This window comes from Triticum aestivum, chromosome 2B (genome assembly GCF_018294505.1).
Source record: "Triticum aestivum cultivar Chinese Spring chromosome 2B, IWGSC CS RefSeq v2.1, whole genome shotgun sequence".
Classification (NCBI taxonomy): Eukaryota; Viridiplantae; Streptophyta; class Magnoliopsida; order Poales; family Poaceae; genus Triticum; species Triticum aestivum.
This window is the reverse complement of record NC_057798.1, coordinates 500864526-500936614: the sequence shown is the minus strand read 5'-3', so window position 1 is coordinate 500936614 and position 72089 is coordinate 500864526. Positions and strand designations below refer to the sequence as shown.

Here is a 72089-nt window from a genome sequence, read left to right as displayed (position 1 = left end):
GACCGTGCTGGTCCTCGACCCCATCATTGACAGATTCCACCTCACACGAGTCCTTATGGACGGTGGCAGCAGCCTGAACCTGCTTTATTAGGATACAGTGCACAAAATGGGCATTGATCCCTCAAGGATCAAACCCACCAAAACCACCTTTAAAGTTGTCATACCAGGTGTAGAGGCCTGTTGCACGGGCTCAATCACACTGGAAGTAGTCTTCAGATCTCCGGACAACTTCCGAAGCAAAGAGTTAATCTTTGATATCATCCCCTTCCGCAGTGGCTATCGAGGGATTCCTGGATAAGGGGGTATCCGGACAGCCGGACTATGTACTTTGGCCGGACTGTTGGACTATGAAGATACAAGATTGAAGACTTCGTCCCATGTCCGGATGGGACTCTCCTTTGCGTGGAGGGAAAGCTTGGCGATTCGGATATGTAGATCGCTTTCTCTGTAACCGACTCTGTGTAACCCTAGCCCCCTCCGGTGTCTATATAAACCGGAGGGTTTAGTCCGTAGGACGACAACAATGATACCATAGGCTAGCTTCTAGGGTTTAGCCTCTACGATCTCATGGTAGATCAACTCTTGTAATACTCATATCATCAAGATCAATCAAGCAGGAAGTAGGGTATTACCTCCATCGAGAGGCCCCGAACCTGGGTAAAACATCATGTCCCCAGTCTCCTGTTACCATTAGCCTTAGACGCACAGTTCGGGACCCCCTACCCGAGATCCACCGGTTTTGACATCGACATTGGTGCTTTCATTGAGAGTTCCTCTGTGTCATCACTGTAAGGCTCGATGGCTCCCCCAACCTTCAACAATGCAGTCTAGGGTGAAACTTTTCTCCCCGGACAAATATTCGTGTTCGGCGGCTTCGCACTACAGGCCAACTCGCTTGGCCATCTGGAGAAGATCGACAGCTATGCCCCTGACCATCAGGTCAGGTTTTGGAACTTGAATTACACTGCCGATATCCGCGGAGACTTGATCATCGACAGATTCGGGCCTGCATCGGGAGTGCCGAATAGTCACGATGAACATGACTTAAATCTGCTACCGGACAATATTTGGGATATCACCCCTAGAGCCGCTCCGGACCTAAATCCGGGGCAGATCGCGTCAACCGAGGACGGGTGGATGGACCCTGCCACGGAGGCCGCATACTCTTCGATGGTAGAGCCGAACACAGATTCCGCCGTTAAGGGGATCTGCGTCACCGGACCCCCAGACCTATGTCCGGACGTGGGTTCCGAACCGTGAGTGCCCGAGCACATCAAGCCCGATTGGGCTCCAGTAATGGAGTTCACCGCTGCGGATATCTTTCAACACTCCCCCTTGGGCGATGTGCTAAATTCATTAAGGTCTCTCTTTCTCTATCAGGAGATTCCTGGTCGAACTATGTTCGGCTCGAGCGGGAAGCAGGCGACGAAGAAATTCGTTACCCACGCACCACCCACTTCATAGCCACGGTCGATGATTTGATCGACGTGCTTAACTTCGACTCCGAAGACATTGACGGTATAGACGACGATGCAGGAGAAGAACAGGAACCACCGCTCACAGGGCGCTGGACTGCCACCTCTTCATATGATATATATATATATATGGTGGATACTCCCAAAGAAAACAATGGCGATGAGGCAATAGGAGATAACCCCTCAGGGAAGAAATCAAAGCATGGGCGTCATCAGCGCCGCTCCAAGCCCCGCCACAGCAACACCGACACTGGAGAAGAAAACAATCCAGATGGCGCCGAAGAGGAATACAATCCTGATCAGCCTACCTTCGCGCAGGCCGAACAAAAACACGGGCAGGTCAGCCCAGATGAACAGGCGACAGACGGATACTTGGAGGACGACAACTACATGCCTCCCTCCGAAGACGAGGTGAGCCTCGGTGACGACGAATTTGGCATACCGGAGGATCCCATAGAGCAGGAGCGCTTTAAGCGCCGGCTTATAGCCACTTCAAGAAGCCTGAAAAAGAAGTAGCAGCAGCTCCAAGCTGATCAAGATCTGCTCGCAGACAAATGGACTGAGGTCCTGGCGGCCGAGGAATACAGACTCGAGCCCCCCATCAGGGGATACCCAAAGCACAAGTCGCTAGAGGAAGAGGCCGAAGAGCCTGCACTACCAGCACAAGATGAGGCTGATCGGCCACCTCGTGGCTGGGATAAAACGACGTACTAGCCCGCACCCCCATGCCAGTTCACTACGGCCCGGGGCAATACGCAGGACCTGCGAGACACATTGGAAAACAACGCAGGACAACCAAGATCGATCTACAGATCATGAGGGCGCGCCACAACACATGGCGTTGACTGTCATGCTGGATACACTTAATAAATCCGGCAGGGCCGAACATAACCGACCAGACCTAGCCGGACTGCGTCGTGACATAGCCCGGCACAGAGGCGCCGCACACCCCCTTTGCTTCACCGATGAAGTAATGGGTCATGAATTCCCAAAAGGGTTCAAACCTGTCAACATCGAGTCATACGATGGCACAACAGACCCCGCGGTGTAGATTGAATATTTCCTTCTCCACATTCATATGGCTCGCGGTGATGATCTACATGCCATCAAGTATCTCCCCCTCAAGCTCAAAGGGCCAGCCATACATTGGCTGAATAGCCTGCCAGCAAATTCCATCGGCAGTTGGGAAAATCTTGAGGACGCATTCCTCAACAACTTCCAAGGCACCTACGTGCGACCACCGGATGATGATGACTTAAGTTACATTACCCAACAGCCCGGAGAGTCAGCCAGAAAATTCTGGACTCGGTTCCTAACTAAAAAGAACCAAATTGTCGACTGTCCGGACGCCGAGGCCCTGGCGGCCTTTAAGCATAATATCCGCGACGAGTGGCTTGCCCGACACCTCGGCCAAGAAAAACCGAAGTCCATGGCGGCCCTCACAACACTCATGACCCGCTTTTGCACGGGCGAGGACAGCTGGCTGGCTCGCAGCAATACTACGCCAGGAAACTCCGGCAATTCAGATGCCCGCGATAGTAACGGACAACCACGATGCAACAAACATAAGCGTCAGAACAATAGCAACAATTCCGAAGGTACAATAGTCAATGTTGGATTCAGCAACTCTAAATCCGGTCAGCGGAGAAAGCCGTTCAAAAGAAACAATCTGGGATCGTCCAGTCTGGACCGCATACTCAACCGCTTGTGCCAGATTCATGGCACCCTCGACAAACCAGCCAATCACACTAACAGAGATTGTTGGGTGTTCAAATAGGCCGGCAAGGTGAACACCGAAAACAAGGACAAGGGGCTGCACAACGATAATGACGAGGAGTCCCGGCGTCCGAACACTGGGGGACAGAAGAAATTTCCTCCCCAGGTGAAAACGGTAAACATGATCTATGCCACCCACATCCCCAAACGGGAACGAAAGCGTGCACTTAGGGACGTCTATGCGATGGAGCCAGTCGCCCCAAAGTTTAACCCATGGTCATCCTGCCCAATCACCTTTGATCGTAGGGACCATCCTACCAGCATCCGTCATGGCGACTCAGCCGCATTGGTCCTGGACCCAATCATCGATGGATTCCATCTCACCTGAGTCCTCATGGACGGTGGCAGTAGCCTGAACCTGCTCTATCAGGACACAGTGCGCAAAATGGGCATCGATCCCTCACGGATCAAACTAACCAAAACCACCTTTAAAGGTGTAATTCCAGGGGTAGAGGCCCGCTGTACGGGCTCAATAACACTGGAAGTGGTCTTCGGATCTCCGAATAATTTCCGAAGCGAGGAGTTAATCTACGATATCGTCCCTTTCCGTAGTGGCTATCATGCACTACTGGGACAAACTGCGTTCGCTCGATTCAATGCGGTACTGCACTATGCATACCTCAAGCTCAAAATGCCAGGACCACGCGGGGTTATAACAGTCGACGGAAACATAGACCGCTCCCTCCGTACGGAAGAGCACACCGCGGCCCTTGTGGCAGAAGTACAAAGCAACCTTCTTCGACAGACAGCCCAGTCGGCAATAACAACCCCGAACACCGTCAAGTGAGTCTGGAGCACCCTATAGTAGGATGGCCAGGCACGCCAAGAGCTCGATTAGCAATCCAGCCTCCGCTCCAGCCCCATCGAGGAGGCATTTGTGCCACGCGTACACAACTACGCACTAAAAATACCATGGGCATACGCGGAGGCGAGTCGACGATGCAGCTCACAAACGCGGTTTAGCCTCCACGAGGCCCGCATTACCATCTACTTTCTTTCTTTTCAGGACCCTACTTTCGGGCAGCCCCTTCAGAGAACCGGACTACCGGATTTGGAGGGAACACCAAGGAGGCAAGAGGCTCTGCACACAAGGGAATACCCAGGTGGTCTCTTTTAGTGATCGTTATACCTGTTTTTACATACCCGCATGCAGCCTGCCCCTGGACAGGACATGTCAAATAGTCCTATTTGTTTCTACGTAATGCATTAACTATACACATACACCTTGCCGTATTATCCAAATAACAATGGGAAATAGTATACAACGTCAGCTTCTTATTACTATCTTCATATTTTCCATTGAATATTTTTCAATGTTGGATCATGATACGTCTCCAACGAATCAACTTTTCCAAACACTTTTGCCCTTGTTTTGCACTCTAAATTGCATGATTTGAATGAAACTAAACCGGACTGACGCTGTTTTTAGCAGAACTGCCATGATGTTGTTTTATGTGTAGAAAAGAAAAGTTCTCAGAATGTCCTGAAAATCCACAAAGGCACTTTCTGGAATTAATAAGAATTTCAGGGCGAAAGAAATACACCAGGGGGCCACACGCTGTCCACGAGACAGGGGGGCGCCCCCCTGTAGGGCGCGCCCCCTATCTCGTGGGCCCCCTAGACCTCCACCGACCTCAACTCCAACTCCATATATTCCGTCTCGCGGAGAAAAAAAATCAGAGAGAAAGTTTCATCACGTTTTACAACACGGAGCCGCCGCCAAGCCCCAATCTCTCTTGGGAGGGCTGATCTGGAGTATGTTCGGGACTCCGGAGAGGGGGATTTGTCGCCGTCGTCATCATCAACCATCCTCCATCACCAATTTCATGATGCTCGCCGCCGTGCGTGAGTAATTCCATCGTAGGCTTGCTGGACGGTGATGGGTTGGATGAGATTTACCATGTAATCAAGTTAGTTTTGTTAGGGTTTGATCCCAAGTATCCACTATGTACTGAGATTGATGTTGCTATGACTTTGATATGCTTAATGCTTGTCACTAGGGCCCGAGTGCCATGATTTCAGATCTGAACCTATTATGTTTTCATGAATATATGTGTGTTCTTGATCCTATCTTGCAAGTCTATAGTCACCTATTATGTGTTATGATCCGACAACCCCGAAGTGACAATAATCGGGATACTTCTCGGCGATGACCGTAGTTTGAGGAGTTCATGTATTCACTATGTGTTAATGCTTTGGTCCGGTTCTCTATTAAAAGGAGGCCTTAATATCCCTTAGTTTCCACTAGGACCCCGCTGCCACGGGAGGGTAGGACAAAATATGTCATGCAAGTTCTTTTCCATAAGCATGTATGACTATTTACGGAATACATGCCTACATTACATTAATGAACTGGAGCTAGTTCTGTGTCACCCTATGTTATAGCTATTACATGAGGAATCGCATCCGGCATAATTATCCATCACTGATCCATTGCCTACGAGCTTTTCACATATTGTTCTTCGCTTATTTACTTTTCCGTTGCTACTGTTACAACTACTAAAAAAAATCCAAAAACTATTATCTTTACTTTTGCCACCATTACCTTTATTATCATACTACTTTGCTACTAAATACTTTGCTGCAGATACTAAGTTATCCAGGTGTGGTCGAATTGACAACTCAACTGCTAATACTCAAGAATATTCTTTGGCTCCCCTTGTGTCGAATCAATAAATTTGGGTTGAATACTTTACCCTCGAAAGTTGTTGTGATCCCCTACACTTGTGGGTTATCAATACTAATTTTTGGCACCGTTGCCGGGGAGCATAGCTCTATTTCTGAGTCACTTGGGATTTATATCTGTTGATCACATGAAGAACTTGAAAGATGCTAAAACCAAGATCTATCCCTCAACTACGAGGGGAGGTAAGGAACTGCCATCTATCTCTGCACTAGAATCTCCTTCTGTTATGAGTAAGCTTGCGACACCTAAACCTGCTACTGCTATGAATTCTGATATGCCGTATGTTATTGATGATGACACTTGTGCTATGCATGATGAAACTACTTCTGTGTGTGATACTACTTTGCCATTAGGTGAATTTCTTGATGAACAACTTGCTGGAGTTAGGGGGAATGAAAATATTGAAGATGCTATTATTGATGATAGTGATGATGAAAATTCTCCCAATGATGATGTATTGCATGTTGTTCCTGAGGGTTATGTTATGAATGAAGAAGCTGCTAGAGCTATCTTTGCTTGCAATGATAGATATGATCTTAAGAAATTATTAGCTAAATGGAAGCAACAGTCTCTTAATGCTAGAATGAAACCTGACCCTGCTTTTGCTACTTCACCTATCTGTGTCATTGATAAGGATTATGAATTCTCTGTTGATCCTGAGATTATTACTCTAGTTGAATCTGATCCTTTTTATGGCCTTAAATCTGAAACTGTTGTGGCACATCTTACCAAGTTGAATGATATAGCTACCCTGTTTACTCATGATGAAAGATCTTGCTATTTTTATATCCTTAAGATATTTCCGTTCTCGTTAAAGGGTGATGCTAAGACTTGGTATAATTCTCTTGCTCCTGGTTGTGTGTGTTATCCCCAGGATATGATTTATTACTTCTCTGCTAAATATTTCCCTACTCATAAGAAACAAGCTGCCTTGCGGGAAATATATAATTTTGTGCAAATCAAAGAAGAGAGTCTCCCACAAGCTTGGGGGAGGCTTCTCCGGTTACTTAATGCTTTGCCTGATCATCCTCTCAAGAAAAATGAAATACTTGATATCTTTTATAATGGACTAACCGATGCTTCCAAGGACTACTTGGATAGTTGTGTTGGTTGTGTTTTCAGGGAAAGAACAGTCGATGAAGCTGAATTGCTATTGAATAATATGTTGACTAATGAAAATAATTGTCCTCTTCCTGAGCCAAGTCCTGAGGAAATTCCTGAACCAATTGAGCCAACTCCTGAGCCTATTCCTAAACCCACTCCGAAGAAGAGAGGTATTTTATTTCTCAGTCCTGAAGATATGCAAGAGGCAAAGAAATCAATGAAAGAAAAAGGTATTAAAGCTGAAGATGTTAAGAATTTACCACCTATTGAAGAAATACATGGTCTTAATATACCACCTGTTGAAGAACCACATTGTCTTGATAACCCGACACAGGTAGTAAAGGTAAATTCTCTCTGTAGATATGATAAAGTTGAAGTCCCCTCTACTAAATTTCATAGCCCTTGCTTAGATGAATTTGATGAGTTTATGGCTAGACAAGAAAGTTTTAATGCTTATGTTGGTAGAGAGTTAAAGAATGATGCTTTCGAGATAGGACGCGTGAGCGATAATATGGCTAGAGTTAAAGGTGAACTTAAACTCATTAGCAAATATGCGTCTATGGTTGCTACTCAAGATGAGCAAGTACTTAAAGCTCAAAATGATTTGCTTGAGGAATTAAATAATAAAAATGACTTTGTTGTTAGAGTGGCTACTAGAACTGGTAGAATGACTCAGGATCCTTTGTATCCTGAAGGCCACCCTAAGAGAATCGAGCAAGATTCTCAGAGAAATAATTTAGAAGCACCTAGTTCTTCCAAAAAGAAGAAAAAGAAAGACGATAGGACTTTGCAGGCTTCTAGTGAACCTACTGTAGACACACCTGAGAATCCCAATGATATTTCTATCTCTAATGCTGAAACACAATCAGGTGATGAACACCTAGTGATAATGTTAATGATAATGTTCATGTTGATGCTCAACCTAGCAAAAAAAATGAAGTAGAGGTTGAACCTGTTGTTGATCTTGATAACCCACAATCAAAGAATCATCGTTATGATAAGAGAGATTTTGTTGCTAGGAAGCACAGTAGAGAAAGAGTACCATGGGTTCAGAAACCCATGCCCTTTCCCCCTAAACCATCCAAGTCAAAGGATGATGAGGATTTTGAGCGCTTTGCTGAAATGATTAGACCTATTTTCTTACGTATGCGCTTAACTGATATGCTCAAAGTAAATCCTTATGCTAAGTATAGGAAGGATATCATTTCAAACAAAAGAAAGATACCGGAAGCTGAAATTTCCACCATGCTTGCTAATTACACCTTTAAGGGTGGAATAAAAGAAACTTGGAGATTCGGGTGTACCAACTATACCATGCTCCGTTAAAAGAAATTATGTTAGAACTGCTTTATGTGATCTTGGAGCCGGTGTTAGTGTTATGCCTCTCTCTTTATATCATAGACTTGAATTGAACAAGTTGACACCTACTGAAATATCTTTGCAAATGGCTAATAAATCAACTGCTATACCTGTCGATATTTGTGAGGATGTGCTTGTTGTGGTTGCAAATGTCACTATCTTAACGGACTTTGTTATTCTTGGTATTCCCAAGGATGATAGTATGTCTATTATCCTTGGTAGACCATTTTTAAATACTACAGGGGCTGTTATTGATTGCAACAAAGGCAATGTCACTTTTCATGTCAATGGTAATGAGCATACGGTACACTTTCCGAGGAAACAATCTCAAGTTCATAGCATCAACTCTATTGGAAAAGTCCCAACTATCATTATTGGAGGTTTTGAATTTCCTCTCCCTACTGTCAAGAAAAAGTATGATATTCTTATTGTTGGGGATTTTCATATCCCCGTTGAGGTAACTTAGTGTTATTCGAAATTTCTCCAGTTCCGTGTTATTCAGAATGAGTTTGTTAACAAGACTTGATCAACCTTGTTAGTGGATTCATTTTGATGATCATGAGATGGATGAAACTAGAAGGCACAACCCTCTGTACCCTCTTTTTACTTTCTGTTATTTAGAATAAATAAAGCAAAAATAGTATTATCCATCTGTTTTCTGAATTATCCATGCAATAAAAAATATCCCGAAAATAAAAGTGCTCCAAATGCCCTGCAAATTTAGTATGATTTTTTATGGAATATTTAAGGATTTTAGGCACTGAAATCACTGCAGGAGGGGCAAGCACCAGGCCACGAGAGTGGAGGGCGCCCCCTCCCATGTAGGGCGCGCCCCCTGTCTCGTGGGCCCCTGGTGGCCCCCCTACACGTATGCCATCACCCACACATTTCATCTTCTACCCAATAAAATCCCCATACAGCTCAAGCACGAGTTCTAGCTCATTTTGCTGCGATTTTCGATCTCCTTGCTCAAAGCTCCATTCACAAAACTGCTTTGGGAGATTGTTGCTTGGTATGTGACTCCTCCATTGGTCCAATTAGTTTTTGTTCTAGTGCTTTATTCATTAAAAAATTTTGTTGCATAGGTGACCATGTTCTTGAGCTTGCATGTTAAATTTATGAGGTCCCAAGCAATTCTAATGCATTATATAGGCTCTAGGCACTTGTAGGAATAGTTGATACCAATCTTGTTTAGTTTCATTCACTTATATTTTGAAGTTACTAAAATTTCAGAAATTTTCAGAAAATGTTAAGGAAATCTTTGAGGGGCTCTTCTAGCCAAGGCTCTCAGGAAAAACAAGCCAAAGAGAAGGAAAAAGCCAAGTATAATCTTCCTCGCTTAGCGGAAGTGCGATCATGTGAATGGCCATGCAATGATTTCTTGAAAGAAGCCGGAATTCATGAAGATTTTTATTCTTTGATCGAGACTGCAGGCCTCACCGGTTTCATCAACGACCGGATCGATCAGTATCTCTTACTCACTAATACTTTCGTGCAAAACTTTTATTATTATCCTAAGAAGTCATCGCCTGCAGTATCATTTCATTTATATGATGAATTCAGAGAAATGTCTTTACGTAATTTTTGTGCGGTGTGTAGGATACCTTATGAGGGAGAAATAGAGGAACCCCATCATAAAGATGTGGATGGCTTTGTTAATACTATCATTGTAGAGGAGCCAAAGAAGGGCTCCGAGGCAAAACTCTCTAGCATACACTTTCCCGTTTTACGCTACTTTGCCATATTTGCTAGTAGATGCTTGATTGGTCGTGGAAATAATGGAAACTTAAGTGTTCCTGATATTATCATTCTTCAACATGCCTTGCTTGGAGACAATACTTTTAGTATGGGTGCCGTCATTGCTAAACGAGTAGCCCTGAATCATACAAAAGGCCCCATATTTGGAGGTATCTATGCTGCACGTCTTGCTAGGCATTTCCAGATACACATTAGGCATCTTGAGAAAGAGGAGACAACATTGCCTCCTCACATTTTAGATTACAAGAGCATGGTAGCACACAAGTTTATTGTTGACAACGAAGAGAGGATGCTCTTGTATGAACTTAGATTTAATAAGAAACACCTTGAGATTATTATTTTGCGTGCGCCTCTGTTGTTTGATTTGCTTGCAGAAATTTTTTTTTCACACCGGAAGCGGTAAACAATCATCGAGCCCAAGCTTTTACTCCAGAACCCGAACCTGAGCCGGAACCTGAACTGGACCCTTATCGTGCATCATCTGTCCAGTGGGATCCGGAGATGACCAGCCAGTGGTATCCTGATTACACCTCCCAGTACACTGGGGAGAGTAGCGGCGGTCCTTGGTATTAGACCAACTTAGGCCAAAAGCCTAAGCTTGGGGCAGTACGTATTTCTCACTGACTTTACATTCATGTTCACACACTAGTTGTCGATGCTCATACTCTTTCATTGTATTATCCATGTTAGTTTAATTTTCTCTTCTTTTTTCTAGTTTTCTTCTCGTGTGTTTGACAATCCTTGAGAAAAACCAAAAAAATTAGTTAGTTTAATTTCCATGCTTGTAGTAGAATTAAAATGAAAACCCAAAAAGATTTCTAGTTCTTCTTCTTACTTGTTGGGAGCTTCCCGTGTAAATAGTTTTATTTTCTTTTCTTTCCTTTGGGGGTCGAGAAGACCATATTGAAAATGTTTAGTGTCTCTCATATGCATGATTGCTTATTTAACTTAGAGCCCATATTACTTGTCTTCTCTTTTGAGTTGAATGCTTGCAGATTCCAGCTTAGTCCAATGCATGTGCACTCTTATTGTTATTCACATCGTTCGGTCGTGCAAGTGAAAGGCAATAATGACGATATATGATGAACTTACTGGGATGAGAAAAGCTGGTATGAACTCGAACTCTCTTGTTTTTGTAAATATGACGAGTTCATCTTTTCTGAGTCAGCTTATTATGAAGTAAACATATTTGCAATGACATTTAGAGATTATAGTTGCTTGTGCCATGCTTGATTAGCTATGAGTTATAATGGTTTACCTTGCGTGCCAACATGCTATTAGAATGATTATGATGTGGTATGGTGGGATGGTATCCTCCTTTGAATGAATTGAGTGACTCGACTTGGCACATGTTCACGCATGTAGTTGAAACAAATCAACATAGCCTTCACGATATTTATGTTCATGGTGGATTATATCCTACTCATGCTTTTATTCGATGTGAATTAATTTTAATGCATGTTTATGACTGTTGTCGCTCTCTCAGTTGGTCGCTTCCCAGTCTTTTGCTAGCCTTCACCTGTACTAAGCGGGAATACTGCTTGTGCATCCAAAATCCTTAAACCCCAAAGTTGTTCCATATGAGTCCACTATACCTTCCTATATGCGGTATTTACCTGCCGTTCCAAGTAAATTTGTATGTGCCAAACTCCAAACCTTCAAATGAAATTATGTTTTGTATGCTCGAGCAGCTCATGTTTCAACTAGGGCTGCCTATATCTTCCATGCTAGGTGGGTTATTCTCAAGAGGAGTGGACTCCGCTCCTCATTCACGAGAAAGGACTGGTAACCGGGATGCCCAGTCCCATGATCCAAAAAGATCAAAGCAAATCAAAATAATTAAACAAAAATCCCCCAGGGATGTTGTTAGTTGGAGGCACTCGTTGTTTCGAGCAAGCCATGGATTGATGCTTGTTGGTGGTTGGGGGAGTATAAACCTTTACCATTCTGTTTGGTAATTGCCTATAATGCATGTAGTATTGAAGATACAGCCATCTCATAGTTGTTGCGTTGACAGCGAAAGTATGCCGCTCAAAATGTTATTCAATCTCTATTTTAAAATCGAGCTCTGGCACCTCTACAAATCCCTGCTTCCCTCTGCGAAGGGCCTATCTATTTACTTTTATGTTGAGTCATCACCCTTCTTATTAAAAAGCACCCGCTGGAGAGCACACTGTCATTTGCATTCATTACTATTAGTTTATATTGGGTATGACTTGACTGGATCTCTTTTACCATGAATTACAATGTTTAGTCAGTCCTTGATCTTTAAAGGTGCTCTGCATTTATGTTTTGCTGTCTTAGAAAGGGCTAGTGAGATGCCATTTTGTTATATCATGTTATGATTGTTTTGAGAAAGTGTTGTCATCCGATTTTTATTATTATGGCTCGCTAGCTGATTATGCTATTGATATGAGTAATTGTGAGACCCAAGTGTTATTGTGAGTATGGTTAATTCATAATATTTGCTGAAACTTGAATGCTGGCTTTTCATGTTTACAACAACAAGAGCAAACAGAGTTGTAAAAGTTTTTCTTTATCACTTTTAGTTTATCAACTGAATTGTTTGAGGACAAGCAAAGGTTTAAGCTTGGGGGAGTTGATACGTCTCCAACGTATCTACTTTTCCAAACACTTTTGCCCTTGTTTTGGACTCTAACTTGCATGATTTGAATGAAACTAACCCGGACTGACGCTGTTTTCAGCAGAACTGCCATGATGTTGTTTTATGTGTAGAAAAGAAAAGTTCTCAGAATGTCCTAAAAATCCACGGAGGCACTTTTTGGAATTAGTAAGAATTTCTGGGCGAAAGAAATACACCAGGGGGCCCACACCCTGTCCACGAGACAGGGGGCCCCCCTGTAGGGCGCGCCCCTATCTCATGGGCCCCCTGGACCTCCACCGACCTCAACTCCAACTCCATATATTCCGTCTCGCAGAGAAAAAAATCAGAGAGAAAGTTTCATCGCGTCTTACGACACGGAGCCGCCGTAAATCCCTAATGTCTCTTGGGAGGGCTGATCGGGAGTCCGTTTGGGGCTCCGGAGAGGGGGATTCGTCGCCGTCGTCATCATCAACCATCCTCCATCACCAATTTCATGATGCTCACTGCCGTGCGTGAGTAATTCCATCGTAGGCTTGCTGGACGATGATGGGTTGGATGAGATTTACCATGTAATCAAGTTAGTTTTGTTAGGGTTCGATCCCTAGTATCCACTATGTTCTGAGATTGATGTTGCTATGACTTTGCTATGCTTAATGCTTGTCACTAGGGCCCGAGTGCCATGATTTCAGATCTGAATCTATTATGTTTTCATGAATATATGTGTGTTCTTGATCCTATCTTGCAAGTCTATAGTCATCTATTATGTGTTATGATCCGACAACCCCGAAGTGACAATAATCGGGATACTTCTCGGTGATGACCGTAGTTTGAGGAGTTCATGTATTCACTATGTGTTAATGCTTTGATCCGGTTCTCTATTATAAGGAGGCCTTAATATCCCTTAGTTTCCACTAGGACCCCGCTGCCACGGGAGGGTAGGACAAAAGATGTCATGCAAGTTCTTTTCCATAAGCACGTATGACTATTTACGGAATACATGCCTACATTACATCGATGAACTGGAGCTAGTTTTGTGTCACCCTATGTTATAGCTATTACATGAGGAATCGCATCCGGCATAATTATCCATCACTGATCCATTGCGTACGAGCTTTTCACATATTGTTCTTTGCTTATTTACTTTTCTGTTGCTACTGTTACAACTACTACAAAAATCCAAAAACTATTATCTTTACTTTTGCCGCCGTTACCTTTATTATCATACTACTTTGCTACTAAATACTTTGCTGCAGATACTAAGTTATCCAGGTGTGGTTGAATTTACAATTCAACTGCTAATACTCAAGAATAGTCTTTGGCTCCCCTTGTGTTGAATCAATAAATTTGGGTTGAATACTTTACCCTCGAAAGCTGTTCGATCTCCTACACTTGTGGGTTATCAGATCCGTACACTTTGGTACGATTAGTTCGCCAGGGGCTTTTTATTGAGCCCCATAACCTGGCAATAAAAGTCCGAACACTTTCGACAGTGCGGCACCCCGAACTTATAGCATTATATTCTAGTCAGAAAAAAAACTTATAGCATTATATGCATCAGCTCCGAATCATGTCTTGGTCAATAGTTGGGTTAGCCCGGCTCCCTTGTTTTGGTACCTTACGTTCCGCTATATCGACTAAAGTAGCGCAGGAAGAACTACTGCGATTGTGTCCCGGTTCTTCGGGGCGAGCACCTCAGTAGAGAAAGCCGAAAACTGAATGCCATGATACGGCGAGAGCTGGTCACTGTTCGAGAGGTACTAAATCCTTAAAGATTTTTTTCACTTAAGGAGAGGAATCGGCCTTGTCCGATTTAGGCGTGTATAGCGCCCCAGTTCGGCCTTCTGAATACTAGGGGCTTCGTCGAAATTTAAAATTATGGACTTCTCTGGCCAAGTGAGAGTTATAAAGCCGTATAGTCCGATTGCCTCATTCACTGCGCCGAACACCTCCTTAAAGGACCAAGAACTTGGATAAAGAGTGTTTGGGTTTTCCACGAACACCCCAGTACTAGCTACACGGGGGCGGAAGCCGACGACTGGCCTATTCTCAGAATTTTATAAACGGCCGCATAGAATGTAATATTTTAAATCACCAAAGCGTTATATAACGTACACGAGGTTGTTCTCATATTACAAAGACGACACGAGTCCATTCACTCAAAAATTAAATTCTTGGTGCATTCATCGGCCACAAGGCGAGCGCCCTTCATGACGCCATCATAATATTTCTCGGGGTAGCGGTGCTCCTTACCCTCCAGGGGCCCGTCCTTCACTAGCTTCTCAGCATCCAATCTGGCCCAATGCACCTTCTCACGGGCAAAGGCCCGGAGGGCACCCTCAATACAGACGGATTGCTTGATAACTTCAAGCCGCAGGCAGGCACTTACCATCTGCTTTATAAGGCCAAAGTAGCTATCGGGCAGGGGCTCATCAGGCCACATCTGGACTATGAGGTCTGTCGGTGTCAAAACCGGCGGATCTCGGGTAGGGGGTCCCGAACTGTGCGTCTAGGCGGATGGTAACAGGAGACAAGGGACACGATGTTTTTACCCAGGTTCGGGCCCTCTCGATGGAGGTAAAACCCTACTCCTACTTAATTAATATTGATGATATGGGTAGTACAAGAGTAGATCTACCACGAGATCAGAGAGACTAAACCCTAGAAGCTAGCCTATGGTATGATTGTTGTTCGTCCTACGGACTAAAGCTCCCCGGTTTATATAGACACCGGAGAGGGCTAGGGTTACATAGAGTCGGTTACAATGGGAGGAGATCTTCATATCATATCGCCAAGCTTGCCTTCCACGCCAAGGAAAGTCCTATCCGGACACGGGACGAAGTCTTCAATCTTGTATCTTCATAGTCCGGGAGTCCGGCCCAAGGTCATAGTCCGGCCATCCGGACACCCCCTAATACAGGACTCCCTCAGTAGCCCCTGAACCAGGCTTCAATGACGACGAGTCCGGCGCGCAAATTGTCTTCGGCATTGCAAGGCGGGTTCCTCCTCCGAATACTTCATAGAAGATGTTGAACACAAGGATAGTGTCCGGCTCTGCAAAATAAGTTCCACATACCATCGTAGAGAGAATAACATCTGCACAAATCTAATCTGCTGACGCATTCCGCAGCGTGACATCACGCCATGGCCAAGCCTTTATTCGAATCGTTTTACCATTCCACCTCAGCGTGTTTAGCGAGGCGGCTTCCTTGGCACGTCTTGTCAAGGCAGAGATCGTGTCCCCTTATTCTGGGATTCTCATCAATATGGGCATGGGTAACCCAACCGCGCCATTGGTTACGGTGCTTGGGAGATAAGAGAGTTTTATCAGACTGGTGGGGACGCATAGTTTCGTCCGTCCATATAAGGGGATAAGGATCCACCTTTTTACCCGCGCCTTCTTCCTCCTTTGCTTATCCATTTCCGCGCACTCAAGCTCCAGCGCCCAAGTCTGCACATCTCGCCTCAACCTTCCCCAGCCATGTCCGGAGCGGGAGGCAAGTGGATGGTCTCCTTCGTAACGGAGGAACAAGTCAAAAAGCTGCGGAAGGCCGGATACTTATCCAGCGACATCGCGCACCGGCTCCCCGACAAGGGGCAGCTCCTTCCTACCACCAGGCCCCATGAGAGGGTGGTGTTCCTTACCCACTTCCTCCGCGGACTAGGTTTTCCACTTCATCCATTTGTCAGGGGGCTCATGTTCTACTATGGCCTTGATTTCCACGATCTGGCCCCGAGCTTCATCCTCAACATCTCGGCTTTCATCGTCGTGTGCGAGGCCTTCCTCTGCATCCAGCCCCACTTCGGCTTATGGCTGAAGATTTTTAATGTGAAGCCGAAGGTAGTGGGCGGCCGCCAAGCGGAGTGCGGAGGTGCCATGGCGGGCCGGATGGCCAACGTCCTATGGCTCGAGGGCTCCTTTGTGGAGACAATAAAGGGGTGGCAATCGGGGTGGTTCTACATCACCGAGCCACGCGACCCCAAATGGGTGGCGGCCCCCGAATTCCGATCTGGTTTCCCCACACGGCTCACCTCCTGGAAAGAGACGAGCCTAACATGGGGAGATTCGGAAGAGCTGACCGGACTTCAAGCCTGCGTCCAAAAGCTGGTGCACAAAAATCTCAAGCTTGTCAACGTAGTCCAGGTCATGCTCATACGTCGGGTCCTCCCGTGCCAACAAAGGGCTTTTAAATTGTGGGAGTTTGATCCGGCACAGCACCAAACCTTGAGCAGGCTCTTCGACACTACGTATGAAGATGCCTGGAAGGTGCTGTTCAAGGGCGCCGAGGCTCCCGCATCCGCTACCAAAGATTGCGGATTCAGCTCGCAGCGTCAAGCCGACGAGGTAAGCTATTTTACCCTTTACAGGACACTTTTTCATAGTTTGACTCTATGTGGGATCTAAACTCCCTTACCTTTGACATGACTGGCTGAAGAAGTCCGAACAGGTTAACTATCCGGCTCCTTTGCCAGAAGACCCAGCGGACGCCCGCTTAACGGGGCACCTCACGTGGTGCCGGAGAAGAAGGCCAAGAAGAAGGCCACAGGAACACGAAAGAGTTCTTGGTGTCAGGTGTTATCGGACTCATCACCCGATGACTCCGATGCGGACTCCTCCCGCAAAGACGAGGAGGAGAAGAAAGAGGCTTCTCCCCCAATGGGGGGAGAGAAGAAAAGGAAGGCTTCCTCAACTGGGGAGGCCGGAGGGTCCAACAAGGGAAGGACCCTTCCTCCGGACTGCTCCACCAACGCCGACGACGGCGAAGAGGAGTGGCCCTCGAAGGCCAAGCCCCTGGCGAGATCGTAAGTGTCCGGATTCCAGAATAACTCATGATTTTTCATTTGTCGCATAGTGTCTTCTAACGCCGAATACAACCATGTAGCCCACCCAAGGATGAGCTTCCCGCTTCGTCGAGCGGCTCCCTGGGTTCGTCGGATGTGAATAGCACTTCACTTCCGACGGCCTCCTCCCCTCGCGACGCTGAAGACACCGCGGTGGAGTCCCAAAAGGGGCCCAACCAGGAGGAGGTGGTCCTGGAGGTGCCGCAAGGAGACCTCCCGGACTCTGGGAGCAAAGGGGGCAAAACCCCAGAGGGATCTAAGTCCGGCCCTGTGCCGGACTCTGTACCGGAACCTTCAGTGGTTTCAGAGTCCTGCAGGCAGCCCCTTCATAAGAAGGGCAAGACTGCGACGCCGACGGCCTCCGTCCAACTGGGGGCGCCGGATAGCTTGCTGGAGGCGCTTGACGGTGCCTCCATCAACGGGGCGCACCGCACTGTTATGAGTGCGGTGATCCAGAAAGTTCAGTCCGCCAAGAGCGGACTAACTGAAGCCTGTACCAGCCTTCTAACAGGCTTTGAGGTAAGTTTTCAAGATATGTAAGAATATTACCGCATAGACAGTAGCCCCTGATGCTCAGTTTGGTGTTCGGAAAGAAAAGCCAAGCTGAGGATCTAAAAAGATATAAGCAGGAGTCTAACATAAATATGTCAATATGGGAATGCAGGCTGTGCTACTGACCTCTGCCGCACTGACTGCGGAGGTCAATGCATTGAAGGAGAGCTTCGAGCGGTCCGAGAACGAGCTCGGCTTGCCAAGAAGCAGCTCGAGGACAAGGAAGGTAAGTAATACCTTATGGAAAGGATTTGGTTGCAAAAAATGACAGGAATAACGTGGGTATTGCAGGGGACACGAACGAGGTGGCGACCCTGAAGGAAGCGGTGTCCAAGGCCGAAAACAGTGCGGCCTTGGAGCGCACCGAGCGAGAGAAGCAGGAGGCGCGGGTGGCGAAGGTGCGGCAAGAGCTCCAGGCTCTCGTGGAAAAACACGAGAGTTTGGAGCGTGACTCGAAGACTCGAGAGTCTGAGCTCGCCTTGGCTCTTGATAGTGCAAAAACCGCTAAGGCCGAAGCCCAGAAGGCCCTCCAGGAGATCGAGGCGATAAAGAAGATAGCAGCGGGTAAGGCATTCTTTATGCAAAGCAAGCATACAAAAGTGAATTATCTGTTACTTACCCGAATCCGGAGCTCTCCAGGAGCGTTCGCCGATCTGCCCCGTAGTGTGTCTGATGCTGCCGCGTTTTACCGAGCCGAGGAGGGGAGCTCGACGGAAAAGGTTTTCTGGTCTCAATATGCTGAGGCCGGACATTCGGTGCCCCTAAGCGACCAGCTGAAGCAGCTGGTCGAGCTCCACAAGGTGGACGAACAGGCCATGAAGGGCCTCATAGTTTGGCTGTGGCCTAAAGAAGCCATGTCTGGGAGCTACTTCGGTCTGGTTCGGCGGCTGGTGGACGCATGTCCATGGATTGAAGTCATCAAGCACTCCGCATGAATTGAAGGTGCCCGGCGGGCCCTTGCCCGTGCTAAAGTGCAATGGGGCAAGATGGACGCTGAGAAGCTTGTGATGGACGCGCCACCACCGGGCAAGGAGTATCGCAAGCCCGAGATGTACTATAAGGGCGTCCTGAAGGGTGCCCGCATTATAGCGGGTGAATGCTCCAAAGATTTAATTTTTTAGTAGACTCGCATTTGTTATCCTGTACGCTGAAAACTTTGTTCATATGCGCTAAGCAACGCTTGTTAATTTAAAATATTACCTTCTATGCGGCCGTTTATCGAATCTGAGAGATGCAAGTCGTTGACTTCTACCCCCATGCCACGAGTGCTGGGGTGTTCGAGATAAACCTGAGCGCTCTTGTTCCCATTCTTGGGTCCATCTAGGGAGGCGCTCAGCACAACGAACAAGGCCGTCGGACTTATAATGCTTTATCACTCTCACTTAGCCATAGAATTCTATAATTTTAAATTTCAGCGAAGCCCCTAGTATTCGGAAGACCGAGTTCAGGGCGCTATCCACGCCTAGGCCAGATAAATCCGGCTCCTCGCTCTAAGCGGCATAAGTCTTTAAGGACTCGAAAAACCTCGCGAACAGCGACCGGTCTCTCGCACTATCATGACAGTCAGTTTTAGCTTTCTCTACTGAGGTGTTAACCCAGCTCAACTGGGACACAATCACAGTAGTTCTCCCAGCGCTACCTTAGCCAACATTGCGGAACGTAAGGTACCAAAACATGGGAGCCGGGCAAACCCAACTATTGACCCAAGACATGATTCAGAGCCGATGCATATAATGCTATAAGTTCGGGGTGCCGCACTCATGAGAGTGTTATGGGGTGCTTAAGCCCCTGGTGTATTGGCCGTACCAAAGTGTACGGTTGTGTAATGTCATGACTGGACACAGTTGTATAAAAATGGATGAATACAATAATAGATAAGAGCTATGTATCGTTTATAAAAAAAGGGCTGCTATGGAAGCAGAACGATACAAATAGTGCGATAAGCAAGAGATAGGATTATTTGACATGTTCCCCTCCAGGGGTAAGCTGCGAGACTTTAAGTAAAATAGGTATTTAGCTCGTTATAGAGACCACCTGGACATTTTACGTGGCTTGTTCTCTCCCTGGTTGTTGCATCAGGCCTTCCAGATAGTTGGTCCTGAAAGTATAAAAAAAGGAAATGGCAAAATAGGGAGCCCCTAGTGCGGTTGAGCCGCATTTTGGGCGTGCCGTGGTTGAGCCCCTCCCCTTATGCCCATGGTATTTCCAAAGTGTAATTATGTACGCGTGGTACCGCTATCGCCATCTGGCGAGGGCTAGGGTTGGGGCTGCACTGCTATTCTTGCTCGGAACGTGCCGGCCGGTTTTGTTGTAGGTTACTTCGGGCGCGCTTGACGTTGTCCGGACGTTTAACACCCGGATTGGAGAATTGCCTTGAGAGGCTACTTTCTACTTCCGCCGCCAGGGCCGCCGTGTGCTCCTCCATTCAGAGAGAGCATTCGGTGTTTCCGTTTATCGTAATGACTCCGCGAGGGCCTGGCATCTTGAGCTTGAGATATGCGTAGTGCGGCACCGCATTCAATTTTGCGAATGTGGTTCGTCCGAGAAGGGCGTGATAGCCACAGCGGAATGGGACTATGTCGAAGATTAACTCTTCGCTTCGGAAATTATCCGGGGATCCGAAGACCACTTTGAGTGTAAGCGAGCCTATACAGCTGGCTTCTACACCTGGTATGACGCCTTTAAAGGTTGTCTTTGTGGGTTTAATCCTTGAGGGATCTATACCCATTTTTCGCACTGTATCCTGATAAAGCAGGTTCAGACTGCTGCCGCCATCCATGAGGACTCTAGTGAGGTGAAATCCGTCAATGATTGGGTCTAGGACCAATGCGGCGAATCTGCCGTGACGGATGCTAGTGGGGTGGTCCCTTCGATCAAAAGTGGTCGGGCAGGAGGACCATGGGTTGAACTTTGGGGCGACTGGCTCCAACGCATAGACGTCCTTGAGAGCACGCTTCCGCTCCCTTTTGGGGATATGGGTTGCGTATATCATGTTCACCGTCCGCACTTGCGAGGGGAAGCCCTTCTGTCCTCTGTTGTTCGGCGGCCGGGGCTCCTCCTCGTCATTGCTATGCCGCCCCTTGTCTCTGGTTTCGGCACTTAACTTGCCTGCCTGCTTGAACACCCAACAATCCCTGTTGGTGTGGTTGGCTGGTTGTTCGGGGGTGCCGTGTATCTGGCACGAGCGATCGAGTATCCGGTCTAAACTGGATGGGCCCGGAGGGTTTCTTTTGAATGGCTTCTTCTGCTGACCGGGTTTAGAGCCTCTGAATCCGGCATTAACTGTCGTATCCTCGGTATTCTCGCCGTTAATGCGGTGCTTGTGCTTGTTGCGACGTGACCTGCCATTGTTGTCCTTGGTATCCGAATTGCCAGGGCTCTTGGTTATGTTATTGCTACGAGCTAGCCAACTGTCTTCTCCTGCGCAAAAGCGGGTCATGAGTGTCGTGAGGGCTGCCATAGATTTCAGCTTTTCCTGTCCTAGGTGCCGGGCAAGCCATTCATCTCGGATGTTGTGCCTGAAGGCTACAAGGGCCTTGGCGTCCGGACAGTCGACTATTTGATTTTTCTTGGTTAGGAACCGTGTCCAGAATTGTCTGGACGATTTCTCTGGCTGCTGGATTATGTGGCTTAGGTCATCAGCGTCTAGTGGTCGCACATAAGTGCCCTGGAAGTTGTCAAGGAATGCGGATTCCAGGTCCTCCCAGCAACTAATTGACTCTGCTGGCAGGCTGTTAAGCCAATGCCGAGCTGGTCCTTTAAGCTTGAGCGGGAGGTATTTGATGGCATGTAGATCATCACCACGGGCCATATGGATATGAAGGAGATAATCCTCGATCCATACCGCGGGATCTGTTGTGCCATCGTATGATTCGATGTTTACGGGTTTAAAACCCTCGGGAATTTGATGATCCATTACTTCGTCTGTGAAGCATAGTGGGTGTGCGGCGCCCCTGTACTGGGCTATATCACGACGTAGCTCGGATGAGCTTTGTCTGTTGTGTTCGCCCTGGCCGTATTTATCATATCCGGCGTGACGATTATCGTCACGTGACGTGGGGCGCCCACGCGATCCGTAGATCGATCTTGTTTGCCTTTCCTTATCTTCCAATATGTCTTGCAGGTCTATTGTGTTTCCCCGTGCTCTGGTATTTTTGGAGCGGCGCCGGGGTGCGGCTTGAGTTGAGGGCCGAAAGGCCTCTCTGTCGCGGCCACGGGGTGGCTGATCGGGCGCATCGTATGCTAGTGATGTAGGTTTAGTTGCTTCCTCCTCTAGTTGGGGTAGCAGCCTGCGCTTTGGGTAGCTCTTGGAGGGGCGCTTGAGTTTATACTCTTCGGCCGCCAGGACTTCCGTCCATCTGTCGGCTAGCAAGTCTTGGTCAGCTCTAAGTTGCCGCTGTTTTTTCTTGAGGCTGTTTGCCGTGGCCATAAGCCTGCGTTTGAAACGCTCTTGTTCGGCAGGATCCTTTGGCACGACGAATTCGTCATTGTCGAGGCTTGCCTCGTCTTCGGAGGGAGGCATATAATTCTCGTCCTCGACCTCCCTGTCTGCCGCTCTCTCATGAGGGCTGGCTCTTCCGTCCTCCTGCGCTGAGTCCTGCTGGAGGGGGTTGTCTTCGGCAATGTCCGGAGTGTTGTTGTCTCCAGTGCCGGACTCGCCGTTTTTGCTTTGGCGAGATTTAGAGCGGCGCCGCTGACGTCGGCGCTTGGGTTGCTTCTTGGAGGGGTCGTCCTCCGTTTTTTCATTGTCATCCCCTGATTTGGGGGTATCCACCATGTATATGTCATATGACGAGGTGGCTTTCCAGTGCCCTATAGGTGCTGGTTCTTGGTTGTCTCCTTCATCGGCGTCCATACCGTCGATGTCTTCGGAGTCGAAGTCTAGCATGTCGGTTAGATCGTCAACAGTGGCTACAAAGTGGGTGGTGGGTGGGTTTCGAATTTCTTCGTCGTCCGCATCCCAACCATGCTAACCGTAGTCCGGCCAGGGCTCTCCTGATAAAGAGAGAGACTTTAGTGAATTCAGAATATCGTCAAAGGGCGAGTGCTGAAAGATGTCCGCGGCGGTGAACTCCATGATCAGAGCCCAATCGGATTTGATCGGAAGGGGTGCGGAAGATTCGGAGTCCGGAACAGAGTCCAGCACCTTGAAGTCATAGGCCTCACAAAGGACTAGGCTGGTATTTGGCTCTATCGCCGTAGAAATTGCGGCTCCTGGGGCGGCGTCCAACCGTCCGTCCCCGACTGGCGCAGCCGGCTCCGAGCTAATGGTCGGAGCGGACACCTGAGTGGTGCTCTGGGCGCTGTCCGGCGGCAGAGCTAGATCATGCCCATCATGATAGTGCGGCACGCTCGGCTATGGCTCGAATCCGTCGAAGATCAAGTCCCCGCGGATGTCGGCCATGTAGTTTAAGCTTCCAAACCTGACCTGATGGCCAGGGGCGTAGCTTTCGATCTGCTCCAGATGGCCAAGCGAATTGGCCCACAGTGCAAAGCCGCCGAATACGAAGATCTGTCTGGGGAGAAAAGTCTCACCCTGGACCGCGTCGTGGTTGATGTTTGAAGGAGCCATCGGGCCTAAAGGTGACGACATAGAGGAACTCTCAATGAAAGCACCAATGTCGGTGTCAAAACCGGTGGATCTCGGGTAGGGGGTCCCGAACTGTGCGTCTAGGCGGATGGTAACAAGAGACAAGGGACACGATGTTTTTACCCAGGTTCGGGCCCTCTCGATGGAGGTAAAACCCTACTCCTGCTTGATTAATATTGATGATATGGGTAGTACAAGAGTAGATCTACCACGAGATCAGAGAGGCTAAACCCTAGAAGCTAGCCTATGGTATGATTGTTGTTCGTCCTATGGACTAAAGCTCCCCGGTTTATATAGACACCGGAGAGGGCTAGGGTTACATAGAGTTGGTTACAATGGAAGGAGATCTTCATATCATATCGCCAAGCTTGCCTTCCACGCCAAGGAAAGTCCTATCCGGACACGGGATGAAGTCTTCAATCTTGTATCTTCATAGTCCGGAGTCCGGCCAAAGGTCATAGTCCGGCCATCCGGACACCCCCTAATCCAGGACTCCCTCAAGGTCCTTCATGGCCAATTCGGCTGCCCGGTGGAGTTCAACCAACTGCTTCAGTTGGTCACTCAGAGACATTGGGTGTTCGGCTCCAATATACTGGGACCAGAACAACTTCTCCGTCGAGCTCCCCTCTTCAGCACGGTAGAACTCTGCGGCATCTGATATGCTGCGTGGCAGATCTGCGAATGCCCCTAGAGAGCTCCGAATGTGGGTAAGTAAAATAAATGTCTCCTCCACATGCTTGCTTTGCATAATGAATGCCTTACCCGCTGCAATCTTCTTGGCTGCCTGGATTTCCTGGAGGGCCTTTTGGGCTTCGGCCTTGGCATCTTTCGCACTCTCGAGGGCTTTGGCAAGCTCGGATGCTTGCGTCTTGAAGTCATGCTCCAAGGATTCGAACTTCTTGCCGAACTCCTAGAGCTCTTGCTGTACCTCCCCCACCCAAACATCTTGTTTCTCATGCTGTGCGCTCTGTGGCCGCCTTGGCTTCGGCTTCGGATAGCGCTTTCTTCAGGGTTGCCACTTCGGTCGCCGCCCCTATTAAAAATCATGATGCTTTTTGTTAGCATCACCAATTTTTCTTCTCTACATGACACACGAACGGGGTATCACCTACCTTTGTTCTCCTCGAGCTGCCTCTTTATGAGGCCGAGCTCTTCTGTGGCTTGCCCCAGGTCCTGCCTGAGTCCGGCAACCTCAGCTGTGCATGCAGCGGCGGCCAGCAGCAGCGCCTGCTCATTACCATAGACAAGAACTGTCAGACTCCTGTGGATTAAAAATTAACCCTCCGTTCGGTTTTTTCTTTCCGAAACACCAAACAGAGTATCAGGGGCTACTGTCTATTGGGTGATATTTTTTCACACTTTTCATTACTTACCTCAAAGCCTGTTAGGACGCTAGTGCAGGCTTCGATCAACCCACTTTTGGCGGACCGGACCTTCTCAATCACCGTACCCAGGAGAGTACGGTGCTCTTCGTCGAGGGAAGCACTGCGAAGCACTTCCAGCAAATTATCCGGTGCCTCCGGCTGGGTGGAGGTCATCGGCACGGCCGGCTCGCCCTCCCTAGCAAGGGGCTGCTCACTTGCATCCGGAACTCGTGAAGGCTCCGGTGCAGTAACTGGCGGCGAGCCAGACTTGCTGCGGCTCCCGTCCGCATAATCCATGGGGGTCTTACCCCCCATGTGCCTGGCGTCTGGAATTTTGCCTTGGGGCGTCTCCGGAAGCATCGCCCCTGCTCTGATATCCTTTGGGACAACACCTCGGTGTCATCCGCATGTTGTGGGGAGGTGGCCGTCGGGAGCGAATCCATCTCCGACGCACTCAAGGACCCATCCGAAGAGGATGCCCCGAGATTGGACCTGGCCGGACTACATACACGTGTTCTGCGTTATTACGAACCAGAAAGTTAGAGTCGCACGAAAATATTACAGAGTGCGGATACTTACGACTTTGCCCAGGGCTTCCCCCTGGGCAGCCACTCCTCCTCGCTGTAGGCGATTGTGGTGGAGTGGTCCGGAAGGGATACCTTTCCCTTCTTCAGCGTTTTAGCCTCCCCCTGTGGGGCGGCTTTCCTTTTCTTCTCCTCCCCCGTGCGGGGAGGGGCATTTCTTCATGTTTCCCCCCGTCTTCATGGGAGGAATCTTCCTCGCCGTCCTCTGACGACGAGTCTATTACAGCCTGGCGCCGGAGACCCTTCTTGGTCCCCGCGACCGCTTTCTTGGACCCTTTGGCCTCCCCGGATGGGGCGGCCCTCTTCTTCTTCTTCTCCACCCCTTCGTGGGAGGAGAGTGCCTCATCATCTTCAAGCAAGGCGTCCGGTGCGACCTCGCACCGGAGACCCTTCTTGGTCCCCGTGGCCTTCTTTTCGTCCTTCTTCTATGGCACCTTATAAGGCACCGGAGCCAGCATCTCCGCTAGGAGTGCGGTTGCCGGATCTTCGGGCAGCGGAGCCGGACAGTCAATCTGCTTCGCCGTCTTCACATACTCCTGTTTTGTCAGCATGGTGACTTAAAATCCTCCCACGAACATGCTGGGAAAGGTACATCTTGTGATGGTTAGAGGACTTACCGAATTAGTGAGGAGCTTAGCACTGAGCCCGCGGTCCTTGGAAATGGGAGGAGGAACTTCGCCGGTCTTGAACAACACCTTCCAAACGTCCTTATGTGTCATGTCGAAGAGCTCATGTAGCATCTGGTGTTCGGCCAGATCGAACTCCCACATATTGAAATGTTGTCTTTGACGCGGGAGAATCCGGCGGACGAGCATGACCTGGACCATGTTGATAAGCTTGATGTTCTTGTCCCTCATACCTTTGATGCAGGTCTCGAGTCCGGCAGCTCCACAGGTTTGCCCCAGGCCAGGCCCTTCTTCTCCCAAGAGGTGAGCCGCATGGGGATTCCGGATCGGAATTTGGGGGCCGCCACCCAATTGGCGTCACGCGGCTCGGTGATGTAGGACCACCCCGATTGCCACCCTTTCACGGTCTCCACAAAGGAGCCGTCAAGCCATGTAACATTGGGCATTTTGCCCACCATGGCGCCTCCGCACTCCGCCTGCTGGCCGCCAACGATCTTCGGCTTCACGCAGAAGATTTTCAGCCACAGGCCAAAGTGGGGCCTGATGCGGAGGAAGGCCTCGCACACGACGATGAACGCCGAGATGTTGAGATCGAAATTCGGGGCTAGATCATGGAAATCTAGACCATAGTAATACATGAGCCCGCGGACGAACGGGTGGAGTGGAAATCCTAGTCCACGGATGAAATGAGGGAGGAATACTACTCTCTCCCAAGACTTTGGGGTAGGGGTGACCTGTCCCTCCGCCGGAAGCCTGTGCGCAATGTTTTCGGACAGGTACCCGGCCGCCCGAAGCTTGGTGATATCCTCCTCCTTGACAGAGGAGGCCATCCACTTGCCTCCCGCTCCGGACATGCTGCGGATGGTCCTACGGAGAAGGGGAGAACTTGGGCGCAGGAGCTCAAGAGTGCGAGAATGGATGAGCGAAGGAGAAAGAAGGCATGGGTGAAAACAGGGGATCCTTATCCCTTTATAAAGACGATGAAAAAATGTGCGCCTCCCCGCTTGCCTGTCAAAATTACTCATTTTCCAAGCACCACGATTAATGGCACGGTTGGGTTACCCATACCCATATTGATGAGGATCCCGCGATAAGGGGGACACGATCTCTGCTTTGACAAGACATGCCTAAGAAACCGCCTCGCAATGTGTGAAGTGGCTGGTTATAAAAAACAGGTTCGAATAAAAGTCGGGCCGTAGCATGATGTCACACTATGAAGGGTTGTCAGTAGATTAGATTCGTGGATTATTATTCTCTATACGGTGGTATATGAAGTTTGTCTTGCAGAGCCGGACATGGCCCTTGTGTTCGGAATTTATCTTGGAGTATTCGGAGATGGAACCCGCCTTGCAATGCCGAAGACAATCTGTGCGTCGGACTCATCATCATTGAAGCTGGGCCGGACTATGTACTTCGGCCGGACTGTTGGACTATGAAGATACAAGATTGAAGACTTCGTCCCATGTCCGGATGGGACTCTCCTTTGCATGGAGGGCAAGCTTGGCGATTCGGATGTAGATCTCCTTCTCTGTAACCGACTCTGTGTAACCCTAGCCCCCTCCCGTGTCTATATAAACCGGAGGGTTTAGTCCGTAGAACGACAACAATGATACAATAGGCTAGCTTCTAGGGTTTAGCCTCTACGATCTCGTGGTCGATCAACTCTTGTAATACTCATATCATCAAGATCAATCAAGCAGGAAGTAGGGTATTACCTCCATCGAGAGGGCCCGAACCTGGGTAAAACATTGTGTCCCCAGTCTCCTGTTACCATTAGCCTTAGATGCACAGTTCGGGACCCTCTACCCGAGATCCGCCGGTTTTGACACCGACAACTATCACACACTGCTTGGACGAACCGCATTTGCCAGATTCAACGCGGTACCGCATTACGCATACCTCAAGCTCAAGATGCCAGGACCGCGCGGGGTTATAACAGTCAACGGAAACACAGAGCACTCCCTCCGTAAGGAGGAGCACACTACGGCCCTTGCAGCAGAAGTACAGAGCAGCCTTCTTAGGCAGATCTCCAATTCGGCAATAAAGCCCCCGGACACCGCCAAGCGAGTTCGAAGTACTCTGCAACAGGATCGTTCGGCACGCCCAGAGCTTGCCTAGCAATTCGGCCTTCGTCCTAGTCCCTGTCAAACGGTGAAATTCATGCCGCGCGTACATTATTACGCACTTAAAATACCATGGGCATAGGCGTAGGAACGGCTACAATGCGGTTCACAATGCGGCTCAACCGTCCCAGGGCCCGTACACCTTCACCCTTTTCTCTCTTTCAGGTCCTTCTCTTCTTGAGGCTCTTCCGATAATCTGAGTATCGGACCCATCACGGGACGGAAACACCAAGGAGGCAAGAAGCTTTGGCGTACAAGGGAATCCCCAGGTGGTCTCTGATACCGATCGCTATACCTATTTTACATACCCACACGCAGCTCGCTCTTGGTTAAGGACATGTCAAATTGTCCTATTTTGCTTATCACACTACTTGTATACATACGCCTTGACATATTATTTAAATAACAATGGAAAATAACGTATAGCGTCAGCTTATCATTACATTTTTTATATTTTTCCTTTACTGCTTATTCATTACAAATTGCGCCCGTACATTTTCGTACGTTCAGCTCGCCAGGGGCTTCAGTGTACCCCATAACACGGCAAGAAAAGTGCGAACACTTTCGATAGTGCGGCACCCCGAACTTATAGGATTATAGGCATCAGCTCCGAATCATGTCTTGGGTCAATATTTGGGTTTGCCCGGCTCCCATGTTTTTCCGCCTTACATTCCACTGCATCGGCTAAGGTGGCACAGGGAGAACTACTGCGATTGTGTCCCGGTTCTTCCGGACGAGCACCTTAGTTGAGAAAGCCTAAAACTGACTGTCATGATGCGGTGAGAGATGGTCGCTGTTCGAGAGGTCTCAAATCCTTAAAGATTTTTTCCGCTTCGGGCGAGGAATCGGCCTTGTCCGATTTAAGCATGTATAGCGCCCCAAGTTCGGCCTTCCGAACACCAGGGACTATGCCAAAATTTAAAATTATAGAACTTCTATGGCTAAGTGAGAGTGATAAAGCTGTATAGTCTGATTGCCTTGTTTGTTGCGCTAAGCACCTCCTTAAAGGACCAAATATTTGGATAAAGAGTGTTTAGATTTATCCCGAACACCCCGGTACTAGTTACATGGGGGGCAGAAGCCGACGAATGGCCAACTCTCAGATTTTATAAGCGGCCGCACAGAAGGTAAAATTTTAAATCAACAAAGCATTATATTGCACAAAATGAACTCGTTTTCATATTACAGGATCAAATGAGTACATTCACTCAAATTTACATCCTTAGCACATTGCTCCACCACAAGGCGAGAGCCCTTCAGGACACTATCATCAACTTCTCGGCATCCATCTTCGCCTAGTGCACTTTTGCACGGGCGAAGGCCATCCGCGCACCTTCAATGCAAACCGACCGCTTTGTGACTTCGAGCCGCGGGCAGGCATTCACAAGTCGCTTCACGAGGCCGAAGTAGCTACTGGGCAATGGCTCGGCAGGCCACATCCGGACTATGAGGTCCTTCATGGCCAACTCGGCCGCCTTGTGCAGTTCGACAAGTTGCTTCAGCTGGTCGCTCAAGGGCATCGAATGTTCGGCCCCAATATACTGGGACCAGAACAACTTCTTCGTCGAGCTCCCTTCTTCAGCTCGGTAGAACTCTGCGGCATCAGATATGCTGCGCGGCAGATCTTCGAATGCTCCTGGAGAGCTCAAAATTCGGGTAAGTAAAAGGAAAGTCTCCTTCACACACTTGCTTTGCATATTGAATGCCTTACCTGCCGCAATCTTCTTGGCCGCTTGAATCTCCTAGAGGGCCTTTTGGGCTTCGGCCTTGGAATCTCGTGCGCTCTGGAGGGCCTTGGCAAGCTTGGACTCATGCGTCTTAGAGTCACGGTCCAAGGACTCATATTTTTTGATGAAATCCTGGAGCTCTTGCTGGACCTCGTCGACCCGGGCCTCTTGCTTCTCGCGCTCGGCGTGCTCCTTGGCCGCTTTGTCTTCAGCCTCGGTCAGCACCTTTTTAAGGGCCGCCACTTCGGTCGTGGCCCCTATTAAAATTCATGATGCTTCTATTAGAAGCAACAATTTTTTCCTTTATAAATATACAGACAGGGTATTGTGTACCTTTGTTTTCATCGAGCTGCCTCTTCACGAGGCCGAGCTCTTCCTCGGTCCGCTCCAGGTCCTGCTTCAGTCCAGAGACCTCCATAGTACAAGTGGCAGCGAGCAGCAGTGACGCCTGCTTATTCACATAGACAATTTCTGTTAGACTTCTGCGGATGTTATTTGATCCTCTGTTCGGCCTTTCTTTGCAAACACCAAACAGAGCATTAGGGGCTACTATCTATACTGTGATATTTTCTCACAATTTTGTTACTTACCTCAAAGCGTGTTAGGAGGCTCGCGCGGGCTTCGGTCAATCCGCTTTTGGCAGACCGGACCTTCGCAACCACCGCACTCATAAGAGTACGATGGTCCTCATCAATGGAAGCGCCGCAAAGCGCTTCCAGCAAGTTATCCGATGCCTCTGGATGAACAGAGGTCATCGGCACAAGCGGCTCGCCCTCCTTAGAGAGAGGCTGCCTGCTTGAATCCGAAACCACTTGGGTTTTCGGAGCCGCATTCGGCTGGGGGCCAGACTTGTTGCGGCCCCCGTCATCAGAATCCATGGGGGTCTTCCCTCCGATGTGCCCGACGTCTGGGATTTCGCCTTGGGGCGTCTCTGGAACTGTCTCCCCCTGGTCCGGTATCCTCTGAGACAACACCTCGGTGTCACCCGCGGGCTTGGGGGGGGAGGCTGTCGGGAGTGAATCGCTATTCATCACCGACAGGCCCAGAGACCCATCCGAAGAGGATACATTGATGTGGGCTTTGGCCGGACTGCATGATCATGTTTGGCATGATAAGAAGCAATAAAGCCAAATATACCGGAAGTATTATAGTGTCCGGATACTTACGACTTCGCCAGGGGCTTGTCCCTGGGCAAGAACTCCTCGCCGCTGTAGGCGGTTGTGGTGGAGTGGTCCGGAGGGAGGGTCTTTCCTTTCTTGGACCCTTCGGCTTCCCCAGACGGGGCGGCCTTCCTTTTCTTTTCCCCTCCGGTTGGGGGAGGGGAGGATTTCCTCTTCCTCCTCCTCATTTTCGTTGGAGGAGCGTGCCTCAGTGTCTTAGGACGATGAGTCCGATACAACCTTGCGCCGGAGACCTTTCCTGGTCCCCGTGGCCTTCTTCTTGGCCTTCTTCTCCAGCACCTCATAGGGCGCCGGAAACAGCATCTTCATTAAGATGGGTGATGTTAGATCTTCGGGTAGTGGAGCCGGACAGTCAATCTGCTCCGCTATCGTTACCTAGTCCTGTTAAGTCGACATGGAAGTTTAGATTCCTCCCGCGAACATGCTGGGGAAAGGCACATCTTGCAAAATAAAAATCTTACCGGATTGGCGGGGCGCTTTGCGCCGAGTCCGCGATCCTCGGTTATGGGCGGAGGTACCTCGGTGGTCTTGAACAACACCTTTCAGACGTCTTCTTGCATCGTGTCGAAGAGCTCTCGCAGCGTCTGGTGTTCGGCCGTGTCAAACTCCCACATATTGAAAGCCCGTCTCTGACACGGAAGGATCCGGCGGAGGAGCATGACCTGGACCATGTTGATAAGCTTGATTTTCTTGCCTATCATATTCTTGATACAAGTTTGAAGTCCGGTCAGCTCCACTGACGAACCCCAGGCCAAGTCCTTCTCTTTCCAGGAGGTGAGCCGCATGGGGATGCCGGATCGAAACTCGACGGCCACCACCCAGTTGGTGTCGCGCAGCTCGGTGATGTAGAACCACCCCGATTGCCACCCCTTCACGGTCTCCACAAAGGAGCCTTCGGGCCAAGTGACATTGGGCATCTTGCCCACCATGGCGCCTCCACACTCTGCTTGATGGCCGACCACCACCTTCGGATTCATGTTAAAGGTCTTCAGCCATAGGCTGAAGTGGGGCGTAATGCGGAGGAAGGCCTCGCACACAAGATAAACGCCAAGATGTTGAGTATGAAATTGGGGGCCAGATCATGGAAGTCCAGCCCGTAGTAGAACATGATCCCGTGGACATGGGTGGAGGGGGAATCCCAGTCCGCGGACAAAGTGAGAGAGAAACACTACCCTCTCCTGAGGCTTTGGGGTAGGGATGATCAGCCCTTCGGTGGGGAGCCGGTGCGCGATGTCTGGGGCCAGGTATCCGGCCTCCCGAAGCTTCATGATGTCCTCCTCCTTAATGGAAGAGGCCATCCACTTTCCTCCCGCTCCAGACATACTTGGAATGACTTTGCGGAGAAGGAGAAAGCTTGGGCGCTAGAGCTCGAGCGAGGGAGAATGGATGAGTAGAGGAAGAAGAAGGCGTGGGTGAAAAAGGGGGATCCTTATCTCTTTATAAAGGCGGTAGAAATAATGTGTCTCCCCACTTGCCCTATAAACTCGCTTATTCCCCAAGCGCCGTGTTGATGGCGCGGTTGGGTTACCCACACCCGTATTGATGAGAATCCCGTGATAAGGGGACACGATCTCTGCTTCGACAAGACGTGCCAATGAAACCGCCTCGCAAGATGTGCAACAACAGGTTGAGAAAAACGGTTCGAATAATGACCGGGCAGCAGCGTGATGTCACGCTATGAAAAGTTGTCAGTATATTAGATTTGTGGAATATTGTGCTCTCTACGGTTGTATGTGGAAATTGTTTTGCAGAGCCGGACACGATCCTTGTGTTCAAAGATCTTCTATGGAGTATTCGGAGAAGGAACCCGCCTTGCAATGCCGAAGACAATTTGCGCGCCGGACTCATCGTCATTGAAGCCTGGTTTAGGGGCTACTGAGGGAGTCCTGGATTAGGGAGTCCTCGGACAGCCGTACTATGTACTTATGCCGGACTGTTGGACTATGAAGATACAAGATTGAAGACTTCGTCCCGTGTCCGGATGGGACTCTCCTTTGCGTGGAAGGCAAGCTTGGCGATTCGGATATGTAGACCTCCTTCTCTATAACCGACTCTGTGTAACCCTAGCCCGCTCCAGTGTCTATATAAACCGGAGGGTTTAGTCCGTAGGACAACAACAATCATAATCATAGGCTAGCTTCTAAGGTTTAGCCTCTACAATCTCATGGTAGATCAACTCTTGTAATACTCATATCATCAAGATCAATCAAGCAGGAAATAGGATATTACCTCCATAGAGAGGGCCCGAACCTGGGTAAACATTGTGTCCCCTGCCTCCTGTTACCATTAGCCTTAGACGCACAGTTCAGGACCCCCTACCCGAGATCCGCCGGTTTTGACACCGACAGCCCCCCTCCACAGTTACACACCTCGGTCATATCGTCGTAGTGCTTAGGCGAAGCCCTACGCCGGTAACTTCATCATCATTGTTGCCACGCCGTCGTGCTGATGGAACTCTCCCTCGCCCTCAACTGGATCAAGAGCTCGAGGGACGTCATCTTGCTGAACGTATGCTGAACACGGAGGTGTCGTATGTTCGGTACTTGGATCGGTTGGATCATGAAGACGTTCGAGTACATCAACCGCGTTACTAAACGCTTCCGCTTTCGGTCTACGAGGGTACATGGACACACTCTCCCCGCTCGTTGCTATGCTTCTCCTAGATAGATCTTGCGTGATCGTATGAATTTTTTTGAATTACTACATTCTCCAACAACAACAGTGACTACATTGCAAACATAACAATTGTCTCCCACACTGTCTGAGATTTTACAATACACAACCATAACACAGAGTCACAAAATAAAATTAGACACTTGGACGTCGTTTCATCACCTTCAAACAATGCACCAGTATGATGACTGTATTTTCAGGTGTGGGCAATGAATTATTGTGACAGCAGCCCGATGATGTACCAAAGAGCTCCCTCAATATCTCGAAAGGGTCTTTTGGAGAGCAAAATTTTTCTCTTTGTTGCCTTTGTGGATGACTTCATGTTATTTGGTGTAGACTTTAAGTTTTCTGTTTGTCCTTTGTGGACGACTTCAAGTGAAGTGAAGTTTCTCAAACATCATGTCAATCAAAATAGTACAACAAAAGCATTTGAGCGGTCTTATTATTACAAACTCATGTTACAAGATCGTAAACAAGCTCCAACCAGAATATCTTTCCAAGGATCTAGTGTCAAGCTAAAAGTAACTGGCTTGGAAGCTCTTGGAGAAAAACTAGCATAGGTTCCAAACAACTTCAAATATTTGAACGGTCGAGAGCATGATTTGGAATCAGACAAAACCACGGTGCTAGAAAGTACGCGGTGAAAGCAGAGCAGTTATCCTAAACAAAAAATGTGACTCCTTTTTTGCAAGATTTGAACAAACTCGAAGGTACCGAGTAAATCTGAGTGCTCGGAAGTACTGTAGTAGAAAGAGCAGTTGTAATAAAGAGATTGTGTAGAAAAGGCCTAACCCACAACTCAAAATTATGGGATGAAAAACCACGGTTGTACCCAAAACTATATTGTAACTGCATAGAGAATCAAACCAAGTATGACTCGAAAGCATCGGTTGAAATGTTTTGCTCAGAGATGTCAGAGCTAACAAAGAAATGTTGAACTCTATGAGGTCAATTTTCTTTTGAGGAATAACCGGGGAAGAGTTCTCCCAACTGAATATATTGATTTAGCAAGTCCAGTTTAAAGGAAAAACCAAATCAAAAACCTAAACAAGTTTGCCTCATTTATAAGGAAACCGGGCCGAAAATCACACAACCCGAGGGACAATACAACATGTGGAAGCAAGAACAAGGAAAACACAAAAACACCCCATACATAGTTACGACACAATGCAAGGGTCAACAACATAGGAAAATAGGTGGTTAGGTGGAGCAACACAAATTGTGTTGCAAGCATGTAAAAGGCAAAACTAGGGCAAACTCAGAGGTCCCTGAGAGAGCACGCCAACGTAGCAACGTCGAAACCACTAATATAGGATAACAATGGGCTCCACCACCATGGAGTTGCATCCTTGCTAGCTGTGAACCATCCAGCATTAGGGTGGTCTTGCTAGTGGCGAGGTGAGAACAACGGAGAGGAAGACGTTGGCTCAGCGAGCATGTATAGAGAGAATGCCAATTCACTACCTCAAGGGGTTGGTGGGAAGTAGCGGAGGAATGACATGCTCATGGCGGGGCCTCGGAAGAAAATATCTCTACCGGGACTGGTCCTAGTCCATGGCGGAGCGTAAATAAAGGACATACAGAACAACAAGTTGGCGAGAGCAAAGCACCCAAGCAGAGGGCGAATAGAGTGTTGTAAGAAGCTCACAAGAAGAAGAAGAAGAAGAAGAAGAAGAAGAAGGAGAGAGAGAGAGAGAGAGAGAGAGAGAGAGAGAGAGAGAGAGTGAGAGAGAGAGTTCATCATGACAAGTAGCAATAGGCAACACTGCGGCATCAAAGGCACCGCCGTTGAACCCCAAGAGAACACCGCCAAAGACAGACAGAAAGACGTGGTAGGGATGCACGAAGCAGTGCTTTTGCGAGGCTCGACACACACCACCGTCGACCCCAACCCGGTCGCACCACGACCAGCGAATATACCTCCTCCAACCATACGTGTAGCACTGGTAGATGTCGTTTAAGTCTCTAAAATGATGCCTCTAAAGGGGAAGTGATGTTTCGTGGACACAACACTGTCTTTCAATCCGATCAGATGTCGAGGACACGCCTCCGAGGAAGTGATTAAACACAGTTATTTATGAAGACAGTAACCCTAAGTGCCAGGTAATAGGGGAGTAGGATCTTCGAAGGTACTTTGGCTTGCCCATCGGAAAACGCGAGTAAAGTAGAGCAAAAGGAGCTAAAACTAGAAGAAGAAAAAAAGAGAAATGCATGAAAATCTCCCACAACACCCCTCTTCCTCCTGCTATAAAATCCCCTACCTCCAATCTCACGACACAGCGGCGCCACTCTCCGTTCTCTGTTCGGTTGGCTCCTCGTCCTCGCGCGATCGCAAGAAGCAACATGGTACGGCACTCTCGAGTCAGAATAACACTGCTATATGACGATTTTGCTGCTGTTCGTGCATCGCGATGTAGTGATCGGGTTAGTCTCGGTGTTATTGTAACGGTACGTGGGCGTGCGCAGGTTTCTACCGGCGGCTTCGACGACAATGCCGTCTGCGAAGGTCTGGTGGTGGATTTCAAGGGCAGGCCGGTGGACAAGTCCCGCGTCGGGGGATGGTTCGGAGCCGGCCTCATCCTAGGTACGTATATATACTAGTCGTGTACCGGTGTACGTGCAGTAGTACACAGAGTCAGGGAGCAGTGATCCCGTTGAAATTGCAGCGATGCAATGTTCTTGCTCATCGTTATTATGTGGTTTTTGCTGTCTCAGTCACGGAGTTGGCGGAGCGGGTGTGCGTGATGGGCATCTCGATGAACCTCGTGACGTACCTCACCGGCGACATGCACCTCTCCAGCGCCAAGTCGGCAAACATCATCACCAACTTCATGGGCACGCTCAACCTCCTCGCCCTCCTCGGTGGCTTCATAGCCGACGCCAAGTTCGGCCGCTACCGCACCATCGCCGTCTCGGCAACCATCACCGCCGTCGTAAGCACCACACCAACATAGCCGCCATCATTGCACATGTATGTACGTACGTGGGCGCGCGCGTCTGATATTGCACTGCTGCTCCATCGATTATTTTAGGGCGTGAGCCTGCTTGCGGCAAGCACGGCGGTGCCAGGGATGCGGCCCCCACGGTGCGCCGCGGCGGCGGGCGGCGAGGCCCGGGCCCGCGCGGCCGGGTGCGTGGCGGCGAGCGGCGGGCAGCTCGGGATGCTGTACGCGGCGCTGTACACGATCGCGGCCGGCGCGGGCGGGCTGAAGGCGAACGTGTCCGGGTTCGGGACGGACCAGTTCGACGGGCGCGACCCGCGGGAGGAGCGGGCCATGCTCTACTTCTTCAACCGCTTCTACTTCTGCATCAGCCTCGGCTCGCTCTTCGCGGTCACCGTGCTGGTGTACGTGCAGGACAACCTCGGCCGAGCCTGGGGGTACGGCGTGGCGGCCGCCGCGATGGCCGCTGCGGTGGCGGTGTTTGCGGCCGGCGCACCGAGGTACCGGTACCACAGGCCGCAGGGGAGCCCGCTCGCAGTGATCGGCCGCGTGCTGTGGGGCGCGTGGCGGAACCGGAGGCTGCCGTGCCCGGCTGATGCTAGCGAGCTCCGCGGCTTCCACGAGGCCAATGTGCCACACACGGACAGGCTTAGGTATTACTCCTCTCCTTTGGCCTGGTTGCATTTTTGTGTGTCTGCGTCATGTGTTAATCCGGATTTTCATGGTTACTTCCGAATCCTGGAGTAAACGCCGTAGCAAACAAGAGTAGTAGGGTGTTACCAGATCACTAGATTCACAAAGACTCGTAGTCACGTAGCACTACACTTGCATCCATGAGACGTGCTCTGTTATTGGATTCTATTGCATGAAATGTGACAGAGTTTGATGCACGTAGCTATTCATGAAAGGCGTCTAAAATACAACTACGCTAGTGTTTTCGACCTAAGAGTAGCTAAGATAACCTCATGACACGTGTGGTAAGCAATCCATAACTATTTATATAGCCTTGGATGGAAACAGGAACCAAAGTTACATGTACTGTACCAGGAACTCCCAAAAAATGTGTTATTGTGTTTTTAGCTTGTTTGAAAGTGTATCGTAAGGTTTCATGGTGTAAAACCAAATAAAAGCGCACTTTATTTCAGATTAGATTTGCTGGTACACGAGGGTACACAATGAAGTATTTTGGTACATGTTGAAACAAGAAAAAAAAACAATGTAACATTCTGAAACGGGACAAAATTTGCTAAATCCAAAACATATAGCACAAATTTCAAATCAACAGTGGGCGGTGGATCCATACATGAGACACAATTTCTTTTCTCTGCAAAAACCCACCTATCGTATAGACATAATGCATCTTAGCGTCACACGCCGTTTGTCCAAAAGCCAAAACAAGCTGACTACTTTACGATGTACCAGATCGATCGCATGAGGTGATGGCCAGGGAAACTTTAGTACCGGCTTATATTGATCTTGGATGATGGCATCCTAAAGTCAGGATAGATATGCTACACAAACGCATAAAGCCGATGCAGAATTGTTGCTTGCACTTTTTGTTAGAAGAAATTGTTGCTTGCAGCTAGGCACTTGGAGTTGGACGCCGAAGGAGCTAGGCCAACATGCCATGCAAATCCACCTCCAGACGAACGGCACCACTAGTGCGTGCTGTGCTTGCCTATTTGGTGACATTTCGGTGGCCGTTTTCCGAGGCATTTCTAGAGCACTGCCGGCATGGTACAATGCATGCACACTGTCCATGTCTTGCAGATCGTGGACAAAAGGAGCCATAGGTCGAGTTGCGTGGTGAAATGATCTGCATTATTGCACATGCTATCTACTGTAGCCGGGATGTACGCAAGTTCGCGGTGACAAACTGTGGGCCGTTCTTTTTCTCTGTATGAATAGGTGTCTGGACAAAGCGGCCATCGCGGAGGCCGATCTGACGACGGCGGTGACGGTGACGGAGGTGGAGGAGGTGAAGATGGTGGTGAAGCTTCTCCCCATGTGGTCCACGTGCATACTCTTCTGGACCATCTACTCCCAGATGACCACCTTCTCCATCCAGCAGGCCGAGCAGATGGACCGCCGGGCCGGCGGCCGCTTCGTCGTCCCGGCGGGCTCGCTCTCCGTGTTCCTCTTCCTCTCCGTCCTGCTCTTCACCGCGCTCAACGAGCGCCTCCTGGTCCCTCTGGCGGCCCGCCTGACGCGGCGCCCGCAGGGCCTCACCTCTCTCCAGCGCGTGGCCGCGGGGCTCGTCCTCGCCACGCTCGGCATGGCCGTCTCCGCGCTCGTCGAGAAGAAACGCAGGGACGCCTCGAACGGCAGCGGCGGCGTCGCCGTGAGCGCGCTCTGGCTGGTGCCGCAGTTCTTCCTGGTGGGCGCCGGCGAGGCGTTCGCCTACGTGGGGCAGCTGGAGTTCTTCATCCGGGAGGCCCCCGAGCGGATGAAGTCCATGAGCACGGGCCTGTTCCTGGCGACGCTGGCCATGGGGTTCTTCCTGAGCAGCCTCCTCGTGCTCGCCGTCGACGCCGCCACGCGGGGCGCGTGGATACGAGGTCACCTGGACGACGGGAGGCTGGACCTCTTCTACTGGATGCTGGCGGTGCTCGGGATGGCCAACTTCGCGGTGTTCTTGGTGTTCGCTAGCCGGCACCAGTACAAACGCACCAGGCCGGACGCGGCGACCACGGAGCTGCCTTGAGGCTTCAGAGGCGGAAGCAGCGGCTGGAGGAGGACGTTGTCGAGGAGCCCGTGAAAGTGAAAGAGATGGACGTGTAGGGTGGATCGAATAGGTAGGAAGCGTCTGCTACAGTGCTACTGCTGCTATTTGGCAGCGTTGGGGTTTGCGGCGTACGTACACTGCTGTTCGTGTCTCTGACTTTTTCTGCTTTGAGTTTAACAAAAAGTATGGGTGCGTCTAGTGCTCAGTGGACTCGCAGCTAGCGTCCGTTGCCATCGTGTTCACTCGCTTGCTTGTGTGTTTGCATTTTTTCTCAAATGACATGTAACCTTCTTTTTTTTTTGCGAGGAAATGACATGTAACCTTATTCAAACTTGACAACAAATTATAAGAACAATGCTTCTGATCATAGATCAGAGAAATTACAAAATAACTTCCACAACAAAGACTTATAATGAAATTTCTAAGAAGCGTCAACTCTGTGATACTCAGCGACATCTGCTAGTATGTATTAAGAGATGTAATGTAGGAGTATTAACCTTTGCAACACTAAATAATGTGAAGGATTCAAGTTTCTTTTTGAGTGGAGTCTGAAGGATTCAACTCTTTTTTTTTTGACGGAGTGAAGGATTCAACTTTTTTTTTGAGAAGATTGTGAAGGATTCAACTAAGAGAATCCCATTGTTGGATATGGCGGGGCTTGACTTGGGCTTTCTATTGTCTTTTTTTTTCTCCCTTTTTTCAACACATGTCTACATCTTTGTTACACATTCTATATTTTTTGTATAGGTCAAAACATTTGTTAATACATGATTAACATTCTTGAAAATACATGATTAACATTTTCTTTCAAATAAATGTTTCGTCATTTATTGTTTTCATACAAATTGTAATTTTGTATACATCTAAAACATTTTTGTTACAAGTTTAACGTTTTTATATATGTGCTTAATTTTTTTTTAAATATATGTTTTGGTGTCTACTTTTTCTTTGTACACATCATACATTTTTCTTATACATCTTATACATTTTTATACATATTTAACATTTTATATGCAAATGTTTAACAATTTTTAAATAAATTATTATTTTTTATAATATATATTTTGATGCCTAAATTTCATACACATTGTACATTTTTTATACACAAGGGTAATTTTTATTTACAAATTTAAAATACATGATTAATACTTTTTGAAAACTTATATTTTTATGTATACTTTTTTCTATCCACTTTGTACATTGTATACACTTTTCATATACATTGGAAATATTTTTATAACACATCTAACGTTCTTAAAATACATGATTAATTTTTTTCAAATAAGTAAAGGTTTTTTTGTAATATGTATTTAGAATATTAGGAAACATAAATAAAAGTAAAAAAGCAAAAATGAAAACAAAAATATGAGAAAAATGAGCGTTTTGGGTCCAGTAGGCTCCCGCACAACCTTGCACTCGCTTCAGGTGAGGCGGACATTTGTCTCGCTGTAAGTGGGACATGGGCGCGCCCCCGAATGCTATATCTCGTTTATAATGAGTGTAGCATCCATCTCGGCAGTAGAGCCCCGCAGCGACAACGCGTATGGAACGGCCAGTAACGTGCGCATTCGTTTGTTCCATTTTTCTTTATCGTTTTTGTCTTTTGTCTTTCGTCTTTTGTTTTTTCCTTTGATTTCTTTGCTTCTTCTTTGGTTTACTCTGGTTTTCTCTATTTTCTTTGTTTTCCTTTGTTTTTTATCTGCTTTCTTTGTTTCTTTCTCGGTTTTTACTAAACAAATATTTTCTTTCTTTGTTTTATATGGTGTTTTGTTTCTTTCTTGGGTTTTCTCCTCATTTTTTGTTTTCTTTATTTTTTATTTTTTGCAATGGTTTTCTTGTTTTTATTTATTTTCCTTTTTTCTATGGTGTTCTTTGTTTCTTTTCTTTCTTTTTCTCGGTTTTTACTAAACAAATATTTTCTTTGTTTGTTTTATATGGTGTTCTGTTTCTTTCTTGGGTTTTCTCCTCATTTTTTGTTTTCTTTGTTTATTTTTATTTTTTGCAATGGTTTTCTTGTTTTTATTTATTTTCCTTTTTTCTATGGTGTGCTTTGTTTCTTTTCTTTCTTTTTCTCTTCTTTTAACATATGTCGACAGTTTTGTTACACATTGTATGTTTTACGTATACATAAAAAATGCATGTTTAACATTTTCTAAATACATGATTAAGTTTTTTTAAATAATTGTTTTAATGAATATTATTTTCATACACATTGTATATTTTGTGTATACATTTAAAACATTTTTTACTAACCTCTAACCTTTTGTCGATCGAATTTGGATGCTTCTAGACAATTACAAAGCTAGACCAAGAGATCATTCATACGTGACATTGCTTCACCCTTTAAACAAGACCAGCATTGGCAACAAGCTCATGGTTATAATTGTATGTAGTTGAAACACTCAAATCATATTGCGAATAACATGATAAATGCAAATGGTGAACTGACCATTATTCTCCACCCTAGCATCAATATCAAATCAAGTACGTACTGGACTTCACCAGAGGATGATGGATGCATCATCCTTAATGGGTGGAAGAATCTACTTGAAGTGTACCAAATGAAAACCAGAGACATGATGATCTTCGTGCTCCACCATGGACATGCAGTGACTTTCCAATTCCTCGCTTTCATGGCTGATGAACAAAAAAGAGTAGTTCTATTGTTGTTGGGGGGATGAACCCTCGGCATGCAACGAAACCCGGATCCTTTTCAAAAACAACGGGGCCAGTATCACCCCTCAAGCCGGCCCGCGCTTGGCCGGGTCGCTCGACCCGGCCAGGCCCCTCGACCCGGTCGAACTCTCCGACGCGGCCAAGACCCTCGACTCGGCCTCGACAACCAGCACAAGACAGCCGGACCCGGCACGCCAAGGCTTCCTCAACAAGCCAACTCCACCCGTGGCGTGTTCCTCAACCCAGCCACAGGCCAGCTCCCGTCCCACTCCAGGTCGTACGATGGGACGAGTCTGCATCCATCGATGACCAAGGCAACAGTGCCCCTCCCATGCCACTGGTCAACCGGGACGTGGCAACAGTGCCCCTCACCTACCCGCTGACCAGGGCCGGCGTGGCAACAGTGCCCCCATCGTCACCACGGACGCCAGCAAGCGGCGACCTGACGGGGCGCGCTGTACCCGACTCGACCCGGCCACTCCCTGACGCTCGACAAGACGGCGCACAGTACCCCTAGGCATGCGGGACCCGCACCTAGGGGAACCCGGCGAACCGCAAGCCTCCGGCGGGTCCCAGCCCTGGGTCCCCAGATGCTGACGACCCGGCTCTACGGTCATGTAGCATTACCATTGTACCCTTGGGGGGTTGGCCTATAAAACCCCCCAGGAGCCCTCACACACACAGGCAAGCAAGCTAGAAGCGGTAAGCACGCAGGAACTAGCCACCGATCAGTAGAACACACCCTGGAAGAAGGAGCAGCCTAAGCCTTGGTTAGCCTTCCTTCTTCCTCCATACAGCTCCAGGAGCAACCTTGTACTGTTGCATATCAACCACACTCGCCAGGACTAGGGGTATTATCTCTCCGGAGAGCCCCGAACCTGGGTATGTCTTGCGTATCGCGCTCGCTCATGCCAACCCCGCCTCTAGAGTCCATTAGCGCCCTCGAGCCTCCTCCTCTCTTTAGCCATCTGATGGTATCTGTCGTGCACCCACCATGACAGTTGGGGCCCATCGTGGGGCAGCTCGAGGAGCTGGCCAGGAGCACGCTTAGACGGGGCTCCTCTCCGACTCCGACGAGCCCATCATGCTAGCGGACGACATCATCGACGCGCTCGCCACCTCCTTTGCCGCACTGCGCATCTTCTATGTGCCCGCGGCCGAGGAGTACCCCAGCGAGGTACTCAGCTACTCTGACTCTTCCCTCTCCCTCGGCGGAAGCATTCACGCTGGGGCAGCGGACGTCCAAGTGGAGGTTTTCGTCATCGGCACCGACACCTCCTCCACGTCGAGCGTGACGAGGAAGGCTGCCGAAGCCAAGGCCGCAGCGGAGCGGGCGGCCTCGTCCAACCTGTTGCACGCTGCGATGCAGAGCTTCCGTGTCCCCATCGGCACCGACATCGACGCCTCCAACATTGCCGAGACCCGAGCCTAGCTCGAGAAAAGACACCAACAGATGTTGGACCTGACCGAGATGCTCGCCGCCACGTAGCGTCGCCTAAATTTCGCTCACCTGAAGCGCAACGCCGCCTACGGCTTCACGCCCACCGCAGCCGAGCCGAGCCGGGTCGCCGACGTGCGAGCCCGGGGCGGTGCGATCGGCCGCGCCCTCGGCGCCATCCCGACCGTCTACGAGACTCCCGTGAAGAACATGCACGCGGCCCAGGCGACCGCGGTCGGCCTGGATCAGCTCACGGGCGAGGAGCTGAAGGAGCGCATCAAGCAGATGCACGACCTCCTCGACGCGGCCAATGCGCAGCAAGACCGCCTCAACCAGCTCGCCCAGCCGGCCGGCTCCGGCTCCACTCGCGTTGCCGGACCTAGCGATCATCAGCACACGACGTCCTCACCACCCGGCGAGGCACACTCCGGCCGAACCCGGACTCAGCGCGACCCGGCCCTAACGGCTGCCGACGGCCTAGGCGCCGAGCCGGCCCTGGAAGACTGGTGCAGACCCAGCCAGCCTGGTCGGCACCCGGCCCCAACCAACCCGTCCCCTCGTGGCCCGGTCGCCAGCCGAATCGGCGCACGTGCCATCGATGACACCGATGCTCGCCACCGCCTCGACCGGCTCGCCTTCTCCCTGGAGGTGGAGGAGAGCGGTGCCATAGGGCCGGCGTGCTTTGGCCCACGCATCCGGGAGGAGCCCTTTCTGAAAGGGTTCACGCTTCCTCGCGACACCCCCAAGTACAATGGAACTGTGAAGCCAGAGGACTGCCTCACCGACTACACCATCGCCATCAGCATCACCGGCGGCAACCACCGACTCGCCGTGCGCTACGCACCGCTCATGCTCCAAGGGTCGGCTCGCACCTGGTTGAACAGTCTGCCGGTGGGCAACGTCAACACGTGGGTCGACTTTGAGCAGGCCTTCATCTGCAACTTCACGGGAACCTACAAGTGACCCGGCCGCCCCAGGCAGCTCGCCATGTGCGTGCGAGGGCCAATAGAAACCGGTCGCGAATACCTCGCACGCTGGACCGAGCTCCGGAACAGCTGCGAGGGCGTCCACAAGGTTCAAGCGATCCAGTACTTCGTCAACAGGTGCCAAGACGGCACCCTCCTCAAGCACAAGCTCTTGCGCTCCGAGCCGGCCACCATGGCCGCGCTCATGGTGACGAAGGATAAGTACGCCAACACCAATTCCGCCATGAAGATCCAGTTGGCACTGGATGAAGCCGGCAAAGCAAAGTCGGTTCCCCCTCCGAAGCCGGCCGGCGAGAGCAGCCGACAGCGACACCAGCAGAACCACAAGCGCAAGGCCGACCAACCGGCCCTACGACAATCGGCTCGTCACGGCCGCCGAGCCTGCGGTGGACCCGGTAGCCAAACGCCGGCAGACCGGCAAGATGGCGTGGCAGCTCGCCATGAGCTTCGAAAAGATGCTCGACGCCCCCTACAAGCACCACAGTAGTGCAAGGCCGTCCACGCACACGCTTCGGCAGTGCAGCATCACCAAGCGCATCATGCGAGGCGACGTCCCGCCCCCTCTGGCTCCGGCCCTGGGCGCAGGTTAGCTGCCTCTGCCTCCACCGCCGCCCCCAGCCGGTGGCGCAATGCGCAACGATGTCTACCCGGACCAAAACATGGCCTACGTCGTCTTCCCCAGCCTCGGCGACGACAAGCGCAGCGAGCGCCTCCTCCGGCAGGAGGTGAACACCATCATCCCGGCCAAGCCGGAGTACATGCACTGGTCGGACCGCCCGGTCACCTGGACCCGGGAGGACCACCTGGCCGTCATGACGAATCCGGGTGGCTACGCCCTCGTCCTCAACCCCACCATTGTCGCACGGTGCACGTGCAAGTTCTCCCGAGTCCTCATCAACGGCGGCAGCAACATCAACATTCTCTACCGCGACACCATGACCAAGCTCGGCCTCGAGGCCAAGGACCTGGAACCGACCCGGACAATCTTCCATGACATCGTTCCCGGCCTCTCCTGCTCTCCCATTGGTCGGCAAGTTCTCCCGAGTCCTCATCGATGGCAGCAGCAGCATCAACATTCTCTACTGCGACACCATGACCAAGCTCGGCCTCGAGGCCAAGGACCTGGAGCCGACCCGGACGATCTTCCACGGCATCGTTCCAGGCCTCTCCTGCTCTCCGTTGGTCGGGTCCGTCTCGACGTCCTGTTCGGCAACAACCACCATTTCCGGCGCAAACCAATCTGGTTCGAGGTGGTGGACCTGTCCAGTGCGTACCACGAGTTGCTGGGCCGACCCATGCTCGCCAAATTCATGGTGGTCCCCCACTACGCGTACCTGAAGATGAAGATGTCGGGTCTGAAGGGCCTCCTCACCGTCACTGACGACTACCGCAAGTACCTGGAGTGCGCCGGAGACGGCGCCAAGCTGGCCGAGTCGTTGGTCATAGCCGAAGAGCGGCGCCAGCTCGACCGAATCGTCGCCCTGGCCGGCGAGGCGTTAGCCGCGCCGATCCCAACCGAGGAGCCAGCTGACGAGGCCGCCTTCAAGCCCTCCAAGGAGACCAAGAAAGTTAAGCTGAACCCGGAAGATCTCAGCTGCAGCAAGTACATTGTCATAGGCACCCGCCTGGACAACAAATAGGAAGGCAAGCTCATCGACTTCCTCCGTGAGAATCGGGATATTTTTGCATGGACCCCCAAGGACATGCCGGGTATCCCGAGGAAGTACGCCGAGCACAAACTCCACATCCGCAAGGACGCCAAGTTTGTCCGTCAACCCCTGCGATGTTTCTCCGAAGAGAAGAGAAGAACTATCGGTGAAGAGGTCGCCAAGCTTTTGGCGGCTGGCTTCATCATGGAAGTGTTCCACCCCGAGTGGTTGGCCAACCCAGTCCTCGTCCTGAAGAAGAACAAGACCTGGTGCATGTGCATCGACTACACCAGCCTGAACAAGGCCTATCCCAAGGATCCGTTTGCCCTCCCGCGGATCGACCAAGTCATCAACTCGACCGCCGGGTGCGAGCTCCTGTCCTTCCTGGATGCTTACTTCGGCTACCACTAGATCAAGCTGGACCCGACCGACGCCCTGAATACATCCTTCATCACGCCCTTTGGGGCGTATTGCTACATCACCATGTCGTTCGGCTTGAAGAACGCAGGCGCCACCTTCCAGTACTGTATGCAGAAATGCTTGCTGCCACAACTCGGCGGCAACATCCACGTCTACGTGGACGACATCGTGGTGAAGACCAAGTAGCACCTCATACTCCTCGACGATCTGAAGGAAACGGTCGCCAGCCTGCGTGAATACAAGGTCAAGCTCAACCCAGAGAAATGCGTTTTTGGCGTCCCGGCCGGAAAGCTACTCGGCTTCCTCATCTCGGAACGCGGCATTGAGCGCATGTGCAAGCCGGCTCGGCTGCGCGATGTCCAGAAGTTCACCGGATGCTTGGCCTCGGTGAGCCGGTTTCTCAGCCGGCTGGGCAAGAGGGCCCTGCCCCTGTACCAGGTGATGAAGAAGATGGCGCCATTTGAATGGAACAACTAGGCAGATGAGGCTTTCGAGACATCAAGCGCATGCTCTCCACCGCACCAGTCCTGGCCGCACCGGCCGAGAAGGAGCCGTTGTTGCTCTATAATGCCGCAACCTCACCGTCGGTCAGCACGGTGCTGGTGGTCGAGCGACCAGAGAAGGGAAAGGTCCACGCCGTCCAGCGCACGGTCTAGTACCTGAGGGAGGTGCTCTCCGCCTCCAAGCAGAACTACCCGCACCACCAGAAGATGTGCTATGACATGTACTTCACCGCCAAGAAACTGGAGCAGTACTTCCAAGAGCATGTCATCACCCTGGTCAGCACGGCCCCCCTCGGCGAGATCATCGGGTGCCGGGACGCCTTTGGTCGGGTCGCCAAGTGGGCGCTCGAGCTAGCCGGCACACCATCCTCTACGATCCCCGCACCACGATCAAGTCTCATGCCTTGGCCGACTTCCTCATTGACTGGACCAAGACCCAGTACCTACCGCCGCCTCCGAACTTGACGCACTGGCGCATGCACTTCGACAGCTCCAAGATGCGACTCGGCCTAGGGGCCGGCATTGTGCTGTCATCCCCGAAGGGCGACCGACTTCGCTACGCACTCCAGATCCACTTCGCCGCCTCCAACAATGTCGCCGAGTACGAAGCCCTTGTGCACGGCCTCCGGCTCGCCAAGGAACTCGGCATCCGGCGCATCTTGTGCTACGGCGACACGGACCTGGTGGTACAACAGTACTTCGGCGAGTGGGACGCCCGCGACTCCAACATGGCAAGCTATTGCTTCCTCGTCCAGAAGCTGTTCGGATCCTTCGAGGGCTGCGAGTTTCTACACGTCCCACTCGCGGAGAACGAGGCAGCTGACACGCTTGCCAAGATCGCCTCATCCCGGCAGTCCATCCCGTCCGGCGTCTCCCTCGAGCACCTGCATAAGCCGTCCGTCAAGCCGTCTCCAGACTCCGAGTCCATCCACGTACTGGACGACCCGTCCGCACCTCAACCCGTCCCGGGGACTTCCGAACCCAGCTCGGGGACTACTGAACCCGGCCCGGGGACTGCTGAACCCGTCCCGGGGGCTGCCAAGCTCGGTCCCAAAACAGAAGCCACCAACCCGGCCACCATCGCCCTCGACCCGGCCGTCGTCATCCCCGACCCGAGGGCTTCTCAGCCCGGCTCGGGGGCTGCCGACTTGGAGCCCACCCTGGTGGCCGGCTTCGCCGTGGTGACAGCTCCGTCTTGGGCCCTGCCCATCTCGGAGTTCCTGGAGAATGGGGTCCTCCCCATGGACGAGATCGAGGCCCGGCAGGTGCAACACCGGGCGCTCACCTACAGCATCATCAACAATGAGCTCGTCAAATGCAACCCCACTGGCGTGTTCCAGCGCTGCATCAAGCAGGACCAAGGCATCGACATCCTCCTCGACATACACCAGGGCGAATGCGGGCACCACGCCGCGTCACGATCCCTGGTGGCCAAGGCTTTTCGCCATGGTTTCTACTGGCCCACGACCTCCAAGATGCCGAGTCACTCATCCTCAAGTGCGAGGGATGCCAGCACTTCAGCAAGCGCAGCCACCAGCCGGCGTCAGCACTCCGCACCATCCTGATCGTCTGGCCCTTCGCGTTCTGGGGACTCGACATGGTGGGACCTTTCGAAACCGCCTGAGGCGGCATGACGCATTTACTGGTGGCGGTGGACAAGTTCACCAAGTGGATCGAAGCCCGGGCAATCAAGAAACTGTACGGGCCAACAGTCGTCCGGTTCATCAAAGACATCGCGGTACACAACGGCATGCCGAACAGCATCATCACGGACAACGGCACTAACTTCGCCAGAGGCACGCTCGCGCAATACTGCTCCGTCTCTGGCATTCGCCTCGACCTGGCCTCCGTTGCACACCCACAGTCCAATGGGCAGGTCGAGCAGGCCAACGGCCTCATCCTATCCGGCATCAAACCACGGCTCATCGAGCCGCTCATCCGCTCACCCGATAGCTGGTTCGATGAGTTGCCAACCGTCCTATGGAGTCTCTGAACTACGCCAAACCGGTCGACCAAGTTCACCCCGTTCTTCCTCGTCTACAGAGCCGAAGCCGTCATCCTGACCGACATCGAGTTCGACTCGCCGCGTGTCGCGATGTACACTGAAGCTGAAGCCAAAGAAGCCCACGAAGACGGCGTCGACCTACTCGAAGAAACCCGCCTTCTGGCGCTCAGTCGTTCGGCCATCTACCAGCAAGGCCTGAGGCATTCCACGAGGGCGACCTCGTCCTTTGACTCGTCCAAGAGGAAGCTGGCCAGCACAAGCTGTCCCCTCCATGGGAGGGCCCGTTCATCATTAGTCGGGCCTTGTGTGATCGCAATGCCTACTACCTCATCGACGCACGCAAGTCAAACAACCGCAAGAGAGACACCGCCGGCGAAGAAACGACCCGGCCGTGGAATGCGGAACTACTCCGCCTGTTTTACAGTTAGCCATACGAATGTATGTATCGCTGCCTTTTGTAAACGTATGAAACTACGGAATCCCCTAACGATGCTCGGGGGCTGCCTTTTGTCGACCAAGTTATTGTGTCTCCTACTTTTATGCATCACTATGCTCCCGAACCCGGCCACCGGTCCGACCCGCTCGACCCGGGGGCTCGGGGGCTGGCTGGCTCGATCGCCACCCGCCGCCTTCCTTGGTGATTCCTGACGCGCTAAGGACGCCGCGACCCCTCACTTCGCCCTAGCACACAGATCCGGCTTAGGCTGTCGGCTGGCAAGCACAACGGGCCAGAGCTCCAGCATGCCTCAAACACTAAGTCAAAGGCCTCCGGGTCGACCAACCCAGCCCGTTACTCTAAAAGATAGCCGCACGACCGGCTGCTCGCCAACCGGCCCCGCCGGGTTGCCGCCAGCCGGCCCAGTGGGTGTTTCGCTCGCGTTCAATGTTTTGAAAACCTAAGTACTGCGCGCTCCTCTCAAAAACCAAACTCCTTGTCACGGACCAGAGCCTCAGCCGTCAAACTCGCGGGGGGGGGGGAGGAGGAGGTTCGAGAGAGGAAAAAAAGCAAGAAATCAGTTCAAAAAATGAAAGGCGAGAGCGAAGGCATTCACAAAATACACACATCATAGAATATTTAAGAAAGGGCCCACGACCAGAGTTCATTACACCCAGAAACCCCCAGTGGGTGGGTGGACCTGCTACCTAACAGCAAATTCTACTAAGTCATAAACGGGAAGGACGGCCTCATGCGTCTCCGGCGCCGTGCCGTGAGGTCGACGGCTACCCCACGGCGGCCTCCGGGTCTGCCGAAGTACTAGTGTCCTCGTCGGCACCCCCATCACGATAGATCTCCGTCTCCTTAGAGCTTCCCTCCGGGTCGTGCAGAAGCAAGCTGTAGTCGTCGCCAGCAATGACTCCGCCATCTCCAGCCCGCTCCGGGTGGAACTCGTCATGGAAGCGAACCCGGCGATGTAGCTGGCCTGGGAAGCAATTCGGCCGGCCTGCTCCTGCAGCTGCTGCTTGGAGCCGGCCCGGTGGCCCATTAGCGCGTCCAGCTGTAGGTCAGGGTGCCAAGACAGTGTGAAGCGGAGCGCCATCTCGGCGCCGGCACGAGCGGCGGAGACGTGCCACTCATGGAGCCGGTCCGGCCCCATCTCCAGCCAGCACGCCAGCTGCGTGAAGCTGCTTGGCTCAACAGAGCCCGGCCATAGGGCCACCGTCATCGTCGTGCCATCCTGGGACAGCCGCCCCATCTGATCACCCAGGACCCGCAGGCAAGCCTCGGCAGCAGTCATGATCTCTGGGAAGGTCCACGCCACCCGCAGGTTGGTCCCGGAGCCGACGCCCCCCAGCGGGTCGCGCTGGAAGCGGACGGCCTCCTCCGCCAGTTGATGCGTCTCCGGGAAGGCCCCTGTCAGAAAACAAAGCAAGTTAGAAAAGAGAAATCAAGGACAAGAAGCCGGATCCCAACCCGGCAAAACTCAAGAAAAAGCACTTACTGAAGAAGGATTCTTTCAGGTGCTGTGCTTCGAGCAACGTACCGCGCCGCTCCCGATCAATGGTGCGGTCGCGCTCCTGGAGCGCCTTCTCCAAGTCGGCCGCCTTGACAAGGGCCGCCTTCAGCTCGGCGTCCTTGTCTTCGGCCGCCTTCTCGGACGCCTCGCAGTAGTGGGCCTCCTCCTGGCGGGCCGCCTCCGCCACGATCACTGCTACGTCTTGAGCTTGCGTTGGTTTTCCTTGAAGAGGAAAGAGTGATGCAGCACAGTAGCGTAAGTATTTCCCTTAGTTTTTGAGAACCAAGGTATCAATCCAGTAGGAGGCTCCTCACAAGTCCTACGCACCTACACAAACAAACAAAGAACTCGCAACCAACGCGATAAAGGGGTTGTCAATCCCTTCACGGCCACTTGCGAAAGTGAGATCTGATAGAGATAATATGATAAGATAAATATATTTTTGGTATTTTATGATATAGATTGGAAAAGTAAAGATACAAATAAAAGTAGATTGAAAGCTTACATGATAAGAGATAGACCCGGGGCCATAGGTTTCACTAGTGGCTTCTCTCAAGATAGCATAAGTATTACGGTGGGTGAACAAATTACTGTCGAGCAATTGATAGAAAAGAGAATAATTATGAGATTATCTAGGCATGATCATGTATATAGGCATCACGTCGGTGACAAGTAAACCGACTCCTGCCTGCATCTACTACTATTACTCCACACATCGACCGCTATCCATCATGCATCTAGAGTATTAAGTTCATAAGAACAGAGTAACGCTTTAAGAAAGATGACATGATGTAGAGGGATAAACTCATGCAATATGATATAAACCCCATCTTTTTATCCTCGATGGAAACAATACAATACGTGCCTTGCTACCCCTGCTGTCACTGGGAAAGGACACCGCAAGATTGAACCCAAAGCTAAGCACTTCTCCCATGGCAAGAAAGATCAATCTAGTAGGCCAAACCAAACCGATTATTCGAAAAGACTTGCAAAGATAACTTAACCACACATAAAAGAATTCAGAGAAGATTCAAATATTTCTCATAGATAAACTTGATCATAAACCCACAATTCATAGGATCTCGACAAACACACCGCAAAAAGAGTTACATCGAATAGATCTCCAAGAAGAGGAAGGAGAACATGGTATTGAGATTCAAAGAGAGAGAAGAAGCCATCTAGCTAATAACTATGGACCCGAAGGTCTGTGGTAAACTACTCACAACTCATCAGAGAGGATATGGTGTTGATGTAGAAGCCCTCTATGGTCGATTCCCCCTCCGACGGAGCACCGACGAAGGCTCCAAGATGGGATCTCGCGGATACAGAAGGTTACGGTGGTGGAAATAGCTTTTCGTGGTCGCCCTTGATGGTTTCGGGGTACGTAGGTATATATAGGAGGAAGAAGTACGTCGGTGGACGCCCGAGGGGCCCACAAGATAGGGGGCATACCTAGTAGGGGGGGCGCCCTCCACCCTAGTGGCCGCCTTGGGAGCTTCTTGACTTGCACTCCAAGTCCTCTAGATCACGTTTGTTCCAAAAAGATCGCTCCCGAAGGTTTCATTCCGTTTGGACTCCGTTTGATATTCCTTTTCTTCGATATACTAAAATAGGCAAAAAAACAGCAATACGGGTTGGGCCTCCGGTTAGTAGGTTAGTCCCAAAAATGATATAAAAGTGTAAAGTAAAGCCCATAAACATCCAAAATAGGTAATATAATAGCATGGAACAATCAAAAATTATAGATACGTTGGAGACGTATCAAGCATCCCCAAGCTTAATTCCTGCTCGTGCTCGAGTAGGTAAATGATAAAAACATAATTTTTAATGTGGAATGCTACCTAGCATATTTCTCAATGTAATTTTCTTTATTGTGGCATGATTGTTCAGATCCAAATGATTCAAGATAAAAGCTTATAAAACATAAAAATAATAATACTTCGAAGCATACTAACAAATAATCATGTCCTATCAAAATAGCATAGACAAAGAAAGCTCATCCCTACAAAATCATATAGTTGGGCCATGCTTCATCTTTATTACACAAAATACTCCCATCATGCACAACCCCGGTTTCAGCCAAGCAATTGGTTCATACTTTTTAACGTGCTTCAGCCTTTTCAACTCTTACGCAATACATGAGCGCAAGCCATGGACATAGCACTTTATGTGGTATATGGTGGTGGTTGTGAGGACAAAAAGGGAGAAGATAGTCTCACATCAACTAGGCATATCAATGGGCTATGGAGATGCCCATTAATAGATATCAATGTGAGTGAGTAGGGATTGCCATGCAACAGATGCACTAGAGCTATAAATATATGAAAGCTCAACAAAAAGAAACTAAGTGGGTGTGCATCCAACTTGCTTGCTCACGAAGACCTAGAGCGTTTTGAGGAAGCCCATCATTGGAATATACAAGCCAAGTTCCATAATGAAAAATTCCCACTAGTATATGAAAGTGACAACATAAGAGACTCTCTATCATGAAGACCATGGTGCTACTTTGAAGCACAAGTGTGGAAAAAGAGATAGTATCATTGTCCCTTCTCTCTTTTTCTCTCATTTTCTTTTTTTCTTTTTTTTCTTTTTGGTGGTCTTCTTTGGACTTTTTTTATGGGCTTCTTTGGCCTCTTTTATTTTTATAAAGTCTGAAGTCTCATCCCGACTTGTGGGGGAATCATAGTCTTCATCATCCTTTCCTCACTTGGGAGAATGCTCTAATAATGAAGATCGTCACACTTTTATTGATTTACAACTCAAGAATTACAACTCAATACTTAGAACAAAATATGACTCTATGTGAATGCCTCCGGCGGTGTACCGCGATATGCAATGAATCAAGAGTGACATATATGAAAAATTATGAAGGTGGTCTTGCCACAAATACGATGTCAACTACATGATCATGCAAAGAGCAATATGACAATGATGGAGCGTGTCATAATAAACGGAACGGTGGAAAGTTGCATGACAATATATCTCGGAATGGCTATGGAAATGCCATAATAGGTAGGTATGGTGGCTGTTTTGAGGAAGGTAAATAATGGGTTCATAATACCGGCGAAAGTTGTGCGGCATAATAGAGGCTACCAAAGTGGAAAGGTAAGTGTGCGTATGTCCATGGACTCATATTAGTCATAAAAAACTCATATACTTATTTCAAAAGTCTACTTGCCCTCTAAGCAAAATACTACTCCCTCCGTCCGAAAATACTTGTCATCAAAATGTATAAAAGGGGATGTATCTAGATGTATTTTAGTTCTAGATACATCCTTTTTTGTCCATTTTGATGACAAGTATTTTCGGACGGAGGGAGTACTACGCATGCTCCTAGGGGAAGGGTTGGTAGGAGTCAACCATCACGCGATCCCGACCTCCACTCATAAGGAAAGCAATTAAAAGAGCATCCCATGCAACAAATTTGTCACATAACTTTTACCATACATGCATGCTACGGGACTTGCCAACTTCAACACAAGTATTTCTCAATTTCATAATTACCCACTTAGCATGACTCTAATATTACCACATTCATATCTCAAAACAATTATCAAGCATCAAATTGATCATAGCTTTTAATGCACTTTCTATGATAGTTTTTATTATACCCAACTTGGATGCCCATCATTCTAGGACCAATTTTATAACCATAGCAAATACCATGTTGTTCTAAAAGACTCTCAAAATAATATAAGTGAAGCATGAGAGATCAATAATTCTTCAAAATAAAGCCACCGTCGTGCTCTAGAAAATATAAGTGAAGCACATAGAGCAAAATTATCTAGCTCAAAATATATAAGCAAAGCACATAGAGTATTCTAATAAATTCCAATCAAGCGGGTTTCTCCCAAAAGGTGTGTACATCAAGGATGATTGTGGTAAATTAAAAAGCAAAGAGTAATATCATCCAAGACGCTCCAAGCAAAACACATATCATGTGGTGAATAAAAATATAGCTCCAAGTAAAGTTACCAATGAACAAAGACGAAAAAGGGGATGCCTTTCCGGGGCATCCCCAAGCTTAGGCTTTTGGCTATTCTTGAATATCTTGGGGTGCCATGGGAATCCCCGAGCTTAGGCTCTTGCCACTCCTTATTCCATAGTCCATCAAATCTTTACCCAAAACTTAAAAACTTCACAACACAAAACTCAACAGGAAATCTCATAAGCTCCATTAGTGCAATCAAGAAAAACCACCACATAAGGTATTGTAATGAACTCATTATTTATTTATATTGGTGTTAAACCTACTGTATTCCAAGTTCTATATGGTTCATACCCTAACATACTAGCCATAGATGCATCGAAATAAGCAAACAACACACGAAAGGCAGAATCTGTCAAAAACAGAACAATGTGTAGAAATCTGTAACTTTCGGTTACTTCTGTAACTCCAAGACTCCTACCAAAATAGGAAGTCTTAGGCAACTTGTCATTGACCTACAGCAAAAAGAATCAATGCAAAATCATGTTTCTGTGATTTATTGAATTTTTTATCGTGAGCGCAAAGTTTCTGTTTTTCAGCAGAATCAAATTAACTATCACCATAGGTTATCCTATAGGTTCTACTTGGCACAAACACTAAATAAAACATGAAAACACATCTAAACAGAAAGTATATGCAAAATTTATTACTAAACAGGAACAAAAACAAAGAAACTAAAATAAAATTGGGTTGCCTCCCAACTAGCTCTATCGTTTAACGCCCCTAGCTAGGCATGAAAGCGAGGATAGATCTAACTAGTGCCATCTTTGGCATTCAATTTTTTAATGGAGTTATTCTCGGATCCCGGGGGCTCCTTGCGTTTTCCTTCATGCTCGAAGATCCTTTGATCTAAAGCATCCAACCGCTTATTGCAAAGTGTAATCAAATTATTCATGTGGTTGATATTCCCACCAATATTTTTAAGAGGTTCAACAAATTCTTGCAACTCACATAATTTCTCTAGAATTTGGGTCACCTCTTGAGTGAATGGAGATCCCTTTTGTAGGGGAAGTACTCCTACTATCCCCTCTATAATTTCATAAGCAAAACTAGGATCAACTTTAACAAAATCCCCTTTGGTAGCAAAATCAAGGAGTTGTCTATGGGTTGAAGTTAACCCAACATAAAAATTATGAAACAAAATCTTGAAATCTCCTTCTATATTGCAACTACGATAATATTCTAGCATCCTAAACCAAGCATCTTTTAAATTTTCTCCTTGTCTTTGCTTGAAGTGGAGGACTTCAAATTCAGGAGACAAAGGGGTAAAGACCGAACTAGCCATGACAAAGAGATAAGCAACTAACACACGAGCACACAGAAAAAGGCAAGCGAAAGAGAGAGGGGAAGATTGGGAAAGAGAGGGCGAATAAAACGGCAAGGGTGAAGTGGGGGAGAGGAAAACGAGACGCAAATGGCAAATAATGTAAATGCGAGGGAGATGAGTTTGTGATGGGTACTTGGTATGTCTTGACTTGAGCGAAGACCTCCCCGGCAACAGCACCAGAAATCCTTCTTGCTACGTCTTGAGCTTGCGTTGGTTTTCCTTCAAGAGGAAAAGGTGATGTAGCACAGTAGCGTAAGTATTTCCCTTAGTTTTTGAGAACCAAGGTATCAATCCAGTAGGAGGCTCCTCACAAGTCCTACGCACCTACACAAACAAACAAAGAACTCGCAACCAACGCAATAAAGGGGTTGTCAATCCCTTCACGGCCACTTGCGAAAGTGAGATCTGATAGAGATAATATGATAAGATAAATATATTTTTGGTATTTTATGATATAGATTGGAAAAGTAAATATGCAAATAAAAGTAGATTGAAAGCTTACATGATAAGAGATAGACCCGGGGCCATAGGTTTCACTAGTGGCTTCTCTCAAGATAGCATAAGTATTACGGTGGGTGAACAAATTACTGTCGAGCAATTGATAGAAAAGAGAATAATTATGAGATTATCTAGGCATGATCATGTATATAGGCATCACGTCGGTGACAAGTAAACCGACTCCTGCCTGCATCTACTACTATTACTCCACACATCGACCGCTATCCATCATGCATCTAGAGTATTAAGTTCATAAGAACAGAGTAACGCTTTAAGAAAGATGACATGATGTAGAGGGATAAACTCATGCAATATGCTATAAACCCCATCTTTTTATCCTCGATGGAAACAATACAATACGTGCCTTGCTGCCCCTGCTGTCACTGGGAAAGGACACCGCAAGATTGAACCCAAAGCTAAGCACTTCTCCCATGGCAAGAAAGATCAATCTAGTAGGCCAAACCAAACCGATTATTCGAAAAGACTTGCAAAGATAACTTAACCACACATAAAAGAATTCAGAGAAGATTCAAATATTTCTCATAGATAAACTTGATCATAAACCCACAATTCATAGGATCTCGACAAACACACCGCAGAAAGAGTTACATCAAATAGATCTCCAAGAAGAGGAAGGAGAACATGGTATTGAGATTAAAAGAGAGAGAAGAAGCCATCTAGCTAATAACTATGGACCCAAAGGTCTGTGGTAAACTACTCACAACTCATCGGAGAGGCTATGGTGTTGATGTAGAAGCCCTCCATGGTCGATTCCCCCTCCAGCGGAGCGCCGACGAAGGCTCCAAGATGGGATCTCGCGGATACAGAAGGTTACGGTGGTGGAAATAGCTTTTTATGGTCGCCCTTGATGGTTTCGGGGTACGTAGGTATATATAGGAGGAAGAAGTACGTCGGTGGACGTCCGAGGGGCCCACGAGACAGGGGGCGCGCCCTGTAGGGGGGGCGCCCTCCACCCTCGTGGTCGCCTCGGGAGCTTCTTGACTTGCACTCCAAGTCCTCTGGATCACATTTGTTCCAAAAATATCGCTCCCAAAGGTTTCATTCCGTTTGGACTCCGTTTAATATTCCTTTTCTTTGATATACTTAAATAGTAAAAAAACAGCAATACGGGTTGGGCCTCCGGTTAGTAGGTTAGTCCCAAAAATGATATAGAAGTGTAAAGTAAAGCCCATAAACATCCAAAACAGGTAATATAATAGCATGGAACAATCAAAAATTATAGATACGTTGGAGACGTGTCAGTCACCTACCCCTTCAGGCCCTCAACCTCGGCCTGAAGCTGGCCCTTGTCGTTGGCCAACCTGTCGCGTTGATGGTCCACCTCGGCCAGGGTCCGCTACACCTCCACCACCTTGGCGGCCTCCGCCTTGAGGCGCTCCACCTCGGCCTCAAGGCGGCTCTTGTGGCCCTCCGCCTTGAGGCGCTCCACCTCGGCCTCAAGGCAGCTCTTATCGCCCGCCAACTACTCGCGCAACCGGCTGGCTTCGTCGAGCAACCGTCGGGCCTCCGCCGCATCCGCCTTCGCCTACGCCACCTCGGCTCCGAGACGGCCAGCATCGGCGCCCAGCCGGTCGTAGTGGTGGCCGGCCCAAAGCAGCCGGGGTCTGCCGAGCCAACACCTCGGCTGCAAAAAGAAAATTCAGAAAAGAAGAGCAAGACTTAAGATTCGACCCAACTGTTACACAGCTGACCCGAATCTTGGGGGCTACACCCAGTGGGTGCGCTAGTGCGCCCCCACTAGAAAGAGCATGAAGATACCTACGGTGACGCAGAGATCCTCCTACTTGGCGGCGAGCTGCTCCTTGAGCTCCCAGTACTTGCCCAGTAGGCGGTTGAAGGCGCTGACGCGGTAGGCGTCCAGTTGCTGAAGAAGGCAGGAATCAATACAAAGAAGCAAGATTTAAGATTCGGCCCAACTGTTACACAGTTGGCCCGAACCTTGGGGGCTACACCCAATGGGTGCGCTAGCGCGCCCCCACTAAAGAAGAAGCCGCAGAAGAGAAAATACCGAAAGGCGGAAAGGGAGCTTACGAGCACGGTGCGCTCCAGCTCCTGCGTCCGCTCCACCTCGGCCTAGGCAAAGGCCTCGATCCGGTCCGTATGCCCACGCAGACGACGGCTCACGACGTCCATCGCCGCCTCGTCCTGGGTCTGAGGCCCGAAGACCACGGCGGTCCCGCTCCGTGCCGGCTGCGGCACGATGGCCCGACGTCCCCTGGCCTGAGCACCAGGGCGTGCTCTCCGCCGGCCGCTCCGGCCGCGGCCGACGCCTCCTCTGACGCCCTCTCCGGCGCCGCCACCAACCTGGCCTCCGGGGCGGCCTGCGGCACCACCGTTGGCTCGATAGCCGGGGTGGCCTGCGGTGCCATCACCTGTGGCGCCTCCTCTGACGCCCGAGGCGTCCCCCGCTGCACCATCCGTGGCGCCTCCTCCAAGACGACGATGTCGCCGCCTCCGCCAACCCCCGCCCGCTCAACCATGGCGGTCCGCGGTGAGGTGTTGTCCCCAACAACCACGACCTCCTGGTCAAGGTCCACCACCTCTGCACGTCCCATTTGGCCATGCTCCTTCACCGACGACGGCTCGAAGACCGTCGCGGCCACCACCGTCCCCTCCGGCATCTCAGGCCATGCCGGGTCCTCGTCGGCTCGTGCCCACGTCACGGCGGCATTGGTCCAGGCTTGGACCGATGCCGCCTCCAGCTCCGCCTCGACCTGGTTCTGGTCCCGCCAGGCCAAGCCCTCGGTGTCGGCCGGGTCCAGGCCAAGATCCGGGTCCGCCGGCTCCTCCTCGTCCCGGTCAATGGCGGTGGGCCGGCTGCTCCGGAACACGGTTCCCTCGACGGCCGCGGCTTCCACCGCCACCTTCGCCAGCAAAAACAGCAACCTGAAGATCAAGACAAGTAAGCAAAGGAGGGGGCCGCTTGGCCACCCGGACACAAACGAGAGAAAACTTACCCCAGCAGCAACAACACGGCGGGTCTCGCGAGCTTTTCCTGCACGCGCCTCCTCTTGGCGGCCGGCCTGGCACCCCCGGCCGGGTCCGCCGTGCGCTTCGCGGCCAGCTACCGCGGTGCGGCGCTGTCCTTCCCATGCGGCCGACCCATCGCTGGCGTCCCTGGCACCGACCCGGCGCCACCTCTGCCTCCGCCTCCTTCACCCGGCGCTGCAGCACCAACGGTCCGCATCAGCACTGCCCGTGCTGCATCACGCCTGGCAACTCGAAGAAGAAATATGAAGAAAACAAGACTTACCCGCAGGACGCCCCACGCCGACATCGGCGTCCGCCTCCTCCCCTCTGTCGTGGGTCACGGGCTCCTCCGATGCGGCCCGCACCACCTGCGACAGTGGCCGGGCGTAAGGGTGCCAGATGGCATTCAGAAGCACCTCCCGCGTTCCATCAGGACGGATAAGGAGATGCGCAGCAGCAAAATACAAAGACCAGAGACTCGTCATGGACGCCGGCCTTGAGCTGTTGTATGGCGGCTTGCCGAACTGCCAGTCGTCCCTCATCGCGACCTTGGAAATGTCCTTGACCCGGCGCGCGATTTGGTCCGCCGACAGGCGTGTGGCCGCCAGGCGGTTGGGGTCCTGAAGGCCGGCCATCTGGCCAATGAGGCAGCTGCGCCACTGAAGCGGCAGGACCCAGCGCATTATGAAGGTGGCGATGAGGTCGGTGCCGCTGAGCCCCTCTCGCGCCTTCATTACCAACACCCGCTCGCAGAGATTGAGTATCTCCTATGAGGGGTGCCTAGGGATGTAGCCCCAGTTCATCTTCGCCCGCGGCGGCGCGTCGACGAAGGCCGGCAGGTTGATGTAGTCTGCCCAAGGTTGCGGACATAGAAAAAGGAGTTCTGCCATTTCTTGGCAGAATCCTCCAGCGGTATCTTGGGAAAATCAGCGCCCGCCCATTTCATGATGACGGCGGCCCCGCAGTCATAGAACTCCCCGGTCCTCGGCCCCTGCTGCTTCAGGAAGAAGAAGCGCGCCCAGAGGTCGATCGACGGCTCGACCCCCAGGTATCCCTCGCAGAGGGTGACGAAGCCGGAGAGTTGAACGATGGTGCCGGCGCCCAGGTGATGGGGCTGGAGCCCGAAGAACTCCAGGGAGCTGCGAAAGAAGGCACTCGCCGGAAGACCGAACCCGTGCTTAAAGTGCGGGAAGAAGACGACGTGCTCCAAGCCCACGACATGTGGCATCTGCTCGCCCTGCGGCAGGTGCACCTCAACCTCCGTCTCCCCCGGCAGTCGCCGGGTGGAGCGGAGATAGGCGATATCATCGGCGGTGATGGTCGAGCCCATCCAGGAGCTCGACGGCAGCGCCATCAGCGAGGAACGGAGAGAAGAAAGGGAGACAAGTAGCAACTGTGCTCTACTCGAAGCGGCGGGCGTCACAGCGCGACGGTCGCAAGGAGCAGAGGATGAAGAAGCAAGGTAGCGCGAGCGAGAATGATGTCTGTCGCCCGCCTCGCCCCAATTTATAGCCTCCATTGCGAACGTGGGGGAGTGGGATCATTTGCGCTCGCCTTTCCCACTCCCCTGCAATAAGTGCGCATGTACGCGTGCAATAACTGCATGGGGAAGAGCAACCAACTTGCGGACGCTGCAATAAATCCGTGTGCATGGGCCGAGGACGTGCGGCAGCGGGCCCCAGCGCGTCGCTCGGTCCCGTCACGCACGTGGACTGTCAGGCCCCTCCGACTTCAAGGCGCCATGTGGAGCCCGCGCGAAGCCTGATGGATTGCCCCAAGATTCGATGGACTCCTCGGTTTCCCGCCACTGCCGGGATGTCATGATCCGGTTTCCAAAAACCGGCACACAGTGGGTGTTGCCGGACCCGGCGTTCGCATGATTCACCTTTTTAAAAGGGGGAAACTGCGAGTCCCCCCATCCAAAGACGGAGGACCTTCCCAGCTTCGGGGACTATTGTCGGGGGGATGAACCCTGAGAAGGCAACGGAACCCGAATCCTTTTCAAAAACAACGGGGCCAATATCGCCCCTCAAGCCGGCCCGCGCTTGGCCGGGTCGCTCGACCCGACCAGGCCCCTCGACCCAGCCGAACTCTCCGACCCGGCCAAGACCCTCGACTCGGCCTCGACAACCAGCACAAGACAGCCGGACCCGGCATGCCAAGGCTTCCTCAACAAGCCAACTCCACCTGTGGCGTGTTCCTCAACCCAGCCACGGGTCAGCTCCCATCCTATCCAGGCCGTACGATGGGACGAGTCTTCATCCACCGATGACCAAGGCTACAGTGCCCCGCCCATGCCACTGGTCAGCGGGGGCGTGGCAACAGTGCCCCTCACCTACCCGCTGACAAGGGCCGGCGTGGCAACAGTGCCCCCACCGTCACCACTGACGCCAGCAAGCGGCGACCTGACGGAGCGTGCTGTACCCGACTCGAGCCGGCCACTCCCTGACGCTCGACAAGACGGCGCACAGTACCCCTAGGCATGCGGGACCCGCACCTAGGGGAACCCGGCGAACCGCAAGCCTCCGGCGGGTCCCAGCCCCGGGTCCCCAGATGCTGACGACCCGGCTCTACGGTCATGTAGCATTACAATTGTACCCTTGGGGGGTTGGCCTATAAAACCCCCCAGGAGCCCTCACACACACAGGCAAGCAAGCTAGAAGCGGTAAGCACGCAGGAACTAGCCACCGATCAGTAGAACACACCCTGGAAGAAGGAGCAGTCTAAGCCTTGGCCAGCCTTCCTTCTTCCTCCATACAGCTCCAGGATCAACCTTGTACTGTTGCATATCAACCACACTCAGCAGGACTAGGGGTATTATCTCTCCGGAGAGCCCCAAACCTGGGTATGTCTTGCGTCCCGCGCTCGCTCATGCCAACCCCGCCTCTGGAGTCCACCAGCGCCCTTGAGCCTCCTCCTCTCTTTAGCCATCCCATGGCATCTGTCGTGCACCTACCACGACAATTGTCATGTCGTTCTACCTCATGAGCCTCTAACTTGCTAGTCATGCTTTAAACTATCGCTCCTAATTATGTTCCACACATGTTTATTGTGTGGTTAGTTGGTTACACCAATTAACTATGTTAAGACATGATTTGTAGTACTTCTACCAGACTTGTTGTTCCCTTTGGTATTGGGGCACACTATTTAGGTAGTGTTATGAACTTGTAATGGTATATATGCTTCTACGTTCATATTTTCCCATGCATGCTTGATTATGGTACGAGTATGCCATTTCATCAGTGTCAGCCTTCAATTTACGATATGATAATGACATTCCTCAGGTCTTGAGTGGATGAACTAATGCACATGTTTTATAATTTAAAACAACTAAGTCATGCATAAATGATCTTAATCCAAAACTAGTATGGAAGGATTTCATAAATAGTTGGCATAGAAGAGCGTAAAGTAATTAATAAAAAGAATCAGTTCATTGATAAATGTGTTTCAAGGTTCAAATTCAAAGTTGAAATGCTTAAATTTGAAAAGGCAACCAAGCAAACATGTTGATTGACACTATATGTGTAAGCATGTAGGAAAAATAAACACTCGATTTTGATTTAAGGATATCAATAGATAGCTAAAATAGATTTGACTTAAATATGTTCAAAATTTGCCATTCCAAAGAAAACCCGAGATCATGGATCTTAATCCCACAACCTTTTTTGTTGAATTTTTTCACTAATATGTTCAAGCATTTTTCGTGACATAACAAACTATCACCAAATATGCACATGCCTTGTGACGCTCAACCGCATCACCTAAATTCAGACTGGACCGTCACCTAAGATTCAGAGGGAGTACCCTAGGCGGGCATCAGCTAGTGAAGGCTACCATCACTGGAAATGGCCTTAGGTGACAGTTCTTCCCCCATCATGAGGATTTTCGTCAGAAGTGATCACTGACGGTTCACTTCCTCGTTCTGCTTCTTAATCTTTCTTATCTCTCTCTCATGAGCTTGCTTATCCATCATCCTACCATGACTGCTCCCATGCATGAGACATTTTAGTTATCTTAAGAAGGCACCCCTGTAGTATGACATGTCAGGGATCATCAACTCACTCCACAACTCCACGGTTTGCACCTCCTTGTAAAATACATGTACAAATTTGAACACAATTGATGATTTAATATCTAATAAGTTTGCACAATGAGCACTAGTTGATTACTTTCCTAAAATTTACAATGAGCATCTCTACCATTTAATGAATAGATTTAAACAGTAATCACTAGTTAATTTCACCAATTGATAGTGAGATTGCATCAGTAGCTCAATCATCGGTTCTTAAGTAATTGCTCATTGACCACTAGGCTCATTACAAGTGACAAATATAGCTCACTATCTCATTCACCAGTTCTTAAATACAAGTATAGTGAGCACCTCTACCATTTAATGAACAACTTTAAACACTAGCTCAATGAAGAAGTACAATGAGACTACAATGCACCAACTCACTTAATAGTTCTTAAGTAATCCACTCATTGACCACTAGCTCATTACATACACAATGAGTGATAGCTCATTGTAAATTCAATGATCACTAGCTTAGTAATGGCATTAACAACAAATAGTGACAGCCAAAATTCAACAATCTTTAGTTTGTAAACTACCTACGCTAGAATTGATTTATTTACTCACATTGACAACACACCCATGGAACCTTCCCCCAGTGTGAATCCCTTGAAAACCACACATCTCATAGGCTTTGCCTGGTGGATCGTGTAATACACACGGAGACCCACCTCTTTGCCAAAGAAATGTGGGCCTTGAGTGGTATTAGGATTCTCCTACAAGAATAAGAAAACAAATGAAATGGAAGCAATGCAGGTCAAATTTGAGTTCAAATCAAAAATCATCAAACCCTAAATCTAGAAAAGGAAATCACTCACGTATGGGCAAATATCCATGCCATGGATGTTGAGGTCATCGTCGCTGCTCTCCTCTTTGCCCCTCTAGAATGACATGGAAGAGCAGTGCCGAGAAGGAGCAACATCGACTGGTCGAGTTGAGTGGAAAGAGTGAGTGAGTTGGGTCCTGCTCGAGAGCGAGGGGCATGGGCAGCGTTGTGGAGGCGGTGGCCGAGTTGCGTGTAGAGTGGTTGGATCTCGATCCATTTTGCGGTCTGCCCGTCCCATCGGAGGTAGTGCCGGACGAGGCTGTCGTTGTCGTGTCCGTGGTGATAGGAGGTGTCGCGGAATAGTCACGGCAGATGTCCTAGTGTGAGGACTTAGTCGTGGATCCATCGCAACTAGGTTAACTTAAAGGGGTTAAATGGACAAAGGACACAGGAGTTTATACTGGTTCGGACCCTTGCGGTGAAGGTAAAAGCCTAATCCAGTTTGAGGTGGTATTGCTTATGTCTCGATTACGAGGGAGCGAATACGCTTGACCTAGGTTTTGATCTCTTTTTACTTACCCTGAACCGCCGCCGGGTCGTCCCTTTATATACACAGGTTGACGCCCAGCGGCTCACGGAGTCCCGGACGGCTCATAGACAACGTGTCCGGCTCGGTGACTAATAAACTTGCCTTACAATATAAGTCATACATATATGGCGGTTTACCCCTATGGTCCTTAAGTCGCCCCTTGGGCCTTGGGCCCTTGCTTCATGAACCACCATCTTCAATATCCTCATGGCCTTCATATTGATGAAACGCCATAGGTATAACCCGACCCCTCCAGGGTGGGTTATACCTAATAGTCATATCCCCAACATTAGGCCCCAGATTGATTTGAACTTGTTCATGTCAATCTTCAACACTTAGAAAAAATCATTCCTTCTTTATTTGTGCGTAATCTCATAACCCGCCAAGACCTCATCTCCTGCAATTGCGGTAACCCGCCGTGACATCATCTGCCATTAATTTTACACAATATCCTATATATATATATATATTAGCAGATGAAAGTGCTAGTTATCGACTAGAGGGGGGTGAATAGGCGATTTTTATCAAAGTCTTCAAAACATGGAAGTTTCGAAGACAAGCAATAGAAATGACCTAATTGATATGCAGCGGAAGATAAACTACAACAAGCAAACCATAGTCAAGTATGCAATAAAGTGAAAGTACATAGACTAACAGCAGCTTGGTAGTAAGGATCAGGATGGAAGATAGTATGAAGCCAATCAACGATAGTAGTCAAGCAATGAAGTCAAACAGGTATGACAAATAGGCAATGACTTCACGAAGACAAACTTAAGGTAAAGGGAGTTAGAGGATAGAACCAGTCACTTGTTGAAGACACAGGATTTGTTGGACCAGTTCTAGTTGCTGTGAAAACTGTAGGTCTGGTTAGGGAGGCTGAGATTCAACTCAAAAGACCGCGTCTTCACCTTATTCCCCTTGAGCTAAGGACACACAGTCCTCGCCCAATCACTCTGGTAAGTCTTCAAGGTAGACTTCCGAACCTTCACAGACTTTGTTCACCGGTGATCCACAATGACTCTTGGATGCTCAGAACGCGACGCCTAACCAGATGGAGGATACACAGTCCTCAAGTGTAATAAGTCTTCAGGTCACTCAGACAAAAAGACTTCAGTGATGCCTAACACTCTTTGGCTCTGGGTGTTTGGGCATTGTCCTCGCAAGGATTTCTCTCTCTCAAAGGCTTCGAGGTGGGTTGCTCTCAAAACGACAAAAGCCGTAAACTAACTCTGAGCAGCCACCAATTTATGGTGTAGGGGGTGGGCTATTTATAGCCACAAGGCAACCCGACCCGATATGTCCGAAATGACCCTGGGTCACTAAGGAACTGACACGTGTTCCAACGGTCAGATTTCAAACACACACGGCAACTTTACTTGGGCTACAAGCAAAGCTGACTCATCCAGCTCTGGATAAGATTTGCTCTCATTGTATTCGCTCGAAGACATCGGATTTGGGTTGAGCATCACTTCAGTCATTCTGACTTTGTTCACTTGGACCCCACTTAACAGTACGGTGGTTCCTATGACTCAACAAAGAAGAAAAGGAAACAACGAAACAACACAGTCTTCGCGCTCCATAGTCTTCACTCATTGTCTTCTCATGTCATAGTCTTCAATATGAATATCTTCACATACCACCATTGTCGTCAATGTCTTCATACATTTTTAGGGGTCATCTCCGGTAGGTAAACCGAATCAATGAGGGACACTACCTGCATTATCCTGCAATTCTTACAAACGCATTAGTCCCTCAACCAACTTTGTCGTCAATACTCCAAAACCAACTAGGGGTGGCACTAGATGCACTTACAATCTCCCCCTTTTTGGTGATTGATGACAAACTGGTTGAAGTTTTCAACGAGGATAAAGTATGTGAAATTGTAAAGGATAGGATATTGTCTTCATAAGTGGCAAGGGCTCCCCCTGAAGATGTGCATATAAGTAATTTGCTTTTGGAATGCAAATGCACATGGCAGGTTGTACTTGTGGAGATCCTCTTCAACTTATGAAGATAATTCATCATGCATGAAGTGATATAACTAAGAGAGTGACATGCATAATGAAAAATGGACGTCTGCAGAATGATCTAAGTGCGGAAGTTATCATCGCACATGGGAAAGCAAATAAGTAGCAGACGACCATCGAGTTTAAGTGTTACAACTCAACGAACGAAATGTATCAAAAGCAAGAGTTGTAATCACTAGGCAAAATATATAAGCAACCGCCCATATGAACCCGCTTGAAGACTATCAAACTCATATGCTTCTCCCCCTTTTGTCAGTAATGACCAAAAAGGTTTGAAGACATAGAGCATCTACTCGTCCTCATGAGGAGTAGGTGAAGCAACTGGGTTGCCGTTGTTGTTTGGCAGCGCAGACGAACTTGGTGCAGTGTCGATGCGTGCAGAAGTAGGGGCAGTGAAGTAGCATCGTCTTCATCATCGATCACTTTGGCATTCACAGTTGCCATGGAGGAAGAATAGTCAGAGTCTTCAAGGGATGGAGTTCGACGTAGGACATCATTCCGTGGAGGAGTGGAGTCAAACTTGAATCTTTCAGTGAAGCCATCGTCTTGAAGATCTGCTTCAGCACTGAGCAATGTCAAACTCTTCCATGATCACCGACAGGTCTCGTGAGTGACAAAGGCATTCTTGGTGGCAAGATTTCAAATGCGATTGACGTCCACCAAGAGACTTTGCATCTGTCGCTTGAGCCAAAAGTGATGATTGTCTTGTTTCTGATGCAGTGCCACAAGAAGTTCTCGGTCATTTAGGACGCGAGAGCGCTTCTTAGGCCTTTGGGCAACTGTGCTCTCAGTAGCTTCAGTTGGCGCACGATGAGGCAGACGAGTGTTCCCAGCCATTGGATAGACACGAGTTACTGCTTGGACTCCTTCCATGGGCTGAGTGAAGCTTTGGTGTTCAGCATTTTGAAGACAAAGAGGGTTCTTAGCAGGTTCGGGGTATATGGCTTCAACTGACATATCAACCTCTGGTAGAAATATCAGATGATTGCGAGCAGATGGTTGATAGTTGATAGCAGAGTGTAGCTTGATGAGGCGCATGACCCATGGAGCATAGAATTTCAGGCCAAAAAGGTCAGATCCAGACGCAGCCAGTTGCCGGAGGAAGAAATCCTGTGCATTGAAGCTGATGCCATTGAGGATGTAAAAGACCAATGTCTTCATGGCTCCTTCAAGTTTTGCAGCTGATGAATGCCCTTTGATAGGCCATAGAGTCCGCCTGATGATGTGATATATTGTGCGCGGCAGATACTCAAGGTCATCAACAAAGAACTCCTTTGGGTATTCAACGTCATGTGGTAAAGGCTTCATCATGCTCAACATCTGGCTCATGTTGGGTTCTGGCTTATGGAAGATGCTCTCTAGTGCATTGCGGTGGAGTTGACAATCAGGTTCGTACAGCTCTCTAGGAGTGGATAACCCTGTAAGTTCAATGATGTCAAGAGCTTTGGCTTCATGATGAACATTTCCTGTCATCCACTCGAGAACCCATGTCTTTGTATCCCTGTTGTAGCCGCGAATGTGGAGGGTAGCATAGAATTGAAGCAAAAGTTCCTCATTCCAATGTTCTTTGTCTGTCACAAAGCTGAGCAGACCTGCATCACGAAAGCAGTCAAGTGCTTCTTCTAAGCATGGCAGTCCAGCAATGGCTTCAGTGTCGAGGCGCATATGAGGGAAAATGCGCCCTTGATCATACAGAACGCAGGAGTAATAGCTTCGCTGCTGATGGCTCCAGAAACAATCAGATGATATTCTTGGCCTTGAGTAGGGGTTCTTTGCACTGTCAAAGAAGGTGTTGTGGCTTTTGAAGCCATTTGCATTGAAGGACCCTGTAGAGGTGGCAGTACCTGGGAACCTTGGCAGTCTTGGCTTTGGTTTCTAGACCTGAGGCCTGTGCTCAATATGATAATCAAACTGAGGACCAGAGACATTAGGCGGAGGGACCAGAACAGGCCATCCGACAGTGATTAGCTGGCCATGGTTGTATGCTTGCTCAATTGTATGGGGCCTTGGTGGCGGAACAGGAGCAGTGGCAACAACAGTGGTTTCAGGCTGCACAACAGAAGCTTCAGGAGCAGTTGCGGCATTGGCTTCTGGTATATTGGTTGGTGCAGGCTCCACACTTGCTTCAGCCATGACTACATCATGGGCTTCATTTGTGTTGGTGGTGGCAGCCTCAAGATTTTCAACCTCCACTTGATGAGATGGAGGGTCTGGCACTGGCACGTTCACTTCAGGAACAACTTCTTTAGTAATGGGGGGAGTAGGGACACATTCTTCTTCATGTTCGTCTTTGGCTAATGCAACCGGATTGTCTTCAGCAGCTTTGGCTTCAGACACGGAGACATTCACAGTTGGAGTGGCTTCTGGAAACACTTGACATGCAACAGATTGGTGGTGCACTTCTCCTTCTGGAACGCTCGAAAGAGGGACTTGAGGCCTTGGTCCTTTGTGAAGCCTTTGTAATACTGGCGACGCCTTTGGAGATGGAGTTGGCTGGGCCTCATCCTCTTCTTCATGCACAGGTGGTGTGACTTGTTGTTGTTGGGGAGTACTTGGGGAGTCTTGTTGTTGTGGGTGATCAGCCCATGATGCATCCTTAGCAATTAGCGTCAGAGGACGACCAATGCTGATGATTTCGCTGTTCGTGAGAACAGGCGATGATACCAAGTTGTGTTCGATCTGAGGAAGAACTTCATCATCTTCAACATTGTCATGGTGACCAATGTCTTCAGCAGCAATGGGATCAACTGCTGGAATGTCTTCAGCTTCATGAGCCTCTGTGGAAGCAGGCTCATGAACAATCATTCATAGTTCTTGGTGTGCAGATGCAGGGTGAACCACTAAGATAGGTTCAACAACTAAGGGCTCTGTGGGAGCAGCCCGATTCGTCTTGATTTTGCGCTTCTTCTTGGAGGGAGCAGCATCAGAGGCTTCTGTGTTTTTCCTTTTTCTGGCTTCAGCCTCGGCAGCTCTCGTCTTCTTCTGTTCTGAAGCGGTTGACATGACCTTTGGCTTCAAGCCAGTCATGCTGCTTGGGAAGACTATGCGAGGTGCATCCTGCCTTGAAGGTGCAGGTTGGACAGTTGATAGCTTCTTCTTCTTTACAGCCATTCTGGGGTCAATGCCAGGACGACCAAGAGCCTTGCGCTTCTCAGCCTCATTGTAGGCTAACACACACTTGTCAGCCAGATTCTTCATGCGCTCACGAGAGCCTCGAGCTTCTTCGCGCTTCTTGTGAAAAGCTTCTTTGAGCTCGTGCAGCATGATCTTGAAGTTTTTGACATCTTGCACGCTGAGCTTGGCCACATGCTTCTTGAACTGAGCTTTCTCATAGTCGATCTTGTGCTTCAGTTCAACGATACGCTGAGCAAGAGCTAGCTCAGAAGCAATGGCGCCATTGAAGGAGACGCTGAGGCCAATTGGAAGTTGCAGATCATCAAAGCTGAGATTTGGGGTGTCAAACCACTCATCGATGAAGTTATGGATGATCGCCACATCAAAGAGAGGCAAATTATTGAAGATCTCTGCTTCTTCCTTGCTCTTGATCAGTTGCTCAAGAGCATCATCTACAAGATCGTCATCGCTGGACAGATCAATGTGCTCTTCACGCAGAATGGCAGCAGGAGTTAATGTCTGATCAGTATTCTTGACGATTTTCTTTTTCTTCTCCGTCTTCTTGGAGATACGTGATAGATCTTCAGACTGCACACTGTCTTCAGGAGGTGCAGTGATCAGTGGCTTTGCACGTGAAGCTTTTGGAGGTGCAGCTGATTGTGAAGCCTTAGACTTCTTTAGCTTCTGCGGCTTTGGAGGAGGAGCTGGGGCTTCATCAGTGTCAGCATCATTATCAGAATGATCCACTCTGGCACCTTGGACCAAGATGTAAGTGATGAGGCCATCAAGGTTTGAAAAGGGGCCGATGACATTGGGTTCTGCATCACGTGAGCCGTCAGCACGGGGAGCAGAGGGACCAGGGTTGAAGTCTAATCCAAATGACTTCTTGTTTCACTTGGCTGATGCCTTTGCGTGCTGGAAGTTATGCTTGAAGAGATTGTCGTCACGACACCAGAGCAATGATGATGGGTCGGCATTTTCAGGCTGAGGTCCACGGACCATACAAGGATAGAAATCCTGTGCAATAGCTTCGGCTCTGTTCTTGCATGGAAGGCCTCGATAGAGAATATCACCCCAAGGACTTTTGATAGCATTCTTCTCAGCATATTCCTGGGTCACGAACTTGTATTTGAACCATTGTTCAGCCCAATATCATCAAATCCATTGGATTCGTGTCTTGCGCTGGTTATAATCCTCTTCAGGATCTGTCTTGTAAATTTCTGCGAGGTCATCAGGCAAATCGTTTGATGTCCCCCCTCGACGCTGTCTGCCACCCTTCCTTACTGATTTCTCTGCAGCCATGAACCTCAAACTGAATGGCTTCAATACGTTCAAAGGCTTCAAAGGCTTTCGCTTGCTGGACAAACATGAACTGGCTGCGGGAGAGTTAATGTGT

At 49.7% G+C, this 72089-nt stretch overlaps 1 protein-coding gene across 1 annotated transcript; it reads left to right on the top strand.

Annotated features, from left to right (window-relative positions):
* Positions 1–36247: 36247 nt before the first annotated feature.
* LOC123041496 (protein NRT1/ PTR FAMILY 6.4) lies at positions 36248–39965 on the top strand. Its single transcript, XM_044464095.1, has 5 exons — positions 36248–36368; positions 36489–36606; positions 36738–36955; positions 37055–37617; positions 38873–39965. The coding sequence occupies exons 1-5, from the start codon at positions 36366–36368 to the stop codon at positions 39666–39668; spliced, it is 1698 nt and encodes a 565-aa protein (XP_044320030.1). The 5' UTR covers positions 36248–36365; the 3' UTR covers positions 39669–39965.
* The last annotated feature ends 32124 nt before the right edge of the window (positions 39966–72089 follow it).

Coding starts and splice junctions, on each gene's coding strand:
- LOC123041496 (XM_044464095.1), top strand. Junction 36,607..36,737: donor CGGAGCCGGCCTCATCCTAG/GTACGTATATAT, acceptor TTGCTGTCTCAG/TCACGGAGTTGGCGGAGCGG. Junction 36,956..37,054: donor CGGCAACCATCACCGCCGTC/GTAAGCACCACA, acceptor CGATTATTTTAG/GGCGTGAGCCTGCTTGCGGC.